This window comes from Triticum aestivum, chromosome 5A (genome assembly GCF_018294505.1).
Source record: "Triticum aestivum cultivar Chinese Spring chromosome 5A, IWGSC CS RefSeq v2.1, whole genome shotgun sequence".
NCBI lineage: Eukaryota > Viridiplantae > Streptophyta > Magnoliopsida > Poales > Poaceae > Triticum > Triticum aestivum.
In genome coordinates, this window is record NC_057806.1 from 544784432 (window position 1) to 544856520 (window position 72089).

At 47.7% G+C, this 72089-nt stretch overlaps 1 protein-coding gene and 1 long non-coding RNA gene across 7 annotated transcripts; both read left to right on the forward strand.

The window, feature by feature from the left end:
- The first annotated feature begins 28915 nt into the window (after positions 1-28915).
- On the forward strand, positions 28916-34247 carry LOC123104633 (uncharacterized). 5 transcript variants are annotated; one of them, XR_006450460.1, is made up of 5 exons: positions 28916-29538; positions 29638-29720; positions 29803-30363; positions 31494-33107; positions 33994-34247. It is a non-coding gene; the product is annotated as an uncharacterized lncRNA (long non-coding RNA). The 5 variants fall into 5 exon arrangements; XR_006450461.1 differs by having other exon boundaries at positions 29803-30197; positions 30290-30363; positions 31494-34247; XR_006450462.1 differs by having other exon boundaries at positions 29803-30197; positions 30290-30363; positions 31523-34247.
- Positions 34248-49039: 14792 nt separating this feature from the next.
- On the forward strand, positions 49040-54804 carry LOC123104634 (probable leucine-rich repeat receptor-like protein kinase At1g35710). 2 transcript variants are annotated; one of them, XM_044526510.1, is made up of 4 exons: positions 49040-50314; positions 50421-51023; positions 53663-54316; positions 54422-54804. In XM_044526510.1, the coding sequence occupies exons 2-4, from the start codon at positions 50447-50449 to the stop codon at positions 54703-54705; spliced, it is 1515 nt and encodes a 504-aa protein (XP_044382445.1). In that variant the 5' UTR covers positions 49040-50314; positions 50421-50446; the 3' UTR covers positions 54706-54804. The 2 variants fall into 2 exon arrangements, with proteins under 2 accessions (XP_044382445.1, XP_044382444.1); XM_044526509.1 differs by having other exon boundaries at positions 49040-51023.
- The last annotated feature ends 17285 nt before the right edge of the window (positions 54805-72089 follow it).

The window sequence follows — 72089 nt, forward strand, 5'->3', positions numbered from 1 at the left end:
CCCGGTGCGATGCTCCGGTGGCATTGCTACCCCCCAGGGCCCCCGTCCCGCCTAACCCTATAGCGTTTGACCACGGGATCTAGCCCTTTGACTTTGCACGGACGGGATTTGACCTGTGGACCTCTCCACCCGGTTGTGTTAGGTCAGCCCATAGGAACACTTTGGAGCAACATCCGGGCCAGACCCACAGCAAGATCCCCTCCGTGTAGACCCGACGCGTCCGTTTCCCCCCTCCAGGTGCCGGCGGTGGCGCCGTCCGTGAGGGGGGCCAAACCCCGGAGACGTGTGCCGCCTCTTCGGACATGCCACCACACCACCCCGCATGTATGAGGGCCCGATGCGACGCTTCGGTGGCATTGCTACCCCCCCAGGGCCCCTGTCTTGCCTAACCCTGGAGCGGTTGACCACGAGATCTTACCCTTTGACTTTGCACGGACAGGCTTTGAACAGGGGACCTCTCCACCCGGTTGTGTCAGGTCAGCTCAGAGGGACACCTGGGAGCAACATCCGGGCCAAACCCACAACAAGTTCCCTCTGTGTAGACCAGACGCGTCTGTTTCCCCCCTCTAGGTGCCGGCGGCGGCGCCGTCCGTGAGGGGGGCCACACCCCGGACATGCGTGTCGGGCGTTTGCAACCACCACAACACTTACAAACTTGTGAGAGGCCGCCTACGCAAGATTTGGCAGCGTGCTAGCCCCCGGAGGCCGCCGGCCACAGCCGTAAATGTGCGAAGGGCAATCCGCGTAGAGGGAATTTTTTGGATACTTCTCCATCACCAAAAATTATGAAAAAAATATTATCGTTCCTATAGCACATGTGCCCACGTCGTGCAAAAAAACTCATGATTTTATCACGCTCCGAGTATTTAATAATATTCACGCCGCATCGTTACCGCAGAATGGCTACTACCATGTCATCGCCGTCCGTTAGGTGGGGGGCATGCCCCGGAGATGCGTGCCGCCTCTTCGGACATGCCACCACACCACCCCGCATGCATGAGGGCCCGGTGCGATGCTCCGGTGGCATTGCTACCCCCAGGCCCCCCGTCCCGCCTAACCCTGTAGCGTTTGACCACGGGATCTAGCCCTTTGACTTTGCACGGACGGGATTTGACCAGTGGACCTCTCCACCCGGTTGTGTTAGGTCAGCCCATATGAACACTTTGGAGCAACATCCGGGCCAGACCCACAGCAAGATCCCCTCCTTGTAGACCCGACGCGTCCGTTTCCCCCCTCCAGGTGCCGGCGGTGGCGCCGTCCGTGAGGGGGGCCAAACCTCGGAGACGCGTGCCGCCTCTTCGGACATGCCACCACAGCACCCCGCATGTATGAGGGTCCGATGCGACGCTCTGGTGGCATTGCTATCCCCCCAGGGCCCCTGTCTTGCCTAACCCTAGAGCGGTTGACCATGAGATCTTGCCCTTTGACTTTCCACGGACAGGCTTTGAATAGGGGACCTCTCCACCCGGTTGTGTGAGGTCAGCTCAGAGGGACACCTGGGAGCTGTTGGGGAACGTAGTAATTTCAAAATTTTCCTATGCATACGCAAGATCATGGTGATGCATAGCAACGAGAGGGGAGAGTGTTGTCTACGTACCCTCGTAGACCGCAACGGAAGCGTTGATGCAACGTAGAGGAAGTAGTCGTACGTCTTCCCGATCCGACCGATCCAAGCACCGTTACTCCGGCACCTCCGTGTTCTTAGCACACGTACAGCTCGATGACGCTCCCCGGGCTCCAATCCAGCAAAGCTTCGGGGATGAGTTCCGTCAGCACAACGGCATGGTGACGATGATGATGTTCTACCGACGCAGGGCTTCGCCTAAGCACTACAACGATATGACCGAGGTGGAATATGGTGGCAGGGGGCACCGCACACGGCTAAGGAACGATCACGTGGATCAACTTGTGTCTAGAGGTGCCCCCTGCCCCCGTATATAAAGGAGCAAGGGGAGGAGGCCGGCCGGCCAGGTGTGGCGCGCCAAGGAGGAGTCCTCCTCCTAGTAGGAGTAGGACTCCTACTAGGAGGGGGAAAGAGGTGGAGAGGGAGAAGGAAAGGGGGGGGCGCCCCCCTCCCCTAGTCCAATTCGGACCAGGGAGGAGGTGGCGCGCGGCCCACCTCTGGCAGCCCCTCTCTCTATCCACTAAGGCCCATATGGCCCATTACTTCTCCCGGGGGGGGTTCCGGTAACCCTCCGACTCTCCGGTTTTCTCCGAAATCACCCAAAACACTTCCGGTGTCCGAATATATCCGTCCAATATATCAATCTTTATGTCTCGACCATTTCGAGACTCCTCGTCATGTCCGTGATCACATCTGGGACTCCGAACTAACTTCGGTACATCAACATGCATAAAACTCATAACAACTGTCATCGTAACTTTAAGCGTGCGGACCCTACGGTTCGAGAACAATGTAGACATGACTGAGACAGATCTCTAGTCAATAACCAATAGCGGGACCTGGATGCCCATATTGGCTCCTACATATTCTACAAAGATCTTTATCGGTCAGACCGCATAACAACATACATTGTTCCCTTTGTCATCGGTATGTTACTTGCCCGAGATTCGATCGTCGGTATCCAATACCTAGTTCAATCTCGTCACCGGCAAGTCTCTTTGCTCGTTCCGTAATACATCATCTCACAACTAACATATTAGTTGCAATGCTTGCAAGGCTTATGCGATGTGCATTACTGAGAGGGCCCAGAGATACCTCTCCAACAATCGGAGTGACAAATCCTAATCTCGAAATACGCCAACCCAACATCTACCTTTGGAGACACCTGTAATGCTCCTTTATAATCACCCAGTTACGTTGTGACGTTTGGTAGCACCCAAAGTGTCCCTCCGGCAAACGGGAGTTGCATAATCTCATAGTCATAGGAACATGTATAAGTCATAAAGAAAGCAATAGTAACATACTAAACGATCGGGTGCTAAGCTAATGGAATGGGTCATGTCAATCAGATCATTCAACTAATGATGTGATCCCGTTAGTCAAATAACAACTCTTTGTTCATGGTTAGGAAACATAACCATCTTTGATTAACGAGCTAGTCAAGTAGAGGCATACTAGTGACACTCTGTTTGTCTATGTATTCACACATGTATTATGTTTCCGGTTAATACAATTCTAGCATGAATAATAAACATTTATCATGATATAAGGAAATAAATAATAACTTTATTATTGCCTCTAGGGCATATTTCCTTCAGTCTCCCACTTGCACTAGAGTCAATAATCTAGATTACACAGTAATGATTCTAACACCCATGGAGTCTTGGTGTTGATCATGTTTTGCTCGTGGAAGAGGCTTAGTCAACGGGTCTGCAACATTCAGATCCGTATGTATCTTGCAAATCTATATGTCTCCCACCTGGAGTAGATCCCGGATGGAATTGAAGTGTCTCTTGATGTGCTTGGTTCTCTTGTGAAATCTGGATTCCTTTGCCAAGGCAATTGCACCAGTATTGTCACAAAAGATTTTCATTGGACCCGATGCACTAGGTATGACACCTAGATCGGATATGAACTCCTTCATCCAGACTCCTTCATTTGCTGCTTCTGAAGCAGCTATGTATTCCGCTTCACATGTAGATCCCGCTACGACGCTTTGTTTAGAACTGCACCAACTGATAGCTCCACCATTTAATGTAAACACGTATCCGGTTTGCAATTTAGAATCGTCCGGATCAGTGTCAAAGCTTGCATCAACGTAACCTTTTACGATGAGCTCTTTGTCACCTCCATATATGAGAAACATATCCTTAGTCCTTTTCAGGTATTTCAGGATGTTCTTGACCGCTGTCCAGTGATCCACTCCTGGATTACTTTGGTACCTCCCTGCTAAACTTATAGCAAGGCACACATCAGGTCTGGTACACAGCATTGCATACATGATAGAGCCTATGGCTGAAGCATAGGGAACATCTTTCATATTCTTTCTATCTTCTGCAGTGGTCGGGCATTGAGTCTTACTCAACTTCACACCTTGTAACACAGGCAAGAATCCTTTCTTTGCTTGATCCATTTTGAACTTCTTCAAAATTTTGTCAAGGTATGTGCTTTGTGAAAGTCCAATTAAGCGTCTTGATCTATCTCTATAGATCTTAATGCCCAATATGTAAGCAGCTTCACCGAGGTCTTTCATTGAAAAACTCTTATTCAAGTATCCCTTTATGCTATCCAGAAATTCTATATTATTTCCAATCAGTAATATGTCATCCACATATAATATCAGAAATGCTACAGAGCTCCCACTCACTTTCTTGTAAATACAGGCTTCTCCAAAAGTCTGTATAAACCCAAATGCTTTGATCACACTATCAAAGCGTTTATTCCAACTCCGAGAGGCTTGCACCAGTCCATAAATGGATCGCTGGAGCTTGCACACTTTGTTAGCTCCCTTTGGATCGACAAAACCTTCTGGTTGCATCATATACAACTCTTCTTCCAGAAATCCATTCAGGAATGCAGTTTTGACATCCATCTGCCAAATTTCATAATCATAAAATGCGGCAATTGCTAACATGATTCGGACAGACTTAAGCATCGCTACGGGTGAGAAGGTCTCATCGTAGTCAATCCCTTGAACTTGTCGAAAACCTTTTGCGACAAGTCGAGCTTTGTAGACAGTAATATTACCGTCAGCGTCAGTCTTCTTCTTGAAGATCCATTTATTCTCAATTGCTTGCCGATCATCGGGCAAGTCAACCAAAGTCCATACTTTGTTCTCATACATGGATCCCATCTCAGATTTCATGGCTTCAAGCCATTTTGCGGAATCTGGGCTCACCATCGCTTCTTCATAGTTTGTAGGTTCATCATGATCTAGTAGCATGACTTCCAGAACAGGATTACCGTACCACTTTGGTGCGGATCTCACTCTGGTTGATCTACGAGGCTCAGTAGTATCTTGATCTAAAGTTTCATGATTATCATCATTAGCTTCCTCACTTATTGGTGTAGGTGTCGCATAAACAGTTTTCTGCGATGTACTACTTTCCGATAAGGGAGTAGGTACAGTTACCTCATCAAGTTCTACTTTCCTCCCACTCACTTCTTTCGAGAGAAACTCCTTCTCCAAAAAGTTTTCGAATTTAGCAACAAAAGTCTTGCCTTCGGATCTGTGATAGAAGGTGTATCCAATAGTTTCCTTTGGATATCCTATGAAGACACATTTCTCCGATTTGGGTTCGAGCTTATCAGGTTGAAGTTTTTTCACATAAGCATCACAGCCCCAAACTTTCAGAAACGACAACTTTGGTTTCTTGCCAAACCACAGTTCATAAGGCGTCGTCTCAACGGATTTTGATGGTGCCCTATTTAACGTGAATGCGGCCGTCTCTAGAGCGTATCCCCAAAATGATAGCGGTAAATCAGTAAGAGACATCATAGATCGCACCATATCAAGTAAAGTACGATTACGACGTTCGGACACACCATTACGCTGTGGTGTTCCGGGTGGCGTGAGTTGCGAAACTATTCCGCATTGTTTCAAATGTACACCAAACTCGTAACTCAAATATTCTCCTCCACGATCAGATCGTAGAAACTTTATTTTCTTGTTACGATGATTTTCAACTTCACTCTGAAATTCTTTGAACTTTTCAAATGTCTCAGACTTATGTTTCATTAAGTAGATATACCCATATCTGCTTAAATCATCTGTGAAGATGAGAAAATAACGATATCCGCCACGAGCCTCAATATTCATCGGACCACATACATCTGTATGTATGATTTCCAACAAATCTGTTGCTCTCTCCATAGTACCGGAGAACGGTGTTTTAGTCATCTTGCCCATGAGGCATGGTTCGCAAGTACCAAGTGATTCATAATCAAGTGGTTCCAAAAGTCCATCAGTATGGAGTTTCTTCATGTGCTTTACACCGATATGACCTAAACGACAGTGCCACAAATAAGTTGCACCTTCGTTATCAATTCTGCATCTTTTGGCTTCAACATTATGAATATGTGTATCACTACTATCGAGATTCAATAAAAATAGACCACTCTTCAAGGGTGCATGACCATAAAAGATATTACTCATATAAATAGAACAACCATTATTCTCTGATTTAAATGAATAACCGTCTCGCATTAAACAAGATCCAGATATAATGTTCATGCTCAACGCTGGCACCAAATAACAATTATTTAGGTCTAATACTAATCCCGAAGGTAGATGTAGAGGTAGCGTGCCGACCGCGATCACATCGACTTTGGAACCGTTTCCCACGCGCATCGTCACCTCGTCCTTAGCTAATCTTCGCTTAATCCGTAGTCCCTGTTTCGAGTTGCAAATATTAGCAACAGAACCAGTATCAAATACCCAGGTGCTACTGCGAGCATTAGTAAGGTACACATCAATAACATGTATATCACATATACCTTTGTTCACCTTGCCATCCTTCTTATCCGCCAAATACTTGGGGCAGTTCCGCTTCCAGTGACCAGTCTTCTTGCAGTAGAAGCACTCAGTTTCAGGCTTAGGTCCAGACTTGGGTTTCTTCTCTTGAGCAGCAACTTGCTTGCCGTTCTTCTTGAAGTTCCCCTTCTTCTTCCCTTTGCCCTTTTTCTTGAAACTAGTGGTCTTGTTGACCATCAACACTTGATGCTCCTTCTTAATTTCTACCTCCGCAGCTTTCAGCATTGCGAAGAGCTCGGGAATAGTCTTGTTCATCCCTTGCATATTATAGTTCATCATGAAGCTCTTGTAGCTTGGTGGCAGTGATTGGAGAATTCTGTCAATGACGCAATCATCTGGAAGATTAACTCCCAATTGAATCAAGTGATTATTATACCCAGACATTTTGAGTATATGCTCACTGACAGAACTGTTCTCCTCCATCTTGCAGCTATAGAACTTATTGGAGACTTCATATCTCTCAATCCAGGCATTTGCTTGAAATATTAACTTTAACTCCTGGAACATCTCATATGCTCCATGACGTTCAAAACATCGTTGAAGTCCCGATTCTAAGCCGTAAAGCATGGCACACTGAACTATCGAGTAGTCATAAGCTTTGCTCTGCCAGACATTCATAACATCTGGTGTTGCTCCAGCAGCAGGCCTGGCACCCAGCGGTGCTTCCAGGACGTAATTCTTCTGTGCAGCAATGAGGATAATCCTCAAGTTACGGACCCAGTCTGTGTAATTGCTACCATCATCTTTCAACTTTGCTTTCTCAAGGAACGCATTAAAATTTAACGGAAGAACAGCATGAGCCATCTATCTACAATCAACATAAACAAGCAAGATACTATCAGGGACTAAGTTCATGATAAATTTAAGTTAAATTAATCATATTACTTAAGAACTCCCACTTAGATAGACATCCCTCTAATCCTCTAAGTGATCACGTGATCCAAATCAACTAAACCATGTCCGATCATCACGTGAGATGGAGTAGTTTCATCGGTGAACATCTTTATGTTGATCATATCTACTATATGATTCACGCTCGACCTTTCGGTCTCCGTGTTCCGAGGCCATATCTGTATATGCTTGGCTCGTCAAGTATAACCTGAGTATTCCGCGTGTGCAACTGTTTTGCACCCGTTGTATTTGAACGTAGAGCCTATCACACCCGATCATCACGTGGTGTCTTAGCACGAAGAACTTTCGCAACGGTGCATACTCAGGGAGAACACTTCTTGATAATTTAGTGAGAGATCATCTTATAATGCTACCGTCAATCAAAGCAAGATAAGATGCATAAAGGATAAACATCACATGCAATCAATATAAGTGATATGATATGGCCATCATCTTGTGCCTGTGATCTCCATCTCCGAAGCACCGTCATGATCACCATCGTCACCGGCGCGACACCTTGATCTCCATCGTAGCATCATTGTCGTCTCGCCAATCTTATGCTTCCACGACTATCGCTACCGCTTAGTGATAAAGTAAAGCATTACATCGCGATTGCATTGCATACAATAAAGCGACAACCATATGGCTCCTGCCAGTTGCCGATAACTCGGTTACAAAACATGATCATCTCATACAATAAAATTCAGCATCATGTCTTGACCATATCACATCACAACATGCCCTGCAAAAACAAGTTAGACGTCCTCTACTTTGTTGTTGCAAGTTTTACGTGGCTGCTACGGGCTTAAGCAAGAACCAATCTCACCTACGCATCAAAACCACAACGATAGTTTGTCAATTTGACTCCGTTTTAACCTTCGCAAGGACCGGGCCTAGCCACACTCGGTTCAACTAAAGTTGGAGAGACTGTCGCCCGCAAGCCACCTATGTGCAAAGCACGTCGGGAGAACCGGTCTCGCGTAAGCGTACGCGTAATGTTGGTCCGGGTCGTCTCGTCCAACAATACCGCCGAACCAAAGTATGACATGCTGGTAGGCAGTATGACTTATATCGCCCACAACTCACTTGTGTTCTACTCGTGCATATAACATCAAACCATAAAATCTAGGCTCGGATGCCACTGTTGGGGAACGTAGTAATTTCAAAATTTTCCTACGCATACGCAAGATCATGGTGATGCATAGCAACGAGAGGAGAGAGTGTTGTCTACGTACCCTCGTAGACCGCAACGAAAGCATTGACGCAACATAGAGAAAGTAGTCGTACGTCTTCCCGATCCGACCGATCCAAGCACCGTTACTCCGGCACCTCCGAGTTCTTAGCACACGTACAGCTCGATGACGCTCCCCGGGCTCCGATCCAGCAAAGCTTCGGGGATGAGTTCCGTCAGCACAACGGCGTGGTGACGATGATGATGTTCTACCGACGCAGGGCTTCGCCTAAGCACTACAATGATATGACCGAGGTGGAATATGGTGGCAGGGGACACCGCACACGGCTAAGGAACGATCACGTGGATCAACTTGTGTCTAGAGGTGCCCCCTGCCCCCGTATATAAAGGAGCAAGGGGAGGAGGCCGGCCGGCCAGGTGTGGCGCGCCAAGGAGGAGTCCTCCTCCTAGTAGGAGTAGGACTCCTACTAGGAGGGGGAAAGAGGTGGAGAGGGCGAAGGAAAGGGGGGGCGCCACCCCCGTCCCCTAGTCCAATTCGGACCAGGGAGGAGGTGGCGCGCGGCCCACCTCTGGCAGCCCCTCTCTCTATCCACTAAGGCCCATATGGCCCATTACTTCTCCCAGGGGGGGGGGTTCCGGTAACCCTCCGGCTCTCCGGTTTTCTCCGAAATCACCCGAAACATTTCCGGTGTCCGAATATATCCGTCCAATATATCAATCTTTATGTCTTGACCATTTCGAGACTCCTCGTCATGTCCGTGATCACATCCGGGACTCCGAACTAACTTCGGTACATCAACATGCATAAAACTCATAACAACTGTCATCGTAACTTTAAGCGTGCGGACCCTACGGTTCGAGAACAATGTAGACATGACTGAGACAGATCTCCGGTCAATAACCAATAGCGGGACCTGGATGCCCATATTGGCTCCTACATATTCTACGAAGATCTTTATCGGTCAGACCGCATAACAACATATGTTGTTCCCTTTGTCATCGGTATGTTACTTGCCCGAGATTCGATCGTCGGTATCTCAATACCTAGTTAAATCTCGTTACCGGCAAGTCTCTTTACTCATTCTGTAATACATCATCCTGCAACTAACTCATTAGTTGTAGTGCTTGCAAGGCTTATGCGATGTGCATTACCGAGAGGGCCCAGAGATACCTCTCCGACAATCGGAGTGACAAATCCTAATCTCGAAATACGCCAACCCAACATCTACCTTTGGAGACACCTGTAATGCTCCTTTATAATCACCCAGTTACGTTGTGACGTTTGGTAGCACCCAAAGTGTTCCTCCGGCAAACGGGAGTTGCATAATCTCATAGTCATAGGAACATGTATAAGTCATGAAGAAAGCAATAGCAACATACTAAACGATCGGGTGCTAAGCTAATGGAATGGGTCATGTCAATCAGATCATTCAACTAATGATGTGATCCCGTTAGTCAAATAACAACTCTTTGTTCATGGTTAGGAAACATAACCATCTTTGATTAACGAGCTAGTCAAGTAGAGGCATACTAGTGACACTCTGTTTGTCTATGTATTCACACATGTATTATGTTTCCGGTTAATACAATTCTAGCATGAATAATAAACATTTATCATGATATAAGGAAATAAATAATAACTTTATTATTGCCTCTAGGGCATATTTCCTTCAGGAGCAACATCCGGGCCAAACCCACAACAAGATCCCCTCCGTGTAGACCCGACACGTCCGTTTCCCCCCTCCAGGTGCCGGCGGCGGCGCTGTCCGTGAGGGGGGGGCACACCCCGAACACGCGTGCCGGGCGTTTGCAACCACCACAACACTTCCAAACTAGTGAGAGGCCGCCTACGCAACATTTGGCGGCGTGCTAGCCCCCGAAGGCCGCCGGCCACAGCCGTAGACGCGCGAAGGGCAATCCACGTAGAGGGAATTTTTGGGATACTTCTCCATCACCAATATGAAAAAAATATTATCGTTCCTATAGCACATGTGCCCACGTCGTGCAAAAAAACTCATGATTTTATCGCGCTCCGAGTATTTAATAATATTCACGCTGCATCATTACCGCAGAATGGCTACTACCGTGTCATCGCCGTCCGTTAGGGGGGGGGCACGCCCCGGAGATGCGTGCCGCCTCTTCGGACATGCCACCACACCACCCCGCATGTATGAGGGCCCGGTGCAATGCTCCGGTGGCATTGCTACCCCCCAGGGCCCCCGTCCCGCCTAACCCTGTAGCGTTTGACCACGGGATCTAGCCCTTTGACTTTGCACGGACGGGATTTGACCAGTGGACCTCTCCACCCGGTTGTGTTAGGTCAGCCCATAGGAACACTTTGGAGCAATATCCGGGCCAGACCCACAGCAAGATCCCCTCCATGTAGACCCGACGCGTCCGTTTCCCCCTCCAGGTGCCGGCGGTGGCGCCGTCCGTGAGGGGGGCCAAACCCCGGAGACGCGTGCCGCCTCTTCGGACATGCCACCACACCACCCCGCATGTATGAGGGCCTGGTGCGACGCTCCGGTGGCATTGCTACCCTCCCAGGGCCCCTGTCCTGCCTAACCCTAAAGCGGTTGACCACGAGATCTTGCCCTTTGACTTTCCATGGTCAGGCTTTGAACAGGGGACCTCTCCACCCGGTTGTGTCAGGTCAGCTCAGAGGGACACCTGGGAGCAACATCCGGGCCAAACCCACAACAAGATCCCCTCCGTGTAGACCCGACACGTCCGTTTCCCCCCTCCAGGTGCCGGCGGCGGCGCCGTCCGTGAGGGAGGGCACACCCCGGACACGCGTGCCGGGCGTTTGCAACCACCACAACACTTCCAAACTTGTGAGAGGCCGCCTACGCAAGATTTGGCGGCATGCTAGCCCCCGGAGGCCGTCGGCCACAACCGTAGACGCGCGAAGGGTAATCCGCGTAGAAGGAATTTTTGGGATACTTCTCCATCACCAAAAATTATGAAAAAAATATTATCGTTCCTATAGCACATGTGCCCACGTCGTGTAAAAAAACTCATGATTTTGTCGCGCTCCGAGTATTTAATAATATTCACGCCGCATCGTTACCGCAGAATGGCTACTACCGTGTTATCGCCGTCCGTTAGGGGGGGCCACGCCCCGGAGACGCGTGCCGCCTCTTCGGACATGCTACCACACCACCCCGCATGTATGAGGGCCCGATGCGATGCTCCGGTGGCATTGCTACCCCCCAGGGCCCCCATCCCGCCTAACCCAGGAGCGGTTGATCACGAGATCTAGCCCTTTGACTTCCCACGGACGGGCTCTGACCAGTGGACCTCTCCACCCGGTTGTGTCAGGTCTACCCATAGGGACACCCGGGAGCAACATCCGGGCCAAACCCACAGCTACATCCACTCCGTGTAGACCTGACGCGTCCGTTTCCCCCCCTCCACATGACGGCAGCGGCGCCGTCCGTGAGGGGGGGCACACCCTGGAGATGCGTGTCGCCTCTTCGGACATGCCACAACACCACCCCGCATGTATGAGGGCCCGGTACGACGCTCCGGTGGCATTGCTACCCCCAGGGCCCCCGTCCCGCCTAACCCTGGAGCGGTTGACCACGGGATCTAGCCCTTTGACTTTGCACGGATGGGCTTTGACCAGTGGACCTCTCCACCCGGTTGTGTCGGGTCGGCCCAGAGGGACACCGGGGAGCAACATCTGGGCCAAACCCACAGCTAAATCCACTCCCTGTAGACCTGATGCGGTAGTTTCCTCCCTCCAGGTGCCGGCGGCGGCGCCGTCCGTGAGGGGGGCCACGCACCGGAGACGCGTGCGGCCTCTTCGGACATGCCACAACACCACCCCACATGTATGAGGCGCGGTACGATGCTTCGGTGGCATTGCTACCCCCAGGGCCCCCGTCCCGCCTAACCCTGGAGCGGTTGACCACGAGATCTAGCCCTTTGACTTTCCACGGACGGGCTTTGACCAGTGGACCTCTCCACTCGGTTGTGTCAGGTCGGCCCAAAGGGACACCGGGGAGCAACATTCCGGCCAGACCCACAGCAAGATCCTCTCCGCGTAGACCCGACGCGTCCGTTTCCCCCTCCAGGTGCCGGCGTCGGCGCCGTCCGTGACGGGGGCCACACCCCGGAGACGCGTGCCGCCTCTTCGGACATGTCACAACACCACCCCGCATGTATGAGGGCCTGGTACGATGCTCCGGTGGCATTGCTACCCCCCAGGGCCCCCGTCCCGGCTAACCCTGTAGCGTTTGACCACGGGATCTAGCCCTTTGACTTTGCACGGACGGGCTTTGACCAGTGGACCTCTCCACCCGGTTGTGTCAGGTCCGCCCATAAGGACACCCGGGAGCAACATCCGGGCCAAACCCACAGATACATCCACTCCATGTAGACCCGACGCGTCCGTTCCCCCCTCCAGGTGCCGGCGGCGGCGCCGTCCGTGACGGGGCCACACCCCGGAGATGCGTGTCGCCTCTTCGGACATGGCATAACACCATCCGATTGTGGTAGGTCATCCGATATATATGAACACTTGGAGCAAAGTCCCCTTCGTATAGACCCGATGCGGCTGTTCCCCATTCCAGTTGCCGGCTGGCGGCGGCACCGTTCGTGAGGGGGGTCACACCACTCTGTACAGAACCGAAAAATAATGTATGTATGCTTATTAACACATACTGTATGTAAGTTAGTTAAATAATAATAATAAAGAAAACAATGAAGAAAAAGAAAAAAAACTATATGTATGCTTATTAACACATACTATATGCTTATTAACATACTATATGCTTATTAACATACTATATGCTTATTAACACATACTATATGTATGCTTATTAACACAATCTATATGTATGCTTATTAACACATACTGTATGCTTAATAATAATAATAATACTATATGGAAAAAAAGAAAAAAAAACTATGCCGACGGCATAGCTGCGGCCAGGGCAGATGGACAGCGCCGCGGATCGATGACGTGTCAGCTATGCCAACGGCTGCCGTCGGCATAGGTCCTGGTCGGTGCGCTCTGGATCGGTGACGTGTCACCCGTATCTATGCCGACGGCCACCCGTCACGGTCGTCGGCATAGATTTGACGTCGTTAGCCGGCCGTGATGAGTGTTGTCGGCGGGCCCACATCCATGCCGATGGCCTATATATGCCGATGGCCTATATATGCCGACGGCAGCTGTAGGCGTAGTCTGGGATAAGCCGACGGCTGTTATGTGCCGACGGCTGCTGTCGGCGTAGACGGGGATAGCCCGACGACCATTGTACGCCGACGGCCAGGACCTAGCTGTCGGCATAGCTCGGATTAGGCCGACGGTGGCCGTCGGCATACATTTGGCTGTCGGCTTAGAGCCCTGTTCCGGTAGTGTAAGGAGGCATATAGAAGGATTAAATGCATGGGTAAATGACACAACCGATATTAACATTTAGATTTTTTTTGTTACCGTGGGGAGTGTCACAATGTCTAATATCCGTGTTTCACAAGTATTGTTTGATCTAGGCAGCACCTCTTTCTAGCTAGGAATCAGGAGTCATGATATATATTTAAGCAATGTTTAGTACTTCCTCTGATCCATATTAATTGTCGATGCTTTAGTACAATAATAAAGTTGTACTAAAGCATCGACAAGTAATATGGATTTGAGGGAGTACAATTTATAATGTGTATTTGCTCATCATTCTTGTATACGACGACATTGTTGGCAGCTGGCAAGGCTTGAGACCATGAATGAAGAAGAACTAAAGGAGTATGGTAAGAAAAACAAAGATATATTTAATTGTGAAATGTAGCGAAAGTTAAGAAGGTAAGTCTTATATAATTAGTTCCTTGAAACTTACGTTATTCCTAGAATATCATAGTTGTATATAATGTGTGAATCCAATAAATTTATTAAGATTAAGAAATTCACTTTTGCAGCTTCAGCGAAATAAACAAGAACAACAACAACCCAAAATGAAAAGGAAGAGGACCGCGCCAAGTCCAGTGTTGGGGTCGGTGCTAAAGTTCCACAAGGATGATGATGATACCAACCCCTCAGGAGGAGCTCCTAGTACATGTTTTGTTTTTGACCCTCCTAGTACATTTTGAAGTAATATCCGTCCCGCTACAAGTCAGTACTAAAAGGTGCTCGACTAAATTATTCGTGTGGCTATTTATCTATAGTTCTAGATTCTTTTCATGTAAAAGTGTGAGTCAATAAAAATAAATTAACCTTTTGGAAATTGATTTTCTTTTTTCTACTGGTCAGGTGCCTATAATTCAATTGTTCTTGTTGTTGATTTTGGGAAAAAGTTGGCCCAGAGCAAAATCTAAGTTCTTGGTTTTGTCAACAAAAAAAAAGAATGGCAGGTTTGTTTTTTCAAAGATATAAGTTGGGTTTGTTACAAGCTTGGCATGAATTCATGTGGCAGGATTTCTAAGATGGTTGGGACTGCACACGAGGTGGGATACAAATAGGATCATGGGGATGGACCAACCAAACACGTCGCCCCTGATCAAGAGAATACGAAAACTTGGCTAAACTATCTGCATCAAAGTTTGCAGCTCTACATTCATAAGTGAACATACAGTTGAACATCAAAGCTCTATCGCTAATCTCTCTAACAATATTACCATAGGCTGCATTGCTCCCATTCTGAATCACGTGGGATCCTATTTGGTGCGTACAATATGTGTTTGGTATTTAGCGCACACCTGTCGATTGTTTCCTTCGTTAAAGACCGACCCATGTATAGTAGCTTAGCGTGAGATCTGGTTGAAAGCTCCTTCTGATTTGGGGAAGCTTCTAGAACCTTTCAATCCTGATTTGGGAAGCTTTAGACCCAGTTTTTTTTTCTTTTCTACTGTTTTAGCTGGTTTTGTTCTGTTTTTTCGTTTTTCTATTTCTTTGTCTGTTTCTTATTTCTTTTTACTTTTCTTTTTTTAAATTCATGAACCTTTTCAAATTCTTATTTTAAGGCAAATTCGTGACCTTTTTTCTAAATTTTATGAACCAGTTTTCTGAATTTATTTTCAAACTAGTGAACTTTTTTCATTTTTGTGAAATTTCTTGAAATTATGAAGTTTTCCAAGTCTTGAATTTCCTATAAATTGACAAACATATTTTCAATTTTTTTGAACGTTTTTTCAAAATTGTGAATTTTCAGCAAATTTTATGACTTTTTCCTAATTCATGGACTTTTTTAAGCTGTGAAACCTTTTAAAAAATTTGAACCTTTTTCGAACTCACATTTTTTTCCAATTTTGAACTTTTTCAAAGAATCAAAAGTCAACCGGTCTTTTTTTGGAAAAAAGGAGAGCAAGCTGGGGTAGTTGGGCCGGCTCATAGTACTCACATTTTTTGCTTCATACTCCCTCCGTCCGAAAATACTTGTCATCAAAATAAATAAAAAGAGATGTATCTCGAACTAAAATACGATTAGATACATCCATTTTTATGCATTTTGATGACAAGTATTTCCGGATGAAGGGAGTATGTATTCTATATTATCTTCTAAAAAAAGTATTCCATATTAGTAGAATGGGAGCTCCTAGTCAGCGCTTTAAGCGCCGGCTAGGAAGCTGGTGCTCGCGTGCGCATTCCAGCGGGCCGCGGCCCAGTACTGTGCCCGCTCGCAGCTTCGCCTGGGAATTAGATCGCTCGTTTTAATTTTTTCCCTGCCTCGTTCGTTCGTTCGGCTGTTGACTCATTGACAATTGACAATTCAAATAAATAAATAAATTCGATAATTAGAAAAAAGTTCAAATTTTTAAAAAAGAAGTTCATTAATTTGGAAAAAGTTCATGAAAAAAAGTTCATCGATTTTGGAAACAAAGTTCACCAATTTTGAAAAAAGTTCATTGTGTTTGAAAAAAATCATCAAAGTTGAAAAACATTCAACGAATTTGAAAAAAGTTCATCATATTTTGAAAAATAAGTTGAACATCTGAAAAAGTTCATCGATTTTGGAAAAAATTCATTGAATTCAAAAATAAATTCACCCAATTCATGGAAAATTCGTTGAATTTGAAAAACATTGAAATTCAAAACAGTTCATCAATTTGAAGATAACAAAAAAACGTTCACGTATTTGAGAACAAAATCGTCGAACCAGAAAGAAGAAAAAAGAAAAAAAACAGAAAACGGAAGAAAGAAAAAAAACAAAAAAAACGAATAAAAGAGTGGAAAACTTGAACTCTAACAAATCCAGTTGGGTGGCGTGGTGGTTGCACCCTCATCTACCGATAAGGAAGATCGCTTGTTGGACTCATAGACGAAGGACATTTTTTGCGTTTTAATAAACAAAAAAGAAAATAGATGCTCGGGTGTTGCGGGCGCCCGTTTGCAAAAACACTACTAACGGCCGCCAAATAGGGATTGCCTAATAGTAGAATCTATAAAGGGAAACACTTCAATACAGAAGTCTGATGAGAATCATTCATCAGACTCGTCGAACAACGTCGATTTGCATTTGATCTCACGGCTGAGAGATGCCTGAAAATCAAGCCTGATATTAACCACCCGATTTTCTGGCCCACGACCTTTATTCTCTCCCTTAATTAACTCCCTTCATCTCTCCTGTCCACCCGTGCACATCGCTTAGCTCGCCATGCCCGTCGCCGCTTCTCCTCTATCACCTAGCACGAGTTTCTGACCCACACATCTGCGACCTCCGTTCCACCTCGTCGCTACGCCATCTTGTCCGGCGGCCGAGCCGGGACTGACCGTCAAGCTCGTAACCCCCCTCGTTGTCGTGCTTAATTCCGCCAGGATTGGAGCCTTTTCCACCTGCAGTTTTGGCCTCTGAGGCTCTGATCCACCTCGCCTGAGCGCCGTCTCGGTTTGGAGACGAGGCCAACTGGGATAGGCTCTCACGCCATGCAGGAGACATGAGGGTGGATTACCAGGCGACATTGCATCTCAGCATTGTACAAGTAGGCGACGAGGATGAAGCACATGTAAGTCCCGACTGATGCACTAGTTTGAAACTGGATTGCACGTAGCATAGTTTGTATTGTTCTTTTTCCATTGGGAATTTCCATTATTTTAAGCATTGTAGAGTTCTTCTCAATCGCTCGGATTTGTTCATCCAATTTTGTTAACTCCGTCGCATGATTATGTCTCGGATTGCAGGAAGCACAGAAGAAGGTAGTAAGATGCAACACGTCTTTCCACAAGGGCACGGTGCCTGTGACAATCTTCGCATTTATGCTTGCGGATCATGTCACTGCCGTAGATGGTGCGGTGCTTTGTGATCACCATGGAAGCAAATTCTCCGTTTAACCGAGACAAATGTTCTAGATTGCGGAAACATATTCCCATGCTTAAATATATGTTTTCCTTTTTGATTGAAACAAATATATGTTGGTATGGAAGAAATATTGTGATATATGAAACTAGTAAGCAAAATATATATTTTCTGAAGCATTGTGTCCGCATTGTGCCCAAGCGATGCAAAACCTGGTCACATGCATGTATTATTTTTGTTGTATATATGGAAGCAAATTCTCATTTTTTTTAGATGCAAATTCAAAATTCTTTGGAAGCAAATTCCCATTTCTTTGGATGCAAATGCCAAATTTTTAGGAAGCAAATTCCCATTTCTTTGGACGCAAATCCAAAAATCTTAGGAAGCAAATTCCCATTCATTTGGACGCAAATACCAAATTCTTTAGAAGCAAAGTCCCAATTTAATTTCTTCTAAACCGCCAATAATAACAATGGTAAAAAAGGTGTTTGATGGAACTATATATTTGTATTGTCGGAAGCATTTATTGTTGCACTGGTGGCAGCTTTATGATCATTCGGAACAAAATTTCCTCTAGTTGATCTAAACAAAATAAATGGTCGTGCTGGACACAAATCTCACCGGACTGAAACAATCTCCTGTTGATATGGAAGCAAATTCGCTAGGAAATAGAAGCAAAATGAAATATTCAAGTGATAGAAACATGTTTCCATATATCATAGTATCTGCTTCCCGGTCACAAAAAACTGGCCAACAGCATGCATTAGATGCACCAGTTTCTTCCAGTTTATTGCAGATTTCAACATGTGTACGGATGAAGCAGCAAGGAGAATTTTACTGCTAAAGTGATGTAGGTCTAGCGTGATTTTTGGGGAGCAGTTGACTGGAAACAAATTGCAATTAGTGCAACATGCAAACTAACTACCTAGGCCCACCTCTTCAATCACACGGTCCAGGCTGCATCAAGCTAACGGTGGACTAGTAGTCTAATAGGATACTAAATATCAGTAGTCTAGCATCTAGTGCGTTCTGTGGCATGGTCCGTCCCACGTTTGGTGACGGTTAGGTTTAGGTCCGGCGATCACGGAGGCGATTGATCTCCCTTCCTGGTCCGTGCTAGCCGGCCGTCTAGCCCGATTCAGATCTCGCCGTCATTCCGCCGGGAGATCGGAGTAGCCGCGCCTGGTCTCCTGGCTGTGCTTGCGAGCCCGTCCCCCACCATAAAGCCTCTCGCGTGCGTCCCAGGGCACGCGACCGTAAAACACAATTCTAGGGTTTCTTTCCGCGGGGCGTCGTGGACATCAGGAGGTATGGAGAAGGTGGCTGGGTTGCTAGAGCAGATGCAGCTGTCGGAGGAGGAGAAGAAGGGAGTGAAGATCCGGTGGAAGACGGGGGCGAAGGGGAGGCAAGGGGAAATCCAGGCGATTGGGAAGGTTATGTCAGATCGGCCGGCGCACCCGGAGGCGATAAGCTTCTCGTTGGGCCACTGCTGGTGCCCGCTGAAGGGGGTGGATTGCAAGGAATTGGGGAGAACATATTTCTCTTCACCTTCAAGCAGGAATCGGGAAAACGGAAGGCATTGGAGGAGGGACCGTGGATGTTCGACAATGACTTGCTTGTTATGGTGGATTTCGTGCCAAGCAAGAGAATAGAGCAATATGTTTTTGATGACATTCCAATATGGATCCGGGTGTTTGGCTTGCCACTGGGGAAGATGGAGGAGGACACAACAGAGGACATTGGCAATTTGGTGGGCAAGTATGTGGAGATGGGCACGGGGGCCGATGGCTCGGTAATGGGGGAGGTACCTACGTATTAAAGTCCGCATGCCAATCACTAGACCAATTATGCGAGGCTTTTACGTGGACGAGGAGGTGGAGAGCGATGAGGAGAGGATGGAGGAAGGACAGAAGAAGAAGGAAGAAGAGAGGCCGTTTTGCAGTTTTGAATACGAGTTCCTTCCAGACTTTTGCTATATGTGTGGGATGCTGGGGCATGTAGATAAGGGTTGCTCGGTGAGACTGAAGAAGGGGGAGAAGGCTCAGTACGGGAAATGGATGCGAGCAAATATGGGGAGACGCAGGGGGGATGAAGGAAGACTGTGGAGGAGCAGCTTGCATGGCAGCGGAAGTGGGAGTGGTTCAGGAGGAGGGAGGAGTTTTGGTAGTGGAAGGACAGGGGGAAGATCAAGGAGTGATAGCCTCACATGGCGTAAACCGGATTCTCGGTCGACCGGAGGGAGGACGGAGGACGGGAGTGTCGGTGTCAAAACCGGCGGATCTCGGATAGGGGGTCCTGAACTATGCATCTAAGGCGGATGGTAACAGGAGGCAGGGGACATGATGTTTTACCCAGGTTCGGGCCCTCTTGATGGAGGTAAAACCCTACGTCCTGCTTGATTTATTCTTGATGATATGAGTATTACAAGAGTTGATCTACCACGAGATCGGAGAGGCTAAACCCTAGAAGCTAGCCTATGGTATGATTGTATGTTGTCCTATGGACTAAAACCCTCCGGTTTATATAGACACCGGAGGGGGCTAGGGTTACACAATGTCGGTTACAAAGGAGGAGATATACATATCCGTATTGCCTAGCTTGCCTTCCACGCCAAGTGAGTTCCATCCGGACACGGGACGAAGTCTTCAATCTTGTATCTTCATAGTCCAACAGTCCGACCAAAGGATATAGTCTGGCTGTCCGGAGACCCCCTAATCCAGGACTCCCTCAGTAGCCCCTGAACCAGGCTTCAATGACGATGTGTCCGGCGCGCAGTGTTGTCTTCGGCATTGCAAGGCGGGTTCCTCCTCAGGATACACCACAGAAGAGTTCGAATAAAAGGATAGTGTCCGACCCTGCAAAATAAGTTCCACATACCACCGTAGAGAGAATAATATTTCCATAAATCTAATCTGCTGACACATTTTGGCAACATGACATCATGCCATGGCTCGGTGATTACTCGAACCGTTTTTCTTTAACTAGCCCCGCACATAACGCGAGGCAGTTTCTTGACACGTCTTGTCAAAATAGAGATCGTGTCCCCCTTATTACGGGATTCTCGTCAATACAGGCATGGGTAACCCAACCGCGCCATCAATTATGGCGCTTGGGGGATAAGCGAGTTTTACCAGGCTAGTGGGGGTGCATAGTTTCGACCGCCCTTATAAAGGGATAAGGTTTAACCTTTTTCTACCCACGCCTTATTCCTCCTTGCTCATCCATTCTTGCGCACTCAAGCTCCAACGCCCAAGTCCACATCCTTCCCCTCAACCTTCTCCAAATATGTTCGGAGCAGGAGGTAAATGGATGGCTTCCTCCGTTACGGAGGGACACATCAAGAAGCTACGCGGAGCTAGATACTTAGCCGCGAATATCGCGCATCGGCTGCCCGCTGCGGGGCAGATTGTTCCTACCCCGGAACCTCACGAGTGGGTAGTTTTCCTCCACCACTTCCTTCGCGGACTGGGGTTTCCCCTCCATCCATTCGTCTGTGGTCTTATGTTCTACTACGGGCTGGACTTTGATGATCTAGCCCCGAACTTCATCCTCAATAGTTCGGCGTTCATCGTCGTGTGTGAGGCTTTCCTCCGCATTCGGCCCCACTTCGGCCTATGGCTGAAGACCTTCAATATCAAGCTGAAGGTGGTGGGAGGCCAACAAGCAGAATGCGGAGGAGCCATGGTGGGCAAGATGCCCAATGTTATATGGCTTGAAGGATCCTTCGTGGAGACCATAAAGGGGTGGCAATCGGCGTGGTTCTACATCACCGAGCCGCGCGACACCAACTGGGTGGCGGCCCCCAAGTTTCGATCCGGAATCCCCACGCGGCTCACCTCCTGGAAAGAGAAGGGCCTATCCTGGGGTTCATCGGTGGAGCTGGACAGACTCCAGAAATGTATCCGGAATATGGCAAGCAAGAAGCTCAAGCTTGTCAACATAGTCCAGGTCATGCTCTTCTGCCGGATCCTCCCGTGTCAACAATGGGATTTCAACTTATGGGAGTGCGACCCGGCCCAGCACCAGACTCTGAGCGAGCTCTTCGACACGACACACAAGGACGTCTGGAGGGTGTTGTTCAAGGGTGCCGAGGTCCCTCCCTCTCTCACCGAGGACCGCGGGCTAAGCGTGAAGCGCCCTGCGAATCCGTTAAGTTTTGTACATCTGGTAGGATTTTTATTTCCCATAGCTTAACCACGCGCGGGGTCTGAGCTCCCATGCCTTTGACAGGACTGGGTGGGGGCATCAGAGAAGATCGACTGTCCGGCCCCTCTGCCTGAAGACACTGCGGACGCTCTCCTGATGGAGATGCTGACTCCGGCTCCTTACAAGGTGTCGGAGAAGACCAAGAAGAAGGCCAAGGGAACCCGAAAGAGTTCTCGGCGCCAGGTGATATCGGGCTCATCGTCCGATGACTCCTCGGCGCACTCCTCCCCGAAGACGAGGAGGAAGATGAAGATGCTCCCCCTTCAGTCGGGGGAGACAAGAAAAGGAAGGCCTCCCCGACCGGGGGGGGGGGGGGTGAAGGGTCCAAGAAGGGGAGGACCCTCCTTCCGGACTACTCCACCGCCGTCATCGAAGGCGAAGACGAGTGGCTGCTGAGGGCCAAACCCCTGGCGAAGTCGTAAGTATTCGGATACCAGAGTAAATCATAGCATTCCTTTGTCGCACTGCTTCTCCTAACGCTGAATATGATTATGCAGACCGCCCCAAGCCCGTATCGACGTATCCTCGTCAGACGGCTCCTTGGATTCGTCGGATATGGATAGTGATCCACTTCCGACTGCCACCTCCCCTTGCCCTGCGGACAATGCCGAGGTATTGTCTCAAGAGGCACCGGGTCGAGGGGAGACAATTCCGAAGGCGCCTCAAGGCGACCTTCCGGACTCCGGGAGCAGAGGGAGTAAGGCTCCCGAGGGCTCTGAGTTCGGCCCTCAGCCGAACACCGCGCCGGAACCTCCAGTGGTTCCGGACTCAGGCAGGCGGCCTCCTTCCAAAAGGGGAAATACGCCTGTGCCGGTGACCTCTATCCATCCAGAGGCACCGGACAATCTGCTGGGAGCACTTCGCAGCGCTTCCATCGACGAAGAGCACCGCACTATTATGAGTGCGGTGATCCAGAAGGTTCAGTCCGCCAAGAGCGGACTGACTGAAGCCTGTGCCAGCCTTCTAACATGCTTTGAGGTAAGTATTTGAAATATAGGAAAAATATTACCGCATAGACAGTAGCCCCTGATGCTCTGTTTGGTGTTCAAAAAGAAAAGCCGAATAGAGGATCAACTAATATCTGCGGGGGTCTAATATAAGTATGTCTATATGCGTATGCAGGCTTCGTTGCTGGCCTCTGCCGCACTGACTGCGGAGGTCGCCGCACTGAAGCAGGACCTCGAGGCGTCCGAAAAAGAGCTCGGCCTTGCCAAGAGGCAGCTCGAGGAGAACAAAGGTAAGTAATACCTTGTCTGTATATATATAAAAAATATGGTTGCGAAATGACAGGATCATCATGAATGTGCCAGGGGCCACGACCGAGGTGGCGACCCTAAAGCAAGCGTTGTCCGAGGCCGAAGACAAAGCGGCCAAGGAGCGCACCGAGCGCGAAAGGCAAGAGGCACGGGTGGGCGAGGTGCAGCAAGAGCTACAGGCTCTCGTGACGAAGCACGAGGCTTTGGAGCTTGACTCGAAGATGCGAGAGTCCGAGCTCGCCGCGGCCCTTGAGAGCGCAAAGAATGCCAAGGCTGAAGCCCAAAAGGCGCTCCAGGAGATTGAGGCGATAAGGAAGATAGCGGCGGGTAAGGCATTCAATATGCAAAGCAAGATGTGAAAGTAAATTACTTATTACTTACCCGAGTCCGGAGCTCTCCAGGAGCATTCGCAGATTTGCCCCGCAGCGTGTCGGATGCCGCACAGTTTTACCTGGCCGAGGAGGGAAGCTCAACGGAGAAGCTGTTCTGGTCTCAGTATACTGGGACCGAATACCCGATGCCTCTGAGCGACCAGCTGAAGCAACTGGTCGAGCTGCACAAGGCGGCCGAACAGGCCATGAAGGGCTTTATAGTCCGGATGTGGCCTGGCGACGCCCTTCCCAACAGCTACTTCAGCCTGGTGAGGCGGCTTGTGGATGCCTGCCCATGGCTGGAAGTCATCAAGCGGTCCGTCTGCATCGAAGGTGCACGCCGAGCTTTTGCTCGTGCGAAGGTGCACTGGGCCAAACTGGACGCCGTGAAGCTGGTGAAGGAAGGGCCGCCGCAGGGCAAGGAGCATCGCCACCCCGAGATGTACTATGAGGGTGTCCTGAAGGGTGCCCGTCTTGTAACGAACGAGTGTGCGAAAGATGTAATATTTGAATAAACTTGCTCGTGTAATCCTGTATTATGAAAAACTTGTTCATATGCGCTATGCAACGCTTATTTGAATTTAAAATATTGCCTTCTGTTCGGCTATTTATCAAATCTGGGAGATGGCTAGTCGTCGGTTTCTGCCCCCACGCCACGAGTGCTGGGGTGTTTGGGATAAACCTGAGCACTTTTGTTCCCATTTTTGGGTCATTCGAGGGAGGTGCTCAGCACAACGAACAAGGCAATCGGACTATAATGCGTTATCACTCTCACTTAGCCATAGAATTCTATAATTTTAAATTTCGGCGAAGCCCTAGTATTCAGAAGGCCGAATTCGGGGCCCTATACACGCCTTAAGCCGGACAGGGCCGACTCCTCGCTCTAAGCGGCATAAGTCTTTAGGGACTTGAAACCTCTCGAACAACGACTAGTCTCTCGCCTTATCATGACAGTCAGTTTTAGCTTTCTCTACTGAGGTGCTTAGCCTAGCAGAACCGGGGCACAATCGCAGTAGTTCTCCCAGTGCTACCTTAGCCGATATAGCAGAACGTAAGGTACCAAAACATGGGAGGCGGGCAAACCCAACTATTGACCCAAGACATGATCCGTAGTTTATACATATAATGCTATAAGTTCGGGGTGCCGCACTGTCTAAAGTGTTCGAACTTCTCACGCCGTATTATGGGGTATACTTAAGCCCCTAGCGTACTGGCCGTACCAGAGTGTACGGGTGCTAGATGTCATGAATATATGAGTACGGCGTTTTGGGTCACGAGCAACATGGCGCTCGGTATCCCAATCGTTCGGTGGAGCATGGGGTCTGGGCCAAATTTATTTAGCCAGACAATACGGACTTGAATACATCGAGTTTCAACAGTGTTGTTGTATGCGGCTGGCCCAGGCTCATCACGTGAACAGATGTGCGAATATTTGCTTTGGTTTTGAAGTGGCCCAGGTGGATGGTTGGCAGTCAACTGTTGCGCACCTATTTCTTAGTATGGGCTCATGTAATACATGCAGAACAGTTAACAACGGCTCTAAATAAATTCTTTGTCTCAAAAAAAAGGCTCTAAATAAATTCTCAAGAAAAGAAAACTACAGCTCTAAAAAGAGATAATTAACTATTTTTGCGCATTAAGAGATAATTAAGTATGTTCCTGAAATTCACTAAGAAAGACACAGCCCCATAAAGAAAAAAAATTACTACACCGACATGCAAATGTTTATTGATGATGGTTTACGGGGCGGTCTCTCCGGTAATCCTATCTCCTCCCCTGATTTTTCTTGATGTGTCCTTTGTGATTTTCAACCGGCCAACCCCATCATTTCACATCAGGCCATAATTCCAATCTATAAATATTTGCGTATAACTGTAGCATTATTGCTTAAAAGAATGATGATTAAGTACGATGGTGGAAACACTGAACTTTTTTTTCTGGTGGCTCAAAACACTAGGAAGGCTTCTTTTCTCTTTGTTAATTTTTTCGAAAATGCCTTTTGGAGCTCGGCCTCCATGGAGGCCGGTTTTTGAAAAACACAAAAATCATGAAAATTCATATTTTTATAATTCAAAAAAATTTGAAAAAAATTACAGATATACATGGAGGCATAACACACATGTGTGTAAATTTTTAGGATGAAATACGTTGAAATGAAGGTTGTGCAAAAAAGACAAATCTGAGGCCTTTTAACACATGTTACTATTCATCCTCAAAGTCCAGAAATTTGTCTTTTTTCTATAGGTCGCATTTCGAAGTATTTCATCTTGAATTTTTACACACACATGCATTTCATCCGTGTATAGTTACATATTTATTTTCAGAATTTTTTGAAGTCAAAAAGTTTGAATTTTGAATTTTTCAAAAATAAAGGGCTCCATGGAGCTCGGTCACCAAAACGCCCTACTCTAATTTTTTTCATTATTTTTCATCATTCCTTGTTTTCCCATTTTCTTTACATATGTTTTCTTTTGAAATTCATTTTCTTTTCTTTTCTTTTTCTGTGCAGTGATTGAACATTGTTTTTTTTTCTAAGTTTGCTTATACGGATCTTTGGTTGTCCTTCATTTTATGCATGGCCAGATAATTTGTTTGGGGCAATATGCCATGATGTGGTACTTAATCGTGAAAAAAAAGCTCCATATTAATTTTGAAATTTCATAATGTGCCCATTTTGATTTATTGGGGTCAATTTGTGGTGTTATCATTTGAATCATGGAGGACATTGAAGTGAAGTGTACTTTTTGATTGCCAAACTGACCGATAAGAATGTCTTCATCTGGAGAATATATAACAGCCCTAGTTGCTTTAGTAAAAAAAAATCCTATCAATTACTAAAAATCATGGGCAGAACATTAGTAAATTGTGTCAGGAAGATCTATGCCCTTGATTACATTAATATTCATAACATTGAAGGTTTATGCAGTTGACATCATGCTAAGTACAGGATATTGCCTTTGGAGGTGGAGCTCGATTTTGAAAAAATTAAATTTCATCAATTTTCATATTTTCTATGTTTTAAAAAATTCTGAAAAAATACAGATATACATGGAGGCAGAACACACATGTGTGTAAATTTTCAGGTCAAAATACATTGAAATGAGGGCTATGCAAAAAAAGACAAATCTGGGGATTTTTAACACATGATACTATTCATCCTCGCAAGCATGAATTTATCTTTTTTGTACAGGTCGCATTTCAACGTATTTCATTTTGAAATTTTACATACATACACATAACATCCTTGTCTACTTGCACAAATTTTTCAGACTTTTTTGAAACCAAAAAGTTTGAAATTTGATTTTTTTTTAAAGGCCTCTATGAAGGCCAAGAGCCAAACGTCCGTTCTCGCTAAGTACGCACTAATAAATTAGATAGACATAAATTAGTTAAGACTGAACAAACCCCTGTCCAGCTCTTTTCTAGCCCATCAGTTGGACACCTCAACCCGTGCCATTTATGTCTTTTACCGACCTGCTATGGTGGGAATACGGTCCATATACTTCGATGAGACGCGCACATGGCAGAAATCACGAGCCAATGTGATGGCCGTGATTCCGAGATACATGGTGCTCGGGCACCAAAGAGGATTTCCGTATATATATATATATATATATATATATATATATATATATATATATATATATATATATATATATATTGTTACTATTCATCACCCAGGGTGCAGAACAAATTATTCTTCATCCGAGGTAATCTTACGATCATTTCATAATTAAATTACATTTCAAATTCAAATAGTTACATTCCTATTGATTCACTACGTAAAATTTGACATAAGAAAATAAAAATATAGGTCATAAGACAAGAAAATTTGCAGTTTATGTGTATTTTAAACTATGTTTTTATGTTTGTAATTTTATATAACATAAAATATTTTTTACAGCGATTATATATTTTCTTACGGTCCCTTTTTGCCTTGAAAATAAGACAAAACTTATGAAACGTAAAATTACGGTGCATTAATGGTAAAATAGAGGGGGGTGGAGAATAACTATTCCTCAACAAGGGTGACAAATAGCGCGACCCTATATATATATATATATATATATATATATATATATATATATATATATATGAAAATGGGTTAGTACTCCTAGAAGTACATATCTCATCTTTAAACCGCACACACACACGTCCTAGCGGGTAACAGACGCCTCCTGCCCGTTTAGTCTTTGTTTAATTATATTTAATCCAATTAAACAATTCGATACAGACTCAATTATCTCCCTGACTCAAACAACTCCCGTGACAATAGGTATCTTCGTTACCCATTAATACCTAGCTAGCCAGGCCGACTCGGCCTACGTCGGCGCTCACCGGCAGAATCAATCATTGGTGATCTCCGGTGGATTTAATCCACAAGATACATCAGCGTGGAACTCATCTTATGGCCATCGAAGCACATCCTACTGAGAGGTGAGCTGATCGTTAATTAATTGATCTATCGGGCGGCAATGAGCTGATCATTTCCTTCACATGCATCTCGCACCTCAACCGGCTGATGGATCAGAGAGCACGACACAACCGGACTTGAGGTTGATTGGAATCTGGGGTCAACGATCTGTTCTTGAACTTTTTGTGCATGCCGATTCCACGGCTAGATCTGCAACATATTTCTATCCATTGATCATAATCCTCTTGCTTTGCTTCGAGATCTGAAATAAGAATATACGGTCCCTTTGAGGAGATGGGTCTCATCGTTTGCTGACGTTAATTCTGTGAACGGAAGAATATTTGTGTGGTCTATGGTTGTCATTGGAGGCATGCGGCTTAGGGCGTCTAGAACGGAAGAATCAATTCAGTGGCTTCTGGTGGTTAGTTGAGGGTGGCAACATCATGCGTGGTGTGCTTGTCGATCTCCAACGTATTCTCACAATCATATGGCCAGCGGCACCCAGCTAGCCGTAAACTGATTACTGGCATACTTCTTAATTACTTCTGCTAGTGGATAAATGATTAAATGTACCCAGCTGTTGTTTCGTCTTGGGAAATTGGTATACCCAGCAAAAGGAACAGTAGCTCCGGTTGCTAATTTACTGTGTAGAAACTACTAATTTTGTTAAAGCTGAATCTTCTTTTTGAATGGAGTATACCTTTTTTTTGTTATCTTCATTCTGAATACTCCTTAGTTTGTAGTTATTTATATTTCTAAGTGAAGTATCTTTACCTTATTTTTTACTAATAAACCGCCGATCGCTTCTGGTCGTACGTCGTCGCTAATTTTGCAAAAAAGTCCCTATGGTTTTCGATATTCAACCCGCGGTCCTTTTTAAAGTGAGAAAAAAACGTTTCGAGCCCAGATCTGGCCCGCCCAGGCCCGAGTGCCGCCGTCACCACCAGCGCCCGACTCCGAGCTCCTCCTCCCGTGCGCCTCCTCCCTGGCCTCCCTCGCGCGTCGTCCGGCGACCGGCGCCGCCGCCGCCGACCACCCAGGTCACGCCGCCGCTTCCATGCCTTTTCTCTCTCTAATCTTCTTGTCTCTCCTCTCCAGGAGCTCAGCGCCAGCGCCATGGATGTCCAGTCCTCGAGCTCTCCTCGGAGGTTCGAACGCCGCCACGGGACCTCCACCAGCCAGATCCGGCGCCTACCTCCCGGATCCGCGCTCCCTCCACCTCCTCTACCCGATCCGGCGCCGCCGAACCCGCCATGACCTCCACCATGGAGTTCCTATAGCTCGTCCCCTGCCTCCTCGTCCTGTGCTAGAGGGAGACGCCCCTCCAGCGCATCCAGGACAAGGCCCACCACCAGCCGGTCGTTGTTGCACTCGCCGGCGACCTCACCCTCCCCTCTGCACTGCCCTCCACCTCAACTAATGCTTCTCATCATCAGGGATAGATTTAGCTGGTCATAGCTTGTGGATGTTCTCTGTTAATTTTTGCACACAAGGTGTTTGTGTGTTTGTCCAAGCCAATGTTCATGAGCTTTATCTTTTCTGTGAGTACTGCATCTTTCTGTCCATCTGATTGTTCCATGTTATACTATCTGTTGAAGAAAATAAATCTGTATTATTTACCTTGATTTTTCTGATTGTAGATAAATGACATGGCTGAGAAAGTCCCTTCAATGAAAGGAGGAGGAGTATAGTCTTGGCCATGGCTGGGAAGGAAGGATAACATGTAAATTGAGGATTTTTCAGAGAGATTAGGACTGCTTGATTTATCAGAGAGAAAACCTTGATCAGGAGCTTCGTCGATGCAGGCCTTCATGCTGGACAGAGGAGGAGAAGAAGGGGGGCACGTCGAAGGTGCCGGTGGAGCGCGCCGTCGAGATCGTTGATGATAGCGACACGGGCGAGGCCGGGGAGGAGGTCATGGTTGATGCTTTACTGCCTGAATATGTTGACCGGGAACAAGAGGGTAAGGTGGATGTGAGGGCGGAGGCGCATGCCATGGTGCAGGATGTTGTGGAAGCCTAATTATTTGAGGAAGTGACAGCCACTGGGAGCATGGATCGACAGACTAGACAGCAGACCAAGTCCATTGATCGGCTGATTCAACAACGAAGGAAGAGGCAGAAGGTTATAAAAACGAGCTTGGGGATTTACTGACCTGAATCTTAAACAGGGCCGCCCTGCTGGTGGACTCAAGCTCCAGGTTTGCTCCTAGCACGTCTTAATTAATTACATTGGCTCTTGACAAAATGTCTAGCATCATGGATAATGAATTCATTCTGTGATGCCACATAGATATGCAAAGTCATAGTCCTGCATGTATGGACATCTACTGATACATACAAGCCGATCGACGGGCACACACATTAGTAAGTTCTGCTACTAGCCTAATCAAGAGCCTTTTATACAACCCCGCAAAAAAGAAGCCTTTTATACAGCCTTGCAGATTAAAAATGAATTGAATTATGAGCATCTGACAACTACGATCAATTTCCTGGTTATACTTCCTGAAATAAAGGTGGCCGACCAAATGAAAGGATGGATGCTTTCCTTTATGTGAGATTATATACATTATCTTACTTGATCTGCAATGTTTCTTTGGAAATTTTTTTGAAAGACACATGACACATAGTTTGCTGGATAGGTCTAAGATAAATATTTCAGTTATAGGAGGATATTTTTAAATGGGTAATACTATGACCGCCATCTGCTTGGCCTGTTGTGCTTTCGGTAGAGCTTTCATATTTCAACACAAAAAAATAACAATGCAAGTTGGGACCAGAATAGCACACACATCCTCAAAGGAAACATCAGTTGGGAGTGCTCAAGTATTCAGTTTCTTGGATGATGTATTATGTTCTCGCTTATCATGTACTCCCTTTGTAAACAAATATAAGACCTTTTATATAGATAACTAAAGTAGTGATCTAACAGGTCCTATATTTGTTAGAGGGAGTATGTTTCTAGATATCCGTCAACTCCAATGTTTCATTTATCTACTCTCTGAATATGAAGAAGATAGGCTTGCAAAGTAGCTTTTTATGTGAATAATGTGACAAACATTTATGTCTTATAACTGCAAACATTTTTTTGTTTAGTCCGTCACCGAGCAAATGTTTGGGAGTTGGAAATTATTTGGATACACATGATCTTAGCAAAGAAAGATTCAAACATACTACAACCAAAGGACCTCCTTCACTCTCTGTGCAACTACAGAAATTATCCTTATGAGCAGCACCCTAGGTTTAGTTGTGGGTTCTAACATATTAGAGATGTGGTTAGAATACCTACTGCTCTGAACAATTAAGTGGTTTGTATAAACCACCGATCCCCTCGTGCAGTGTACAATGTGATATGGATCATCATAGGATCAAACTTAATACAGGAAGTACACACTTAATTGTTTCTGAACTATACTACTTTTTATGTTCATTCTCCTGTCCTTTTAAATCTCTAATTTAGTTGCAAGTATTTTATTTGTTATGTTTGGCTTCTTAAGAACAAATCTAGCAAGTTTGGCTTCTTAAGAACAAATCTAGCAAGCAACGACTCGACTGATGAAAGAGATGTTGACCATCTTTGCTGCAGTGAGGTACCTTCTTGATCATGTTACTAATCTGTATCTACATTATTCAGATGTGAAACTCATGCTTCTTGAAACATCTGCAACACATATGTGCACTCTGAAATGGTAAAATATTTGCATTCTATAGTACTTCAAGTTTGTGTAGCATCCCCATATTTCCTGCGACCCAGTTCCTTGAACTGGCTAACCCTTATTGATGTCATATGTCCTGAACTGACTCTCATGACCAAGTTCCTCAACACGTCCGCCCCTCACAGGCATGTTGTGCAGTGGCTCAATTCATCGCATTATGATTGAACACATTTGGACACATTAGGATTAGGTGAACACTGAACACTGCCAACATCGGTGAGGGTGGTCAGGAAGAAAAGCCAAAACCACCAGACGAAGGGGCGCTGGTCTCTGGTTCTTTGCGAAGGCCACCGCAGCTCATCTCCAAGACCTCTGCTGTCGTGTGTCCCCCAAGTTCTTCACCGAATCTCCTCGCCCGCTGGCTGCTGCTCTTCTTCTCCCTCGAACACATCTCTGCTTCTGATCCTCTGCTGCCGCCCCTAACCTGCTGCTTCTGCTCTCTGATGCTGCCCTCGACTGCTGTACCGCTCCTTCTCCAACGAACTGTTGTTCCTAATCTTCTCTGAACCCAAACTGTTGCTGCTCCGCTTCCTCTCTGAACCTCAGTCTGCTGCTGCTTCTCTGATTCAGAGTAAACCAATAAGCAGGAATTCTAGGTCGTTTTTCCTTTGGTAACAGTTATTGTTAGTTCTAAACAATTTTTCAGGGCCACGATTAGGCTTCCAAGGGTTCAGAAAATGATGAAGAAGCCTTTTATATCACACACTATATAACATCATGGAATCACAACCTTATAACAACTAATTTAAGAGGCTATGTTCTGGTTTGCTGTATCTCCACCAGTTTGGGTTGGTCTGATAGCTAACCTAAACTGAATAGGGAATCAGGAGTACTTTAGTTGGTATTGAAAGTGGTATGTTTACTTTCAAGCTGAAAATCTTTGCAAGTTTGGTCCTGGGATATTTAATGCTCCCTTTTCTTATTATCTTCCAATCATACTATACATATTTAGTTTTTTTTACTTTCTCTTGACAAGTGAACTGAATTATTCATGGAGAATCTGGTTATGGTAAATTTTATTATGGAGATTCATCCGATGTAATAGAATAGCTTTATTTGCTAAAATCAATACATAACTATAGTGTTGTATGGTTACAACATGTAGAGTTTTGCAAGTGAGAGTTACAGGAAGTCACTATTGCAAGATGGCATTCAATTAACACACGTACAATCGACTGATCACTGTATCTTTTTTTGCTAATTTAATTTGAAAAAGCTATTGCAAACAATTTTTTCTTCTGAAATCATATACTCTGTTTATTTCTAATGTGATTTTGTTACTGTTTGTATGGTATTTCTCTGTCTAAATTTTTTGTTACATAAATCAATCTGCATATATGTGTGCAGGCTGTGAATCGACAAACAGCCCAGAAAATATGGCATGCTACATACCCTGTGAGTCTGTGACAGTACATTATCAGAAATACTTATATTTTTGATAAACGCATCTCTCATCCATCATGACATAGATGTGATGCGTTGCAAGTGTTTTTTTTCGTTCTCTCGCGATGCGTCGAGTACATGATGGATGGTCTAATCGTTCAGTGTGTCATGTGTACTCAGTCACTTGTGTCATCTTCAGATTTTAGAAGTCAAAATTCTAGCTTTAGCTCTATATTTAAGAATTTTTCTACGGCAAATGCAAGAAAAATAAAGCGTCCTTCTGCTCTCATTATGAGGAAGTTCTGAAAAATTGAGGCATTTGTATGAATTTCTATTCTTCATTATAAATTATCCTTTCAAGTTTAGAAAATAAAACATGATATACTCTGTATGTCTCTGTTCTACACTACCACTACCATTTTATTGCTGCAAAACGCCAATGAAAAAGTCATTACTATTTTCCACGTTTTTATACAATCAAGCTGAAAGAGCAATAAAATGATCTGTTTTTGACATCGCCTCAGATCTTACCGAAAGGCAATGTGCTTATAATGTACATCTAGATAACAATAATGTGTTTGGGAATGATTCATTTGTCGACGGCCAGCCATGTGGGGTGTGAGGGACGATACTTATATCACTTAGTGGCCAAGGGAATGACATCACAAAAGTTTATCTAACATCCTAGGAGAAGATGGACACATGTTCCTATATTGCTTCTCTACAATTGCTTTCACCATTTGATCATCCATGTAATTTATAGCATCCATGCATAGCTTATCCATATGCTGTTTGTATTCACTTATTCCTTTTGTTGACATGGCTAGGAGGCTACTATGAATGTCACATAGATTGTAATTTAACCTCCTTACAAATAATTAACGTTCAAACATTCCAGTGGAGGAATCTCAAGACTTAGGAATGGTGCCCCGACAATTGTGAGCGGCACAAAGGAAGGGCCGCCATCACCAAGGAAGTACGCTGACAATTGTGGACTCCAAAGAGGAACAAGCTCTATATTTAGTGCATTAAGTTGCTATTTTAAATTCTGAGAGGTGTTGAATTTTGTCGATTTCTAAGACATTAACTCGGAAGAATTATTATTTTGCTTGATGTAAACTCAGATTAATTTGTCATGTCATTTGAACCGAACAACCTTTTTGTGACATCACTTCATGATTTTTGTGGGATATTTTTTTACAGGTAGATTTTTGTGTGATATTCTGTCACTTCCATGTACCAAGTGGACATATGTTGCCAGCATATTTTTTTATCTATCAATTCGTTATATGTTATCAAATTCCACCGAAGTGCATATGCCAGGATACACAACATATATTTAGATCCTCCACCATATGACTTAGAGGAGATCTAGGAAAAGATGGAACTCAAAATCATCTCTGGTTATAGTTAGAAAATGTTCATCGGCATCTACACATTTTTCAGTGTATAAAAGTACAATTTAAGTCAATGTACCCAGAATGAAGCATGACCAGCTGCTACGGTAATTAGTATCAGTATGTTCGTTCAGCCATGGCTATTACGGGCATAGCAACGAGCTCACACAACCATCAATCACTAGAGGAAGTTGGGTTTTACCAGCTGGAGCAACGAGGGTGCCATCGGCAGCTCCGAGTTGCAGCGGGAGCCACCGGTCCGCCGCGCCGTCAGCAGCAAGAGCCGCCCAGCCGAGCCGCCAACCTGTTGTGGGAGCCGCCGCGCTGGGCCGCCGAGCTGTGGAGGGTACCGCCACGCCACCACCAGCAGCGGGAGCCGTCACTGATGGGGGCCTAGGTCCGGTCGTCGTCCTTCCTCGGCTCCTCCAGGAGCTTCTCTCTTCTGAACAAACGTGTTGTTTCAGCACACATTGTATATACTGCTTTCCTGTTTTATTTTTAATTATTTTTTTGCGGGATACTGCTTTTTTATTTTGCTACTACCTAATAGAAGAAGTCATGTAGATCATCTTCATCTATTTTCTTCACTTGTGATTTATTTTTACTTTTTATAATTGTTTATGAATGGTGGACAAAAACCCGCAGCCTTCTTCCGCTGCCCGAGCTCCCGGAGGAGCCGGCTCAGGCTCTTCGCCGGCTCGGAGGGGGAGGCCTGTGGGGGCGGAGGGGTCTGGACCACGGCCACAGCCACGACAAGCACGTGGACCCGGCGCCGCGTGACGGCAAGATGGAAGGGGAAGAGCGAGAAGGTGAGCGCTGGAACGCCAGCGCGAGCGGTGCATGGGGAATGCAATCGCTTGCCGCCGCCGCCTTCAACAGTGCAACTAGGTTGGAGAATGGGGATTATTTGGAATCTGAGTAGGGAAAGGTACGAGACACGTTTTTTTTTCTCTTTCTGATTGTTGGCTACATACATAGATATTTGAGACAAGACCAAATGAGCGGTGACTAGCATAGTAGGACGCAGCAAGAAGCAGTGACAACTCTGAGCTAGCTGCTAGCAATAAACACCCTCCAGTCTTAATGGACCAAACCCAAAAAAACAGTGCAAAATAAAAAAGACATGAACTATAATATTCCAAAAAATGACCGTCACCATAAAAATAATTCCATCTTAAAAAATATTCCTGAAAATCTGAAAAAACACCTTCTCAAAGTACAAAAACGATCATGTTTATTGAAAGAATATTCCATACACAACTACTGTTTCATAGGATGAAATAAAAATGAGGAGCTGAAATAGGTCATGATAAACATTATTAAGGTACATAAAAATTCCATGGTCCGAAAAGAAATACGCAGTGTAACCTTATTTCTAAGGTTTTATCAGATTTAAAAAGTGTAGCATAATGGCACATGGAGCATGTTATATTTAATTTTTCGCCCGGTGCAACACACGGGCATTTGTACTAGTATTAATAACAATAGTATATGTTCCTTTACCCAAAAAGAGTCACAATATGTGGTATATACCCCATTAAAAAAGTATATACTAATTAAAAAAGTATATGCTTCCAGACCAAAATAGTAGTAGTATATACTACAATTTAAAAATGTACATACTCAGCTACAAAAAAAATTATATAGTCCATACCAAAAAAAGTAGTATATATTTGTCGTGCACAAATAGTACATACTTGTATGTAGAAAAAGCTCTATAAACTACAATGCAGATAGCAGTATATACACTGATGTGATAAAAAAAGAGCTCTTCCATAAGAAGTGGTATATACTCACATAAAAAAGTATATGCTTCCAGACCAAAAAAAGGAGTATATAGTACAATATAAAAAACAAGTATATACTTATACTCACATAAAAAAAGTAGTAATGCTCCTTACCAAAAAATTAGTATATATTGGCCATGCACAAATAGTACATATACTTTCCACACAACAAAAAAAACATACTACGCATACTTTGCATGTAGAAAAACCTCTGTATACTACAATTCAAATAGCAGTATATATACCCTACAAAAACAGAGTACGATCTTTCATAAGACGTGGTATATACTCACGTGCAAAAAATAGTATATATTGGCCATGCATATATTTTTTATATAAAAGTGCTGAACTACTAGGCTCGTGGTAGACTTGAACGAGCGCAACCTTATCCATTTAGAAGGATCCCTCGAATATCTCTGTTTGTTCACGCATGCATGCAATTGAAAATCATTTATTCAGCCGGTGCAATAATCAGTAAATAGATCTAACAGCCGATCTAACAACTGCAAGCCTGTTTAGTCTATAGGAGTACATATATATGAAGGAAGATTGCAATAATAGTCTTAATGCTATGCATTCTTTTTCAAAAAGGTGCGTTAGAACAGAATGATACAAGTAGTGCGATAAGCAAAAAATAGGACTATTTGACATGGCCTTTCCAAGGGCAAGCCGAGGAATGGTATTAAAGCAAGTATTTCACTCGTTATCGTAATCCACCTGGGAGTTCCATGGTGTGACGTAGCTTTCCGCCTCCTTGGTTGCTGCATCATGTGTTCGGCAATCATGCTGCCGGACAGGGTTTTCAGAGATTAACGTCCTGAAAGGGAAAAATAACAAAGCGGGAAGCCCCTAGTGCGGTTTAAGCCGCATCTTGGAGCGTGCCGTAGTCGTGCCCCCTTTCCCACCTGTGCCCATGGTATTTTTAATGCGTAATTATGTACGCGTGGCACAGATTTTGCTGTTTGGCTGGGACCGAGGTGGGGGCCGCATTGCTATGCGAGCTCGGAACGTGCCAGGCAGTCCTGTTGCCGATTACTCCGGGCGCGCTTGAAGGTGTCCGTGTCCTGAAACCCCGAACTAGTGGATTGCCTTAAGAGGCTGCTTTGCGCTTCTGCTGTGAGGGCCGCAGTGTGCTCCTCCATGCGGAGAGAGCGCTTTGTGTTTTCATTGACTGTGATGACCCCCCGAGGTCCTGGCATCTTGAGCTTGAGATATGCATAATGCGGTACCGCATTGAATCTCGCAAATACAGTTCGCCCGAGCAGTGCATGGTAGCCACTGCGGAACAGGACTTTGTCGAAGATTAACTCTTCGCTTCGGAAGTTATCCGGAGATCTGAAGACCACTTCCAGTGTGACTGAGCCTGTGCAATGGGCCTCTACACCTGGTATGACGCCTTTAAATGTCGTTTTTGTGGGTTTGATCCTTGAGGGGTCTATACCCATTTTGCGCACTGTGTCCTGATAAAGCAGGTTCAGGCTGCTGCCGCCATCCATAAGGACTCGAGTGAGGTGAGATCCGTCAATGATTGGGTCTAGGACCAATGCGGCGAATCCGCCATGACGGATACTAGTGGGGTGGTCCCTACGGTCGAAGGTGATCGGACAGGAGGACCATGGGTTGAACTTTGGGGCGACTAGCTCCAACGCATATACGTCCCTGAGCGCACGCTTCCGCTCCCTCATGGGGATGTGGGTTGCGTATATCATGTTCATCGTCCATACTTGTGGGGGGAACCTCTTCTGTCCTTCGGTGTTCGGCTGCCGGGGCTCCTCCTCGTCATCGCTATGTGACCCCTTGTCTTTGTTTTCGGCATTTAACTTGCCGGCCTGCTTGAACACCCAACATTCCCTGTTGGTGTGGTTGGCTGGCTTGTCGGGAGTGCCGTGTATTTGGCACGAGCGATCGAGTATACGGTCCAAACTAGACGGGCCCAGAGTGCTTCTTTTGAATGACTTTTTCCGCTGACCGGGTTTAGAGCCTTTGAATCCGGCATTGACTGTCGTATCCTCGGTATTGTCGTTGTTAATGCGGCGCTTTTGTTTGTTGCGACGTGACCTGCCGTTGCCGTCCTTGGTATTCGAAGTACCATGGTTCTTTGATATGTTATTGCTGCGAGCCAACCAGCTGTCCTCTCCCGCACAAAAGCGGGTCATGAGTGTCATGAGGGCTGCCATAGATTTCGGCTTTTCCTGGCCAAGGTGTCGGGCGAGCCATCGTCCCGGATGTTGTGCTTGAAAGCTGCTAGGGCCTCTGCATCCGGACAATCGACGATTTGATTTTTCTTTGTTAGGAACCGTGTCCAGAATTGCCTGGCCGATTCCTCTGGCTGCTGAATTATGTGGCTCAAGTCATCGGCATCTGGTGGTCGCACATAAGTGCCCTGAAAGTTGTCGAGGCTTCCAGATCTTCCCAACAGCCAATGGACTCTGCTGGCAAGCTGTTGAGCCAATGCCGAGCTGGTCCTTTTAGTTTGAGTGGGAGGTATTTGATGGCGTGTAGGTCATCACCGCGGGCCATGTGGATGTGCAGGAGGAAATCCTCGATCCATACCGCAAGATCTGTTGTGACGTTGTATGATTCTATATTTACGGATTTGAAACACTCTGGGATTTGATGATCCATTACTTCGTCTGTGAAGCATAAGGGGTGTGTGGTGCCTCTGTACTGGGCTATATCGCGACGCAGCTCAAATGAGTCTTGCCCGCTGTGTTCGGCCCGCCCGAACTTACTTTTACTGTATCCGGCGTGACGATTATCATCTCGCATAGTGGCGCGCCCTCGTGATCCGTAGATCGATCTTGCATGTTTTGTTTTGTCCTCCAATACATCGCGCAGGTCTGGAGTATTTCCCCATGACTTTTTATTTGAATGGTGTCGGGATGCGGGCTAAGCTTTTGGCTGGAATGCCTCTTTGTCGCGGCCACGAGGTGCCCGATCAGCCGCGTTGTACGCCAGGGATGTAGGTTTCGGTGCTTCCTCCTCCAGTCGGGGTAGCAACCTGCACTTTGGGTAACTCTTGGGGGGCGCTCGAGTTTATATTCCTCGGCCGCCAGGACTTCAGTCCATCTGCCAGCTAGCAAATCTTGATCAGCTTGAAGCTGCTGCTGCTTTTTCTTAAGGCTATTTGTCGTGGCTATAAGCCGGCACTTGAAGCGCTCTTGTTCGATGGGTTCCTCTGGCACGATGAATTCGTCATCATCGAGGCTTGCCTCGTCTTCGGAGGGAGGCATGTAATTATCATCCTCCGCCTCTCCATCCGCCGCTCTCTCAGGAGGGCTGGCTTCTCCATTCTCCTGCTCTAAATCTTGCTGGAGGGGATTGTTGTTGTCTTCGGCATTGTCCGGAGTGCTATTATCTCCGGTGACGGTATCACCGCTTTTTACTTGGCGGGACTTAGAGCGGCGCTGCTGATGCCGGCGCTTGGGTTGCTTCTTGGAGGGGTCATCCTCCATTGTCCCGTCACTATTTCCTTCTTTGGGTGTGTCCACCATGTATATGTCATATGATGAGGTGTCTATCCAGTGCCCTATGGGCAGTGGTTCTTCTTCGCCTCCTGCATCGTCATCCATACCATCGATGTCTTTGGAGTCGAAGTCGAGCATGTCGGTTAAGTCATCGATAGTGGCTACTAAGTGGGTGGTGGGTGGGCGGCGAATTTCTTTGTCATCCGCATCCCAATCCTGCCGAACATAGTTCGGCCAGGACCCTCCTGACAAGGAGAGAGACCTTAGTGAGTTCAGTATGTCGCCGAAGGGCGAGTGCTGATATCCGCGGAGGTAAACTCCATGATCAGCGCCCAATCGGATTCGACAGGAACGGGCGCATGCGGTCCGGAGTCCGTGGCCGGAGAAGGATCCGACAGTTTGGCAAGACGGTTCTCGTGAAGGGTAAGGTCGATATTCGACTCGATCGCCGCTGAGGATACGACCTCCGTGGTGGGGTCTATCCCCCCGTCCATGGATGGCGCAACTGGATCCGAATTAAGGGTCGGAGCGGCTGCCGGTGCGATTTCTTGAACATTGTCCGATGGTAGAGCTAAATCGTACTCATCGTGACCGCGTGGCGCACAAGGCAGGGGCTCAAATCCGTCGAAGATCAAGTCTCCACGGATATCAGCCATGTAGTTTAAGCTTCCAAACCTGACCTGGTGGCCAGGGGCATAACTTTCTATCTGCTCCAGATGGCCAAGCGAGTTAGCCCGCAATGCGAAGCCGCCGAACACAAAGATCTGTCCGGGGAGAAAAGTCTCACCCTGGACTGCATCGCCATCGATGATCGTAGGAGCCATCACGCCTAATGGCGACGACACAGAGGAACTCTCAATGAAAGCACCAATGTCAGTGTCAAAACCGACGGATCTCGGGTAGGGGGTCCCGAACTATGCGTCTAAGGCGGATGGTAACTGGAGGCAGGGGACACGATGTTTTACCCAGGTTCGGGCCCTCTTGATGGAGGTAAAACCCTATGTCCTTCTTGATTTATTCTTGATGATATGAGTATTACAAGAGTTGATCTACCATGAGATCGGAGAGGTTAAACCCTAGAAGCTAGCCTATGGTATGATTGTATGTTGTCCTACGGACTAAAACCCTCCGGTTTATATAGACACCGGACGGGGCTAGGGTTACACAAGGTCGGTTACAAAGAAGGAGATATACATATCCATATTTCCTAGCTTGCCTTCCACGCCAAGTAGAGTCCCATCCGGACACGAGACGAAGTCTTCAATCTTGTATCTTCATAGTCCAACAGTCCGGCCAAAGGATATAGTCCGACTGTCCGGAGACCCCCTAATCCCGGACTCCCTCAGCGAGGAAGTGACCAGTCCAGGCAAAAAGGCTATTGGTTTAGGAGGATCGGGGCAGCAAAAGAAGTTGGAATTCGAGGCTTTGGGTAGCGGAGTGGAAGGCAGTGGTGCCTGGGGGGAGGAAGAGATTGTAACGAAAAAAGATATTGCAGGAGATAAAGACATTGGTGAGCCGGATGCAGATACAATTACTGCAGACCCTGTGGATAGCCTGGGGAAGGAGAAAGCGAGCCTGGACAAGGGGAAGAAGACTGAGGTGGATCATGCAAAGCAGGAAGAAAATGAGAAGAAGAACATATATGTTCCTAAAACCTATAAGAAAGTTCGGCGGGAGGAAAAGGGAGGTGGGGAAAACAAGGGGCCTATTCCAAAGATCAGTGGCCAGAAGAGAAGTGATGAGAGGGTAGAGAATGAGGAGGAAATGAAGAGGGGGAGGATGGAAGTGGAGGGTGGATGCCAGGGGGTGGTTGATGGTATAAAAGTAATATCGGCCGGGCTACAAGAGCAGCCCCGCCGGGAGCAATGAGAATAGTAAGCTGGAACTGTCGGGGACTCGGGAATGGCCCGATAGTTCGTGGCCTCTTGGATCTCAAGAGGGCGGAGGATCCCGATGTGATGTTCTTGTGTGAAACGAAGCTCTTGGAGAAGGAAATGGAGAAGTATCGTTGGAAGCTGGGGTTGGTGAATATGTGTGTGAGGAGTCCGGAAGGAAGGAGTAGAGGACTAGCTATTCTGTGGAAGCGGGGCATAAATCTCTCGCTGCGGTCTATAGGAAGGAGGCACATTGATGTCGATATCACGGAGGAGAATGGGGTGGTATGGAGATTTACCAGGGTCTATGGGGAGTCGCAAGCTAGCAGGAAGAAGGAAACGTGGAGAACATTGCACCTCCTTCAACAACAACACCAAGATGGACGACCCTGGCTGTGCATGGGAGACTTCAACGACATTTTGAGCAATGAGGAGAAGAGGGGTGGAGTAGATCTGGCGGGGGGATGCATGCACTCTTTTCGGGAGGCGCTAGAAGGGTGTAAGATGAGTGACTTGGGTTATGAGGGTGATACCTTTACTTGGTGGAACAACTGCACTAACGCAGAGGGATACATTTGCGGGCGGCTCGACCGGGTGGCTGCCAATGTGGAGTGGTGCACGACATTCCCGGAGTTCCGTGTGCGAAATGAGCTGCCCAGGCATTCTGATCACAGGCCCATAGTGGTGGACACAATTGATATGGGGCCTACCAGGAAGGAAGGGAGCGGGGAGTTCCGTTTTGAAGCTCGATGGCTGCAGGAGGAGGGGTGTGACTTGGTGGTTGAGGAAGCTTGGAGACGGGTGTGTGAGGGGGGCGAGGTGGATATAGATGTAGTTTTGAAGGGGGTGGCAGCTGACCTGTCGAGATGGAGCAGGGAGGTAGTAGGAGACACGGAGAAGAAGTTGAAGGAAGCAAAACAAGCACTGGAGGAGTGTAGGAAGCGGGATATCACGTCGGAGAAGGTTGTGGAAGAAGTGCGGCTGCGCTGCCTGGTGGATCATTTGGAGGAGGTCATAGAAATCAAATGGAGGCAACATGCTCATGTATGGTGGTTGAAGGAGGGGGATAGAAATACAAAGTTCTTCTTCCGATATGCCTCGGCGAGGAGGAAAGCCAACCGGATCAGGCGGCTCACGAAGGAAGATGGAGTTGTGGTGGAGGAAGGGAGAGATCTAACTAATTATGCCCAGTCTTATTTTCAGGACCTGTTTACTTCTAATGGCAACCACAACTATGACGAGCTCCTTCGGGCGGTGCCAACCAAGGTCACACGGGCCATGAACGAGTGCCTTATGGCGGAGTTCACTGACATGGAGATCAAGGCTGCGTTGGACCACATCGGGGACCTCAAGGCCCCCGGCCCGGATGGCATGCCTGCCGTGGTGTTCAAGAAGTATTGGCAGTTAATGGGAAAGAATATTGCTGAGGAGGTGATGAAGGTGCTAAGGGGAGGTGAGATTCTGTTGGGCTGGAATGATACCACGGTCGTGTTGATACCGAAAGTCAAAAATCCCTCGAGAATTAAGGATCTTAGACCAATAAGTCTCTGCAATGTGTTGTACAAGATCATTTCTAAGGTCCTCGCAGATCGACTAAAACTCATTCTGCCATAGATAATATCCGGCAATCAGAGTGCCTTTGTGCCGGGGTGGCTGATTACAGATAACATATTGATGGCGTATGAGATTTCACACTTTCTAATGAATAAGAGAGCGGGCAAGGAGGAGCTGGCTGCGGTTAAGGTGGATATGAGCAAAGCCTACGACCGGGTTGAGTGGTCCTTCCTTGAAGCCATGATGATCAAGCTAGGTTTTGCTAGAAGCTGGGTGAATCTCGTCATGAAGTGTGTTAGAACTGTCAGGTACCCGATTAGGGTCAACGATGATCTCCCTGAACTTTTTGCACCGTCCAGGGGGCTCGGGCAAGGGGACCACATATCGATGTATCTATTTGTGATCTATGCTGAAGGGCTGCCAGCTTTGCTGAATGATGCACAAAGAAGAGGGGTTTTTAGCGGCATCCAAATCTGTCCAGGGGCTCCGGCGATTTCGCACCTTTTCTTTGCTGATGATTTGTTGTTACTCATGAAAGCCCAGGCAGGAGAAGCGGAGGAGCTTCAGCGGATACTGGAAGTATATGAGCAGTGCTCAGGACAGTGTGTAAACCATGAGAAGTCAGCAATCATGTTCAGTAAGAATTGCCGAATGCAGTCTAGGGACACAGTGAAAGCCACCCTTCATATCGAGAGTGAGGCATATAATGAGAAATACTTGGGGCTACCAGTGTATATTGGAAGATCTAAAAAGAAGGCCTTTGCCTATATCAAGGACGCCATATGGACTCGCATGCAGGGCTGCAATGAGAGAACTTTCTCCAGGCAAGGGAAGGAGATCCTAGTGAAGGGCGTGGCGCATGCCATTCCAACATTCGCTATGTCCGTTTTCTACTTGACCAAAACCTTGTGTGAGGAGATCAACGCTATGATTGCTCGCTACTGGTGGAGCCAGCAAGACAATGAGAATAAAATCCATTGGGTGGGCTGGCAGAAACTCACACGGTCGAAAGGGAGAGGCGGGCTCGGCTTTCGGGATATTCATGACTTCAACTCGCCATGCTTGCCCGCCAGGTGTGGAGATTGGTACAAGAACCTGAAAGTCTATGTGCTCAGCTTATGAAGGCCAAATACTACCCCAACAGCTCTGTTCTTGAGGTGGAGGAGACGGCTAATATGTCATATGCATGGAGAAGCATCTGCCATGGCATTGAGCTAGTAAAGCAAGGTGTTATATGGAGGGTTGGCAAGGGTGAAAGTATACGGATATGGGAAGATCCTTGGATCCCGAGAGCTTGGCCGCGTAAAGTGATCACACCGAGAGGAGGTAGCTTGCTGACCAGAGTATCAAAGCTAATCGATCCCGCCACCGGTACATGGGATACGAAACTTTTACATGACATGTTTTGGGAGGAGGACGCAAATCTAATCCTCCAAATGCCTCTGCGAGACGGAGCTGTCGACTTCATGGCTTGGCACTTCGACCCCAAGGGCCTGTTCTCGGTTCGACAAGCGTACAAGTTAAAAAGGGCTATTTCTGCAACTGGTGGTGAAAATGGAGGGCACCCTCAACAGGAAGCTGGCAACCTGAATGACGGTGGGCTGGACAAATGGAAGCGGATTTGGCGCATGCCTTGTCCGGGAAAAATTAAGCACTTTATTTGGAGGACATAACACCTTAGCCACCAAGGACATCCTTGGCAGGAGAGGCATGACCATACATGACCACAAATGCTTTCTATGCAACCTGCGCAATGAGTCCACTAAGCACCTTTTTGTGGAGTGTCAGGAGGTGAAGCAAGTGTGGAGAGCGCTCGGGCTCGAACACGTCCGGCAACGACTTGAAGTGTGTGATTCAGTGGAGGAAACGATTGACTCCTTGTGGCAGATTCCGGAGAAAGAACGGATGCTGATTGTTGTGGCATGGTGGCAATGGTGGTCACAGAGAAACAAAGTGAGGGAAGGAGAGAAGCCAATGGAGCATGAGCAGTTTGCTTCCAAAGCTGCATGCACCACCGAAGAATACGAGGGCTATTTCAGCAAAAATGCCAAACCCCATGCAGCACCACAGCGCTGGCTTCCCCCGCCGGTGCATGTGCTAAAGTTTAATGTGGATGGAGCCCATGCTCCGGGCGCGCAGACAGGTGCCTGGGGGGTGGTAGTCCGCGACAGCGATGGAGAGGTGGTGGCGGCTCGTGCTGGGCGGACTGACCGGGTGCCGGACGCGTTTGACGCCGAACTGCTGGCGGTGGAAAAGGCACTGGATGTGGCTGCTGAGGTTGGCGCTGTGCACCTCATTGTCGAGACCGACGTCCTCCTGATGGAACAAGCGCTAAATAAACGTGGACCGGATTTCTCCAGGCAGGCTCAAATGATTGACGACCTGAAGCTCCAAATGAACATCGGGTTTGCATCTTGTGATGTAATTCATTGCCGCAGGGAAGCCAACATGCCCGCTCATCATCTTGCTAAGTTAGGTTTATCTCTCCACAACGGAGGAATTCTTGTTTCAGATGTGGATGTTCCAGCTCTTGTAGCTGATGCTGTAATGGCCGATTTAGGCCTAACTGTTGCGTAATAAAGCTATATGCTTGCTCTCAAAAAAATATCAGTAGTCTGATTCCTAGCACTGCTCATCTATAAAAGGCGAAGTATCCAGTGAAAACGTCCATTCAATGAAAACTTGAAAATTTTCCTCCTAGGCCTTCGGATCACGAACGTATGGTATAAATCAGAGGTGGGAATGCCACCAGCCACTTAACCATAGTTTTCCCGAAAACCCCCTACTAACAATACAATAATTAGCTCAATAGAATTTTTTGAGGGTTATATCCCCCTAATTTTTCTCCAGCCGCGAGGACGACCTGGAGGCCTCGGCGATTCAACAACGATTGACTGCGGCGCCGCTCCCCTAGCGACAACTCGGAGGCCGCGACCGCGCTCCGACGCAACTGCGATCCGACACGGACCACACCCTCTGGAGGTGCGGCGTTGGCTCAAGCAACGATGACCCGATAGCCATGATGATGCGCCCGCGCAGTGGTGACCTCTGCGACCCGGCACTGCACCCACACGCGAGGGAGACCAAGTGGCCACAATGATGCATCCATGCGACGGCGACCCGGCGCGGCCCCCACACGAGGAACGGAGGGAGCGAGCAGCCGTGGCGCTGCATCCATGCAACGGCGACCCAGCGGCTTGCTTGCCCTTCAAAACTGCTAATGTTCTGCTGATGTTTGACCGAGAATTTGCTGATGTTTTGCTGTAACTGAATGAATGTGGATGTACAGATAAATCCTAGTTCTTTTGCTGCACGTGAATCAGTGTGGATCTACAAAAAATACTTGAATGAATGTGGATGTACAAGAAATCTTTTCTGTCATTTCAGTCACATGGATAACACAAAAGGATTTTGCTTCTTTTACATCCACGTTCATTCTTCACTGATTGAGCATAGTACTACTGTACTGAAATTCATGTGCTGATGCAATCTCTTTATATATTTGTACATCCACTAATGCCAAGCATGTACTGGTGGTATTTAGAGAGAACTGAAATTCATGAGATAACATTTAGACGGCTAGAATTCAGTGACATGCCATTTATGTACTGGTGGTTAACATCTTCAGTCTTGATAAATTTTGAGTTTACTAAGCCATCTGCTACAATCAATAGGAATCGGCATTAACCAATTAACCTCTTGTGGCTTACTACCTTGTCTAATTCTAGCTACTAAAAAGAAACAGTTTGCCATGAGAAGCAATATTCTTGCACATCTATTCAGAGATACAAGGCCATCTAAAATGCATCCAACAAGTGAGATTCAGTACAAATATTCAGAGATAAAATGATAATCCCCTGGCAAAATGTCGAAACAATTACAAGTGCCCATGAGCTTCAGTACAAATATTCAGAGATAAAAGGCCATCTAAAATCCATCCAACACATGAGTTTCAGTACAAATATTTAGAGATAAAATGATAGTGTCGGCACAAGTACCAATGAGCTTCAATACAAATATTCACAGATACAAGGCCATCTACGTTGTCATTCAAGACTGCATCATAATCCTAGCAAATGATAATCTTCTAGTAAAATACATGTGTCAGCCTATTATCATCACCAATAACATACTCAAGAAGAACCCCGAGTTGATTTTCTTCCCCTTCCAATGGTTGTCAGTTAACATTTGAGCATCAGAATCATGGTTGGGGCTGGCGAGGGCGGGGGATCACGGCCGGCGGAGGGCGAGCGCTCCTGGACGGAACCGTCGGAGGGCGAGGAAGAGTGCTCAAGGACGGGGCCGTTGGAGAGCTAGGGCACATGTCCGCCGGAGGGCCAGCACACATGGCGATCCAAGCGGGACGAGGCTCCATGGCGGCACAGATCGAACATGATCTGGTTTCCTTTTTTTTCAGCCCTTGCCAAGCTACACGTACGAGCAGGGGTTTTTTCGGAAAATTGTGGTTAATTGGCTGGTGGGATTCCACCTCTGATCTATACCATATATTCACCATCCGATGGCTCATGAGGAAAGTTTTCAAGTTTTCACCAAATTGGCATTTTCACTCGATACTTCGCCTCTATAAAAGGTTTTATATTTAGGAACAAAGCAAGTACAAATAAAGCCGGGCAAATAAAAATCTTTATGTTTATTTTATCTAATCTAATAATAAAGTAAATTGGGTTTCTTTCGTCCGTCATGACATTTTTCAGAAAAGTCCCTTTATTTCAGAGAATTCAACCCGCAGTCCTGTTTTAAGTTAAAACAAATCGTTATTTTTGTATTTTACACAAAAGTCCCTGTCTTTTTTTGAAATCAACCCTCCGTCCGGATTTAAGTCACACCCGGACCGTTATTTTAAATTTTTTGAAAACCCCCCTGATGTTTTAGGTAATTCATCCACAGATCATATTTAACTCAAACAAATGCTTTTTAAAATCATCCATATCTTTTAAAACGTAACTCCGATTTGACCATGTTATATATGAAATTTGATTAGAAAAATATGTAGAATATGAATATGAGATTATTTTTACCTGTTAAGTATTTTTAGATATTATTTTGGAATATATTTTAGTCAAACCAAATGATTTTTTAAATTATCTGTATCTTTTAAACCGTAACTTCGATTTTAACATATTATATATGAAATTTTATTAGCAAAATGTGTGGAATCTAAATATGATGTTAATTTTACCTATTGATTTTTTTAAAATATTGTTATGGAAGCAAACTTATAATTTATAGCATAAGATTCTTTTTTTTCACACCGACAACGATCCGGATTGCAAATAAACACCCCACTATAACCATATACGAAAAAAACATCGATAACTACACATGCATACCTCTAAAAAATGTAGCAGGGGAAAACAACATATTTCTCATCGGGAGAGTGAGACAAAGCGGGCGAGAGAGAGAGAGAGAGAGGAAGAGAGAGAGGGAGAGGGAGAAGAGATGGAGAGAGAGATGCCTTAGGATTAACCATATTCAACACACGTTTTTTGTTGTTTTATGTGAACACCAAGGCCATCGACGGCGAGGGTGAGAAGGAGGATAAGCGGCAACACAAATATGATGCCTTGCAAAAATAAAGGAGATGGACCTATTATGATCTTGAGTGATGGTTGTTGAGTTAAGAGCGTGTATTATGTTTTCTCTTATGTTACAATGCACAGGGTCTTTTGCTAGTAAATCTAAATCGTCAACAGGGCCCATTGTGGGCCAAACGCAGTTAATCGGGTCACCTTCCCCTGACCCTTTGTTCGCCATCCTGTCGCCTGTTCTGGCCTGTCGCCGTCCGTCTTCCCCGCTGCAAGGACGTCCTCACCCCACTCCACCAGCCTCCAAGATCCACACGTTTGGAGATGTCTCGCCGCAAGGAGAGACAGAGACTAGGCGTCGCGATGGTACAGAAGGGGCGCGGCCTTAGTGGGAGGAGCGGGCGCTCCTCTGCCGCTGCTCATCGACGGCACTGGTGGCTGCACTTCCGCCGCTAGGTGGTCTTCTCCTCACACGGATTGGTTTCGGCAGCAGGTTCGAGTGATTCCAGCGGCCTAGTTCATCTATGGCCATTTGGGTTAGTCTCTTCAGCTTTGCTTAATGAAAGTTCAGTGGTCAGCGGCCTAGCACTACTACTTTGGCAAAGCCTAGATTAGAACTATTCAGGAGAGTTCCTAAATTTTTTAGGTGGATGTCTTGAATTCTGTTCTTCTGGATTCTTGTTGACGGGATGGGAATGCATTGAATTCTAACAAAACAATATAGGCCACAAAGTTAAAAAAGTACTCCTACATTGTAGGTTCCCACAAATCAATCATATATGCAGCAACAAAATAATGTTGGTTTACAAGATAGATAGATCAACAGTTGGAGAAGTTGTTACTTCGAATGGGGTTGCTTACTCTCTCCCCTTAGTGACGGTCATAGAAATCGATTGGTGGACATGCCCTAAGCTATAGGCTGAAAAGGAGGAGCCGCAATCACTACCTCTGAAAGTCATTTCAGACCATCCTCTACCATATTCCAAACGGACGAGGATCCTCTGATGTACGGCAGCCTGCCGTTCTGTCACTGACATGTGGGCCTTTTGGGAACCTGGCCCACATGTCAGTGGCCCAACGGCACGTAGCGCACGGCAGAGGAGCGTCCTCCATTCCAAACGAATGTAACTTCTGGATATACATTTCCTCTGTTTGAACTGCATTAATTGCATTCACCGTCAGCGTAGCTAGCCGTTGAAGATATGTCATTTGCACACATAAACGTCAAGCTGTCCATGTCGAATACAGTCAACAATGCAATTATGTTCACTTCCTGTTGACGCATGGAAAACCAAGCAATAATCAACGTCCACGTGACAAGCATTGATATTCTATTCTTCTTTTGAGTGGAATCATCACAGAGAACCAGTCACAATGATCTGAAACCGAAAATCTTAGACCGCATCAATCGCAGAACATTATGCCAGCCAGATTGGACTCAGCCAAGGTCTTCGATGCAGGTGAGAGGCAAGTGCATAGGTGTGTTAGGCTGCTTCAAATGTGTTTATAAACCCCTGGAGAACCGAGCCAGATGAGTACCCAACTCACACACCACCATCACCGGGTTTTGGCGTTCTGCTCTCACACACCGGAGGTGCGCTATTCTCTCTATCTCCTTGACCATATTTTTTCGCCTGTGTGTGTCTTTCTGCCAGACTTGTGGGACTACTTCAGTTTACATGATCACTTGGCCTATGCAGTCATCTTCATAGTACATCGTGAGATCATGGCGAATTCCATGGTGCCAACGCTGCTACATCGCCTGGTTCTCGTGTTGCTCCTCCTGCTGCTGCCTGTCCTTAATTCCGGGCAAGCCGAGGGCTGCGCCACGCCTGCAGCAGCAGCACGCCGCGGCACTTCGCTGAGATCCCAAGCTGGGGCACTTCTCCACTGGAAATCATCCGTCAAGTACTCGTCCAAGCACCAGCTGGGAACCTGGGGAGACGATGGCATGTACCCGTGCAACTGGACCGGCATCACCTGCGGGGACACTCTGTCACGCAGAGGAACCATGGGGAAGGTCATCACAGGAATTTCCCTTGATGGCGCCGGCATTGCAGGGCGACTGGACAAACTGAGATTCCAGTCGCTCCCTTACCTTGTCAACCTCGATCTCAGTGACAACTACCATCTCTCCGGTGCCATCCCTCCAGGCATCGGCTCTCTTTCCATGCTTTCCACCCTCAACTTCTCTGGTGATCAGCTCAGCGGGCACATACCTGCATCATTCTGCAACCTTGGACAGCTCACAGGGATGGACCTCTCCAGCAACAATCTCACCGGACAAATCCCTCCTGCTTTAGGTAATCTCTCAAGACTTGGTTTTCTTTATCTACGTGGGAATAGGCTCTCAGGTAACATCCCCTGGCACCTCGGACAGCTTCAGAACATGAGAGAGATGGATTTGAGCCTTAATGACATTTCTGGCCATGTACCTTCCGCCCTTGCAAACCTGACCAACCTCAACTATCTGGACCTTTCTGATAATCGTCTGTCAGGACCCATACCTAAAGAGCTAGGACACATCCAAACCCTGCAAGTACTACACTTGGAGAAAAACAATCTGAGCGGCACAATTCCGCCCTCCCTTGGTAACCTGACAGTGCTCACATACCTGACGGCATATAGGAACCAATACACTGGTACAATACCGGCAGAGTTTGGGATGCTCTCGAGCTTGATTAGCTTGGACTTGTCAGATAACCATTTGACCGGCCCTGTTCCTTATAGTGTTGCTGGAAATCTTACTTCAGTGACCTATTTTTCTCTTTTTGGTAACCACATAACCGGATCCATCCCTCATGAGTTTGGGAATCTCGTGAATCTGGAAACCCTTGCCCTCTCGGACAATTTGATAGTTGGATCAGTGCCATCAAGTATTGGGAACATGTCTTCACTCAAACAATTAATAATACATAACAATAGTATCTCCGGGGAATTGCCGACCGAGTTAGGAAATTTGGTAAATTTGGAGTATCTTATGTCCTATGAAAACCAATTGTCTGGCTCAATCCCTCCAAGTTATGGAAAATTGGTCAAGATGACACAAATGCGACTGTTCAACAACCAGCTCTCCGGCCCTGTGCCTCCGGCATTGTCCAACCTTACCAATTTAGTCGTCATTGCTCAACCCGGCAGTTTGACCCATGGGTTTGGTCGCCCATGGGTACCCGACCCGAATGGGTAGGGTATGGGTCACGGTATTCGCCCATGGGTCTTACCCACGGGTAACCCGATTAATCGTGGGTAGGGTATGGGCATAGGTTCGTGCCCGTGGGTTACCCGATGGGTCGCCCGATTAGTATATTAATAATTAAATACATGTCTGTGTGCTACTTTCTATTTATCTAACAAATAGGTTGTCTATCTCTATTTGTCTAACAAATATGTAGAATACTGTGATATCACCATGCCTTCTAAGCATCCTAGGTCCACCATCCCTACGACCCTACCACGTTGAAGCCCACGTCATGTGGCCATGACAGATTGGCAGCAGCCCATAATGCCCATTTACAACTTTCCCAACTACCGAATTTGTGATTACAAAATTGTGAAAGACCGTGAGACATATGTAGCAGGCCCATGGGCTAGCCAGCCCATGTTAATTCCTGCTACCTACAGTCGCAGCAAATAGCACAAACAAGGTAGTTTTAGTACCACCTCGCCAACTCGGTGAGATTCAAGTAGGAGCACCGCTATAAATTAAAGGAGGCTTCGGGGAGGCTGAAGTTCCAACCTGTGATCAACCCCGCACTGCACGTTGGTGCAGTTCAGACCCGATGGGTGCCCGATTGGGTCGGGTCACCCGATGGGTTTGGGCATGGGTCTGGAATCAAACCCATGGGTAGTGTCATGGGTGGATGATCGACCCGATTAGTATTTGGGCATGGGTTTGGTAGATGTCGACCCGACCGAACCCGACCCGATTGCCAGGTTGAGTCATTGCACTGGATGACAACCAGCTGATTGGACACTTGCCAGATTTGTGCCAAAGTAAAAAGCTACAGGTTTTACAAGTTCATAACAACAATCTAGATGGTCCTGTCCCAAAAGGCTTGAGGGATTGCAGTTCACTAACATCGCTCATGATTGCCAATAATCATATTGAGGGAGACATAACTGAAGCATTTGGTGTGTATCCACACCTCGATACGATCAATTTATCTTCAAATAGGTTTGTTGGGCAGCTCTCGCCGAATTGGGGCTCATCTCAAAACTTGACAAGTATTAATTTTGCACACAACATGATACAAGGCAGTATACCTTCTGTGGTTGGGGTGCTAAAAAATCTTGGAAAGCTTAAACTGAGTTTCAATAGGTTGACCAGTGAGATACCACCGGAAATTGGCAAGTTAAGCAACCTCTATTGGATGGATTTAAGAAACAATCAACTATCTGGCCAGATCCCTAAGCAAATCGGCCAACTTAGCAATCTTGAGATTCTTGATTTCTCAAGCAACCTGTTGAGCGGTAAAGTGCCAGAAGAGATGGGAAATTGTTTGAAACTGCAGTCATTACACATGAATAACAACAGCCTTAGTGGAATTCTTCCTGGTAGTTTGGGCCATTTAGCTTCCCTGCAAAGAATGCTTGATCTTAGCATGAATAGTATCAGTGGACCAATACCGTCAGAACTCAGCAACCTAGAGATGCTGATGTATGTAAACTTCTCACACAATCAATTCAGTGGTGCTCCCTGCCTCCATTGCAAGCATGCAAAGCCTATCAATATTTGATGTTGCATATAACCTCCTAGAAGGCACTGTCCCAAATGGGATCCAGAATGCATCAGCTGAATGGTTTCTCCACAACAAAGGTCTTTGCGGAGACCTTGTTGGACTGTCTCCTTGTGATTTGCCCCCTGCAGATCATAGGCGAAAGCACCAAAAGATTATACTACCAGTCAGTCTTACTATGTTTGTCGCTACTATTTCAATAACAGCAGGTGTGATTGCCTTTATGATTTGCCGCAAGAAAGTACCTCAAAATACTGATGTCGTGCGCAAAAGGGATGTGTTCTCTGTATGGAGCTTTGATGGCAGAATAGCATTTGAAGATATTATCAATGCAACTGACAATTTCGATAAGAAACATTGCATTGGAGAGGGATCATACGGCAGTGTTTATAAAGCAGAACTTCAAGATGAACAAGTGGTCGCAGTAAAGAAACTCCATGCAGGCGATGAAGAGGCACATGATGAAGAAAGATTCCGGCATGAGATTCAAATGTTAACAACAATTCGCCAACGCAGCATCGTCAAGCTATATGGATATTGTTCTCATCCGCGGTTCCGGTTCCTTGTGTGCCAGTATATAGAGAGAGGAAATCTAGCTTCAACCTTAAGAAATGAAGAACTAGCAATCCAGTTCCACTGGCAAAGGAGGACAGCTTTAATAAGAGATCTGGCTCAAGCCATCGCTTACCTCCATCATGATGTTCACCCACCCATAATTCATCGAGACATCACAAGCAGAAACATCTTACTAGATACTGATTTCAAAGCATTTGTCTTGGACTTCGGTATTGCAAGAATGTTAAAACCTGATTCGTCAAACTGGAGTGCACTAGCAGGGACCCACGGCTACATAGCACCTGGTATGTTTATTCCATGCAATACTATATTCTCTAGTATACTGTGTTAGATGGAATGCTCTGCACTGATGCATACTCTTGATTCTTATGTTCCTGTGTTGGATGCAGAATGTTCCTACACTTCCCTAATTACAGAGAAATGTGATGTATATAGCTTTGGCGTTGTGGTGCTTGAGGTGTTGATGGGCAAACACCCTGGAGATTTGCAGGCTTTTCATTCTTCACTCGAGGACCAGTTTCTACTGGAAGAAATTTTGGACAAACGACTTCCACAACCCGAAGCTGGAGAGGAAGAAGTGAGACGGTGCATCTCTGTGGCATTTGAGTGCCTAACTCCTTCACCCAAAGAAAGGCCAACTATGCTGAAAGTTTATCGAGATCTTTCCATCTGAAGTCACATGTTAAATTCTTCCAGATGTAGCATCTTAGCCTTGTTTAGTACTGAATAAAACTTAGGCTAACTGTTAGAATAAATCCGAGGCATACCATTGATCATCCGAGGACCAAGCAATCACACGAGCACGACACCGAGATTTGTTAACGAGGTTCACCGATATGGCTATATCCTCGAAGCTTGCCTACGGGCGCTCCTCCCCGTGACACCGTCACAATACCGCACCCGGTCGCCCTGGACATCGGCACATGCCGCCGGCTTTCCCTGCGTTCCGGTGCTATTATGTTGGCATAGGTTACATCGTGTGTCTACCCCGCTATATATGAGAGGCCTAGGATACAAGTGTCTTACTTGGACACTACTCCATATCCTGTCTACACACCGTACGACTCCAAATCCAACTGTAACCTAACTTGTACAATAATATTCGACACAACTTTAACAAACTCCACCTTGACGAATATTCTCCACCACCTTGAATTCGTCCGTGCGTCAAACCTTCGTGTACATTGGACTTGAGCTTATCCCATGAGTACCGCTGCTACTCCATATGACTCCACCTGCAACTTGTAGTCCCTTCTTTTCTTGACCAGAGTCAACACTCGAACGAAATTAATTTTCACATTACTCTAGTTTGCGCTTCCAACTTTCAGAGTATCAGTCCAACGCCATCACACACTGATCACTAACCTGCGTGAAATTGAACAACTCACATATTGGGTGTCACACATAAGAGTTACCTGAACTCAACATCACCGCTCTTTTCTTGACCGCATGTCTGAAACTTGAAGGAATTTCACCGTTGCTTGTAGTCATCCCGAGTCAAATTCGCAGTTGTCTCACCACATGTATGACCACCAGAGCCCTGGTCCGTCTTCATGTCTCGTGCGCACCGCACGCCTCACCGCTATTACCACGTCGAGCCTCCGCTATCCCGGTCAAGTCTCAAGGGTCGTGAAACCACACCACTCAACCTCCACTGCAGAGTACCACCGATCATCACCGACCGATGACGAGTTTCACACTTTCATCAGACCACTAAGCTCCAGTCCGAACTGCATGTCACTCGCTTTTCCCCCTTACTGAATAGGCTTCGATTCCTTGGATCCTTACATCGTAGCCCCTCAATCCAGCTCCACCTTCAACATGATTTCATGGTAGATGATCAGTCCACCCCCACGCCCCGTCGACTTCAAACTCACATGTGCACCGTCTTGGATTAACCCCGCGCCATAGTCTTGTCGAAGCCACACAAGCCCTCGGGCCTGTGCCACGTGTTTTCACGCCCCAGAAGTCGGTCACCATCAACATCACGCTCCTATATCGTTGTCGCCGATCCCGCACCGTCTTCTGTACCAACCGACTTGCATCGATCCCGTCAGACTGTCCAGTCCGACCCAGGTTCCCAAATCATTCTGCGAATTCCCATCCATCACATGATAACTCCATCTCAGCTGACATGACTTCCCGCAATGCTTTCAAGCATCCATGTTGTGCCAATAAATATTTCACCATTGTTTGCCATAACCCAAGGCTTTCGGTTTCATCAAACTTCTCCACCTCAAACCTGATACCCGTTGATGCCATGGTTCTTTGTACAGCTGACTTTGCGCAAAATTATTTGAGCTTTCCACGAGATGCCCCAAGCACACGAACAGAACCTCCGCGTACTACTAGTAGTAAAACCAAAAGAAATAAAATCTTTGCCCTTCACGTGGTGGCTCCCTTGCACAAAACATGCAATGCTAGCTTTGCCTTGCCATGACCTTCTTGCTTTCCAATGGATGTGTCACCATGATGCATTTTCTCACGCACGAATCTAATCGGCTGCCTTGCCTCGTCTTCCCTACAGCCGCTGCTGCTTTCAACGTGCGCGTGCACGGCTGCAGCCGCCCGGCTCGGAGGCTAGGAGATCACGTCTCCTCTTGGGACTCGGTCCCTCTTTTTTTTTTCTCAAACAAAATCTTTCGTGTCTTTGCCCAGCCTGCTCCAGATCGATTAGTTCGCAGCTTCCGCTTCGCACGCGTCTAGCCTGGGGACTCCAGCAGCGTGGTTTGCACTTGCCGCATCCGAGCTGTGCCCCGCCGGCCTACTCGGACCCGCACCCAGACGAGGCCATCGCCTCGCGTTGATTGGGTCATGTGGGCCTGCTCCAGGCAGTGCTCTAGCCCTGCCGCCGCCACGCACCTGCTGCCCCAATCGCTGTCAAGCCGCGTGTGCACGCCGCGCAGCTTCCATCGATCTGCTGCGCCGCTTCGATCGCTTTTTTTCAATCTTGTCAAGAACTACACCGCAGCCGGCTGCATCTCAACTCGATACTTCCTCTAGATCAACAACAACCGCGACCTCCTTTGAACCTTGCTCATGATACCACTTGTTAGAATAAATCCGAGGCATACCGTTGATCATCCGAGGACCAAGCAATCACACGAGCACGACACCGAGATTTGTTAACGAGGTTCACCGATATAGCTACATCCCCGGAGCTTGCCTACGGGCGCTCCTCCCCGTGACACCGTCACAATACCGCACCCGGTCGCCCTGAACACCGGCACATGCCGCCGGCTTCCCCTGCATTCCGGTGCTATTATGTTGGCATAGGTTATATCGTGTGTCTACCCCGCTATATATGAGAGGCCTAGGATACAAGTGTCCTACTTGAACACGACTCCATATCCTGTCTACACACCGTACGACTCCAAGTCCAACTGTAACCTAACTTGTACAATAATATTCGACACAACTTTAACACTAACTTAGCTGTCCAAGCATTTTCAAACCGAATAAATTATACAGCGTAACTTCATCTCGAACTTAGCCATGGATATACAGTGTAACATCGTGACCCATATATGTCTGTTGGGTCACGATGTTACACTGTATAATTGTTCTTTCGATGATCATACAGATCATGGATCAAGGTTATGATAATATTTTCAGAGTAGGTTCGAAGTGATGATAATAGTCTCATATGTGTTCGACACTCTGAACTTCTGTTATCTCTGCTATTTCTTCGTACAATGCCCTGTCCGCGGGCATGAAGGCGTTCCCTGTGGAGGAGGAGCTCTGGAGCTCGCGAGCTCCACTATCTTGTCGCTCCTTCGCGTGGCTGTCGATTAGGAATATGTGCTGATAGTCCGACAGATAAGCATGACGGGGTTTGCCACGTCGGGCGCCATGCCGACCAGTGCGAGGAGTCAATTGACCATATCCTCCTCGGCTGTGACGCTGTGTCTATGCGTGTGCCCTGTGCGCTCTTTGAGGCAGTCCAGGTTCAACAACTTGGATTTGAAATTTAAGACATTTCAGACCATCTTGTACCATATTCCAGCGGACGTCAGTTGATAATAGATATGTATTTCCCTCTACTTGAACTGTACTCATCGTGTTCAACATCAGTGCCGTGGAAGACATGGCAATTGCACATACTTGAACTGTACCCATATCGGCACGATATTGTTTTGAACCGACTGAGAGCATGATGGGAAAACGTCCAGGAGATATGCATGCTTTTAATTCTTCACGCAAGGACCAATTTCCTCCAAAAGATAATCCAATATTGATGAGGCAACAGACGTGAAACAATGGAATAAATTACACAAAACCATCACTTTAAAGGCTAAGTTTGCGAAAAACACTATAATACTTTTTTTCTTTTGCAGAAACCACCACGTCTACGGTAATTTTTTTGCAAAAAACACTGATCGGCATATTAGTCTCGTTTGAGCATGTTTATGACAAATGAGACCTGCTCTTCGCTGATGTGGCATAATGTTTTGCTGTTAGTTGGTGTTTAAAGCAAAAACACCCCCAACGTTCTTCCCCCATGCTGCCAGGCCCTCTCACCGCGCCACCACAGGCTCACCGGCTCCACCGCCGCGCCCCATGCCGGACCCCGACGACATCCGCTTCCACCTCCGCACCCCACGCCGGATCCAGCGACATCCGGCTTGACCTGCAGCCGGAGCGCAAGGCGCAGCCCTGCAACCGGTGCCCATGGCCCTTCGGCGGCGGCGGCACCATCCGTGCCTGGTTCCCTGGCCGCCGGCGTGGCCCATGGCGGGCGCCCCGGCCTGCAGCGGGCCCAAGGGCAGATCAACTTTGGCAGCGGCAGCAAGAAGTGCTTGGTTCCCCGGCCGTCGGCGCGGCCCTTCGACGGGCGCCCCGACTACAACGACAGCGGGACGACATGCGCATGCTGGAGCTCATCCTGGTCGCTGCCAAGATCCAAATCGGGCTCGCCCCAATCCATCCAAATTGAGCTCGCACCAGCACCAATTAGAGAGAAGAGGAGGTGCTAGACCTCGACGCCGGCGAGGTCCCTCAGCCGCCCCAAGCCTCTATGGGCGCCGCCCCAGCCAGCAACGAGAGCCCATGGCCCCGGTGCTATTGGTTTTATGCATGTGGGGGGCTAATTGTGATTTTGCATTTTGATTCAGGGGTGTATAATTCTAGGGACTAGTTTGTAAATTTAGATCAAAATCCATTGGCACGAAACGTTATGCCACATCAGCGAAGAGCGGGTCCCATTTGTCATAAACGTGCTCAAACGAGACTAATACGCCGATCAGTGTTTTTTGCAAAAAGATTACTGTAGGCGTGGTGTTTTCTACAAAAAAATATATTGTAGTGTTTTTCGTAAACCTAGCCTTCAAAGTGATGGTTTTGTGCAATTTACTCTGAAAGAATGCATCTTTGCCGCATTTTGCATTTTACTGCCTACTTTCTTTGCCTCAAGAACGACCAACTATGCTGAAAGTTTATTGACATCTTTCCATGTGAAGTTACATGCTAAATTCTAGCATATGTATCACCTTAGCTGTTACTGCCTTAATTATAAGTTGTTTTGGATATTTCAATATAGAGTACATACAGACTGAAATGAGCAAACAAACACACTAAGACGTATCTATATACATCCAATTCATAAAAAAGTTAGAACATCTTATAATAGTTAACAGAGGGAGTACCAAATAAGTGATGTTATTTTTGGTGGGCATCATAGAATACATGGGTCACAATTTTACACTGTATAATTGTATTCTGGCGATCATACAGATGATGGATCAAGCTCATGATGATATATTCTAAAGAGGTTTGGAAATGATGATAAATGTCTCATATGTCTTCTGCTATCTGCACTTCTTTTATCTGCTGACCTTCCTTCCAGTTTACCACTGACAAGTGATGATAAACGTATAAATTTGACATAGGCATAGTATAAGTTTTTTTCTTTTTGATGAGTCGTTGTTCGTTGATATCCGTGATTGTAATAAAAGATGGATTGATGCGTATGTCCGGTTACCTGCTGATGGAGAATTACCTTTGTGTATGGGGAACCGAGAGTGAAAAATCGATACTTAATGTGGAATGGGCTAAAAAGATTGAAAGCTCAAGATGATATACCTCGGCTCCTAGCAGGAGATTTCAATGAGGTTATGTGAGTCTATGAACATTTGTCGGATACAACGAGGTCACCTAAACAGATGATTGCTTTCCGGGATGTGCTTGAGGCATGCAACCTCGCGGATCTCGATTTCTCTGGTTACCTGTTCACTTTATGATAATAAGCGCAGCGGGCGTGCTAATGTGCAGGTCGGGTTGGATAGGGTAGTTGCTGATAACATGCGGAGAAATAAATTTCCAGAAGCAGCGGTGAAGCGTTTGGTATATTCCTGTCCAGACCATCTTCCTCTCCTTGTGAGGTGTATCCCTGAATCCGGAGGTAGGGTAAGATGTGTACGGCGTTATGAGGTAATATAGGAACGTGAGGCGGCTCTTGAGGAAGTTGTAGCAGAGGCATGGCGAGCTGGGGGTGTAAAACACGGCCTGCATGATGTACAAGTCTTTCTATTGGAAACGAATATTTTGGCAATGCAACTCGATGTATTGATCAGTGCATAGCGCACGTATATATGGAGTACAAGGTGGGCCACAACCTCAACTATACAATGACTACGAGGTGGGCCGGACTATACAATATACATGCACAAACCATATATTCAACACACCCCCGCAGTCGAAGCGTCGCCGGAGACGCAAAGACTGGACCTGAACTCCTCGAAAACAGAAGTAGGCAGTCCTTTTGCCATAACATCGGCAAACTGTTGCGACGTCGGGACGTGGAGGACCCGGATGCTCCCAAGGGCCACTTGCTCACGAACAAAGTGTATGTCGAGCTCAATGTGCTTCGTTCGTCGATGATGGACCAGGTTGGCGAAGAGATACACGGCGGAGACGTTGTCGCAGTAGACGAGTGTGGCCTTGTGAACATCACAAAGCAACTCCTGGAGCAGCTGACGAAGCCAAGAGCATTCGGCAACGGCGTTAGCCACTGCCCGATACTCTGTCTCGGCACTCGAGCGAGAGACTGTGGGCTGTTGCTTGGAAGACCAAGAGATCAGAGACGGCCCAAGGTAGACACAGTACCCCGAACTGGAGCGCCGTGTGTCCGGGCAGCCAGCCCAGTCTGCATCAGAGTACGCGACGAGGTCGGTAGAGGCAGAGGCCGTCAGTGTAAGTCCCATGGACGTAGTGCCGCGTATGTAACGGAGTATACGCTTCACCAAGGTCCAGTGAGAGTCACGCGGAGCATGCATGTGAAGACAGACCTGCTGAACGACATACTACAAGTCGGGGCGCGTCAGAGTGAGGTACTGCAGGGCACCCACAATGGAGCGTTAGAAGGCCGCGTCGGATGCGAGAGAGCCCTCCAGAGCTGAAACCTTAGCCTTGGTGTCAACAGGCGTGGGAGCAGGCTTGCAGTTAAGCATGCCGGCACGATCGAGAAGCTCATGGGCGTAACGCTGCTGGTGCAGAAAGAACCCATTTGGCCGTCGAACCACCTCAATGTCGAGGAAGTAGTGGAGGGGCCCCAAGTCCTTCAGGGCAAACCCATCGCGAAGACGAGCAGTAAGCCGCTGGAGAAGCGCACCAGTGGAAGCCGTCAGGATGATGTCGTCGACGTAGAGCAACAAGTAGGCCGTGTCAACCCCGTGATGGTACACGAAGAGGGACGCGTCAGAGCGGGTCGATGTAAATCCGATCGTCTGCAGGAAGGCAGCAATGCGCTGGTACCAGGCCTGAGGCGCCTGCTTCAACCCGTAAAGAGAACGGGAGAGCAAGCACACATGGTCCGGATGTGTGGCGTCGACGAAGCCGGTGGGCTGCTCACAGAACACCTGCTCGGCGAGGTGGCCGTGCAAGAAGGCGTTGGAAACGTCCAACTGATGCACGGGCCAAGCTCGGGAGACGGCCAGCTGAAGCACGGTGCGGATCGTGCCCGGTTTAACAATCGGAGCAAAAGTGTCGGTGAAGTCCACGCCCGCACGTTGCCGAAAGCCTCGAACCACCCAGCGAGCTTTGTAGCGCTTGAGAGTCCCGTCGGGATGAGTCTTATGCCGAAAGACCCACTTGCCCGTGATGATGTTGGCACGAGGTGGCCGAGGGACAAGCTACCAGGTGCGGTTCCGTTGGAGCGCATCGAACTCTTTCTGCATCGCAGCGAGCCAATGAGGGTCCCGAAGGGCGGCTCGAGCTGACGATGGGAGAGGGGACGGCTCGGAGATGGAAGCGGCGAGAAGATACTCATCGCTAGTGTACCACGTACTCGGGCAGAAGGTACCGGCCCGAGAGCGAGTCATCGGGCGGGGCAGCGAGTCCGGGGCGACGGGCGAGGACGAAGAAGAGCCCGCCGCCACTGATGCCGCGGGTGAGTCCGCCGCGGGCGAGGCCGCCGGCGAGGGCGCGGGGAAGGTCGCCGCGGGCGAGGCCGCCGGCTAGGGCGCGGGGGGCACCGAGGAGGCCCGCGCCGATGGTGGCGCAGGGGGCGTCGCAGGCGCCGGGAGAGGTGCGGCCCCTAAGGAAACCGGCCGGGGAGGAACTCGACCCGGGGCACGGGAGGCACCCTCAAAGCCAGGAGGCGGCCCGAGAGAAGCGCCCGAGCGGCCGTCACCAGGAGCGGGCAAGGCCGCAACATCCGAAGGTACCTGCTGAAACGAAAAAACCATCTCATCAATGTAAACGTGTCGGTAAGTGATGACCCGATGTGAGATAGGATCATAGCAGCGGTAGCCTTTGGTGTTGGGGGGATATCCAAGAAAAATACAGGCCACAGGGCGTGGTGCGAGCTTATGAGAAGTAGTGGAAGCGATGCTAGGGTAGCACAAGCAACTGAAAATGCGAAGCTCGGTGTTGGAAGGTGGCGTGCCGAACAAAAGATGATGAGGAGCAAAATTCCCGCGAGTGCGACAGGGACGGATGTTGAGGAGCAGTGATGCGGTGGCGAGCGCGTCAGGCCAGAAACATGGTGGCACGTTGGCGTGAAAGAGGAGGGTGCGAACGCAGTCATTAAGAGTGCGAAGCACGTGCTCAGGGCGGCCATTTTGTTGCGAAGTGTACGGGCAAGTGAGACGAAAAATCGTGCCGTGTGTGGCGAGAAGGTTGCGGATTGCAAGATTATCGAACTCCTTCCCGTTGTCTGTTTGCAACGCATGAATGGGGTGACCAAACTGCGTGGAGACATAGGAGTAGAATGCGGTGAGAGTGGCAACAGAATCCGACTTTCGCCGCAACGGGAAGGTCCACACACAGTGCGAAAAATCATCAAGGATAACAAGATAATAGAGATAGCCCGTGTTACTTGCAACAGGAGAGGTCCAAACATCACTATGAATTAACTCAAATGGGTATGAAGCAACATGCGAGGAAGTGCTAAAGGGTAAACGAGTATGTTTGCCGAGACGACAAGCATGACAAGTGTGATCGCCGATCTTATTACACGTGAATGAAAAACTGCGAAGAATATGACGAAGGGTGGCAGGGTTGGGATGACTGATACGAGCATGCCAAAGGTCCACTCCAGCGGAAAGCGCAATGGGTGCAGCGACGGGAGATGTGGAGGAGTGGACTGGGTAGAGATCGTCGGGGCTGTCACATCGGTGGAGCACCATCCGGGTACGGGCATCCTTAACAGAAAAGCCAAACATGTCAAATTCAATGGTGACAGGATTTTCACGTGTAAGAGAACGAACAGAAACAAAATTTTTAATGACGTCAGGTGAAACGAGGACGTTAGAAAGATGTAATGGAACGGAGTTAGAAGGAAAAGCAGCATGGCCGACATGAGTGATGGGCAAGGAAGAACCGTCGCTCACGGTAATGCGAGCAACAGTGTGAACAGGGTGAGCGGTAAGAGGGTTACCGGGGTTGGCGGCCATGTGAGCCATGGCTCCGGTGTCCATGTACCAGTCACACCGCCGGTGTACTGCTGTGGCGTGGGGGCGGTGTGGAGGTCCGCTAGCAGCGCGGGGTCCCATGGTGCCAGCAGGAGGACCGGGGCCGACAGCAGAGGCTATGGCGGCGGCGCCACGAGCCCACCGGTCGGAGGCAGCCCATAGGCCGCCGAGGGGCCATAGAGCGGCGCCAACGGATACGCCTGAGGGACCGCGTACAGGGCCTGGTGAGGGGCTGGGCGGGCGCCAATTACACCGGGGATGGGGGCGCGCGGTATGGGCATGGAGTATGCGTGAGCAACCCCCGTCCAGGGGTTCTGGCCGGCCTGCCAGGGCGCCGGCGGGAGCGGGTGCTGCGGCTGGCGCGGCGCCCCGCCATGGGCAGCTGGTGGCTGCTGCTGCTGCTTGCGGCCACCTCGGCCGCGACGCCCGCCCCGGCGCTGCTGCTGCTCGGCGGGGGGCGGCGGAGGGGCCTGCGGCAGCGCGGGATATGGGAACCCGGGCGGCGGCTGCACGTGGAGGGCCCCCTGGGCGGGCCGCGGCGGGGGAGCCGGAGCGGTGGGCGGCGCACCGCCACAGGTTCCGGCGGTGAGAGCCGTATGGGTGGCCCGGACGTGCGACATCCGCATCCTCTTCTCCTCTAGTTTCAGGTACGCGACGATCTTGGGGAAGGTCGGGTTGGTGATGTAACACCCCGGATATGATTCACCCAATATGTAATCCAACTCTTCCTGTTTCCGGCGTTAAGTTATTTTATTTTCTCGGGTTCGGGTTTTTGTCTCCGTGTGTTGTGGTCGTTGTCATGCATCTCATATCATGTCATCATGTGCATTGCATTTGCATACGTGTTCATCTCATGCATTCGAGCATTTTCCCCATTGTCCATTTTGCATTCCGGCGCTTCGTTCTCCTCCGGTGGTCAATTCTACCTTTCTTTCGTGTGTGGGGATTAAACATTTCCGGATTGGACCTAGACTTGCGAAGCGGCCTTGGTTTACTACCGGTAGACCGCCTGTCAAGTTTCGTACCATTTGGACTTTGTTTGATGCTCCAACGGTTAACCGAGAGACCGAAAAGGCCTCGTGTGTGTTGCAGCCCAACAACCCTCCAAATTGGCCCAAAACCCACCAAAACCCTCTCCATCATCTAGAGCGTTCGATCACGATCGCGTGGCCGAAAATCGCACCTCATTTGGACTCTCCTAGCTCCCTCTATCTATAAATAGGTGCACTCCCCCGAAAATTCCGGATCCCTAACCCTAGCCCCGCTCCTTTCCGCGCGCCGGACGTGTCCGCCGGCGCCGGACAACGTCCGTCGCCACCGCCGCCCAATCGCACCTTGCCACCTGTCCCGGGGTGGGACTGCTTTGCCGCTGCCGCCCGAGGCCCGCCAGGCCCGGAGCCGGCCCCCGCGGCCCAAACCGGCGCGCCGCCCCACGCCTTCGTCTCCACCGCGCCCGGTCCGCCGCTCCGCCGCGCCGGCGGCCGCCTCCTCGCCGAGCCGCCGCACCTCCCGCAGCCGGCCACGCCCGCGCCACCCTGGCCCGGCCTCGCCCGCGCCGTCCGACGCCACCACCGGCCGCGCCGCCCCGCCGCGCCCGGAGCCCGCGCCGGCTACCTCTCCGGCGAGCTCCACGCTGCCTCCCCAAGCAACTCCGGCGGTCCACCTCCTCTCCGGCGAGCTTCAAGTCCATCTCCGGCGAACCTTGTAAACCGTGCGTCCAGATCTGGATCCGGATCCCGTCTCGGTTGACTTTTACCCCGAAACCCTAATATTTTGCCCATGTTCATCATGTTGTATCTCCTCATCCGTAGATCCGTTTTGGGCATATAGCATATCAAAATGTTCGTCTCAGAGAGCACATCATTTCATCTCATTGCATCATTTTCATTTGAGTTCATCTTGATGCCCGAAATGCTGTTAGAAGAATGCTATTTGAGATAATTGTCAGATCTGCTGCTCCAATTAGATATTTGTCATTTTTGCCATGATTATTGTGTGCATGATATGCCCCTGAGTTCTTCACGAGTTTTGTTATATGTTTTGCCATCTATCCAGAGGTGCAACCCATGTATTTTTGTGATGTGGGTGGTGACTAGCACAAGCTTGCAAAGTGGAACATTCGTTAATGCTGATTTCAGGGACTTAACATTTCCACTAAGTCCTTGATCTGTTTATCTCATTATGCCATATGTTCATGTTGTTTCCTAGTGATCCGTGCCTCTTTTGAGGATGATCAGTAAGGATGTTTTTTTAATCTTGCAGTGCTCTATCCATTCATGTCTTTGTTTGCAATTATGGAGCACCCTAGCTTGAGTCAGTCGATCTCTACTTTTGTCATTTCGTGAATCTGGGCAGATTGTCTACTTGTTAGCAATTTTGCCGAGGATGTTGTAGTTGATTCGTGCATGCTATGTTATTGTTCTTGCCATGTCTAGCTTGTATTTTGTGTATTCTTGATGGGTGTATGCTTAGATTGTCATGACTTTCTCTGTAGTGAGTGCATCGAGCTCGTAAACATGCCTACTTGATATCTGTTTCAGCATGCTCCAGTTTTCACTAAGCCTGTGATCTGATTATGTTTTTGCCATGTTCACATGCTTGCAAATGTATTTTCTGATCCCTTTTGGCTCAAGGTCACTAAGAGACTTTTGTTAAGATCTTTGAGTAGCTCCATGCCATGCTTTACTTTGCCATGTTCAGGTCCTCTAGCATATTGTTTTCTTGCTCCAAAGAGTGCTACCTGATCTGAAGTTCTAGACAAGTGTAAATTTCACTAAGTCTGAGATCTGTTTGCCAAATGCATTTTTGCCATGCTTGTTTGAACCTGTTAATGGATGAATTGGCCGTGGCTCAGTGCTAGTCTTTTGTTAAGCATCATGAATGGATCCCTGCCATGTATTTTGATGCCATGTTTGGGTGCTGTAGCATGTTCATCTTGTTGCATCTAGATGGCTACTTACTGTAAATCGCAGAACGTGGCCATATTTGAATTGCTTGCTATTTCCAAACCGTAACTCCGATTCCGGTGTTCCTTATATTGTTTTCAAGCGATTTCATCTCATCCTTCCAGTGGCACACTTGGATTTCCATGTTAGGGCCAGGTTCATGCATTCCTTGTCAAATTTTGCATATGCATCCCATATTGCATCCCGCATAGCATACCATCTTTGCATCATATTGTTTGAGCCTTGCACGTGGTTGATTGCGTTCTGTTTGCTTGTTTGTCTTGTTTGGGTAGAGCCGGGAGACGAGTTCGCTAACGAGGAGCCCGTTGAGTTTGCTTTCGAGGATCCAGTCAACTCTGACAACTTTGCAGGCAAGATGATCATACCCTCGAAATCACTACTATCTTTGCTTTGCTAGATGCTCGCTCTTTTGCTATGCCTATGCTACGATGCCTACCACTTGCTTATCATGCCTCCCAAATTGCCATGTTCAACCTCTAACCCACCATGTCCTAGCAAACCGTTGATTGGCTATGTTACTGCTTTGCTCAGCCCCTCTTATAGCGTTGCTAGTTGCAGGTGAAGATTGGAGACCGTTCCTTGTTGGAAAATTATTTACTTGTTGGGATATCATTATATTGCCTTGTTATCTTAATGCATCTATATACTTGGTAAAGGGTGGAAGGCTCGGCCTCTCGCCTAGTGTTTTGTTCCACTCTTGCCGCCCTAGTTTCCGTCATATCGGTGTTATGTTCCCGGATTTTTGCGTTCCTTACGCAGTTGGGTGATAATGGGAACCCCTTGATAGTTTGCCTTGATTAAAGCTTTTCCAGCAATGCCCAACCTTGGTTTTACCATTTGCCACCTAGCCTCTTTTTCCCTTGGGTTTCCGGAGCCCGAGGGTCATCTTATTTAAACCCCCCGGGCCAGTGCTCCTCTGAGTGTTGGTCCAACCTAGAGCCCCTTGCAGCGCCACCTCGGGGAAACTCGAGGGCTAGTTTTAGTTGTACGGATGGCTTATCCGATTGTGCCCTGAGAACGAGATATGTGCAGCTCCTATCGGGATTTGTCGGCACATTCGGGCGGTGTTGCTGGATTTGTTTTAACTTGTCGAAGTGTCTTGTAGAACCGGGATACCGAGTCTGATCGGAACGTCTCGGGAGGTGGTCTATTCCTTCGTTGACCGTGAGAGCTTGTCATGGGCTAAGTTGGGACTCCTCTGCAGGGATTTGAACTTTCAAAAGTCATGCCCGCGATTATGGGCAGATGGGAATTTGTTAATGTCCGGTTGTAGATAACTTGAACCTTAACTTAATTAAAATGAATCAACAGTGTGAGTTACCGTGACGGTCTCTTCTCGGCGGAGTCCGGGAAGCGAACACGGTGTTGGAGTAATGCTTGCCGCAGGTTGCTCTCTAGTTACTCGTTCGCGCTTTGCCTCCTCTTCTCGCTCTCTTTGTGAACAGGTTAGCCACCATATATGCTAGTCGCTTGCTGCAGCTCCACATTTTACCTTGCCTTACCTATTAAGCTTAAATAGTCTTGATCGCAAGGGTCCGAGATTGCTGAGTCCCTGTGGCTCACAGATTACTTCCAAACCAGATGCAGGGCCTGATGATTCCGTTCCAGATGACGTGCTTGAGCTCAAGTGGGAGTTCGACAAGGACTCACGCCGATACTACGTGTCTTTCCCTGATGATCAGTAGTGGTACCCAGTTGGGGTGATCGGGACCGTGTCGCATGTTGGGTTATCTTTTATTTTGGCGTCGTAGTCGGGCCATGAGTGTTTGATTGTTGTAATGCTATTTATGTACTTTGATTGACGTGGCGAGTGTAAGCCAACTATGTATCTCCCCTTTTATTATCTATATTACATGGGATGTTGTGAAGATTGCCTAACTTGCGACATTGCTTTCAATGCAGTTATGTCTCTAAGTCGTGCCTCGACACGTGGGAGCTATAGCCGCATCGAGGGTGTTATAGGTGATGAGAGGGATGTTGGAGGCGGTGTTCCCGAAGTCTTCGTTCAGGCCGGTGATGAGAGTGCTGAGGAGGAGCTCGTCGGAGACCTTCTCGCCAAGGTCGCGAAGCTCATCGACAAGCTTCTTGAGGCGCATGCAATAATCGTCGACCGACGATTCAAGCTCCTGGCACCCAAAAAACTCGCCGTGTAAGAAAACCTTGCGTTGGAGCGCGTTGTCGGTGAAGAGGCCGTTGAGCTTAGTGCAAACGGCGTGAGCGTCATCATCGGCGGAGACCACCGTGTGGAAGAGGTCCTTCGAGATGGTGGTGTAGAACCAGCGGATAAGAGTGGCGTCGATGGACGTCCACTCCTCATCGTCCTCCATGAAGCGGGAGTCCACGGAGCCATCGATGTGGTCCCGGAGATTGTACTCTCGGAACACAAGGGAGAAGTACGTCTTCCAGGCATAGTAGGTGGAGGTGAGTTGATCGAGGACGACAGGAACCCGAGTGAGGATATTGAGATCACGGATGACGACGGGATCGGGGCCGTCGAAGGGGTTGGTGCGGCAGCTGCGGGTGGTACCGGTGGAACCGGGGGAGGCCATGGCCGAGAGGGGAGGGCGGCGGCGCGTGGTGAAGCGGCGCGGCGGGAGGAATGGCGGCGCGACACGGGTGGTGGCGCTGCGGGTTGCGAGCGGAAGCGCGAGGCGGAGGCGGCACACAGGGGGCGGCGGCGCGACGGCGAGGAGACGCGGCGGCGGCGGCGATGGGATCGCGGCGGCGGCGGCAGGAGTTAGGGTTAGGATCATAGGTCTGATACCATGTTGGAAACGAATATTTTGGCAATGCAACTCGATGTATTGATCGGTGCATAGCGCACATATATATGGAGTACAAGGTGGGCCACAACCTTAACTATACAATGACTAGGAGGTAGGCCGGACTATACAATATACATGCACAAACCATATATTCAACACTCTCTAGACAAGTTGATGAAAAAGCTACACACTTGGAGCAGGAAGAAGTTTGGGAACGTGATCAAGGAAATTGAGAAGTCTAGATCCAGACTAGAGAAACTTATGAACATGAACACAGATCGTAAAGAAATTTGAAAGGAATTGGATCATTTGAATGAATTATTGTATAGAGAGGAGATGCTATGATACCAACAGTCTCGAATTGATCGGCTAAAGGAGGGTGACCGCAACGCGCAATTTTTTCACCGGCAAGCTGTTTGAAGAGCTAGAAAGAACAAAATTAAAGGTCTGGTTGATAGTGCTAGAGTGAAGCATACGCACCAGCAAGTAATGGAAGGTATGGCCTTGGCGTTTTTTAAAAATCTGTTTATAGCTGATGTCTCTCTAAATGCAGACCAAGTGGCGCCCCTATTTGAACGGGTGATTATGATGGAAATGAATGACCATCTATGCTATCCGTTCTCTAACAAGAAGATTAGCGATGCAATGTTTTAGATTGGACCCCTAAAGGTGCCGGGGCCGGACGGTTTTCCGGTGAGATTTTTTCAGAAGCATTGGGCTATTGTGAAGGAAGATATTGTATCAGCAGCGCGATTGTTTTTTGTCTCAGGTCATATGCCAGAGGGTGTCAATTTGACAACCATCGTTCTGATTCCCAAGAATGATGACCCGGTAAAGTTGTCAGATTTCCGTCCATTTAGCCTATGCAATGTTATATGCTAATTACTTCATGGTGCACGCGCGCTATCTCGTCGAACCGAGCGGCCGTGGCTCGACCGCTCGACGCGAGCAAATCATGCGGCCACGAGTTCAGGTGATATCTGGGCGGAGGGAAGAACTGAAGACGTGAAGCGCACATCTCGATCCCCTTCTCTCGTCTTCGCTGGCTCTGATCCTCTCCATTCCTCCTCCCTCTTTCCATGAGCCGCTGGCTGCGGCCCCGTGCAGGTTCAAGACGCAGCCATGGCGTCCGAATGCCCACGACCCATCCTCCTGCCGACCGCCGCATCTGCCTTCGCCACGCCGCCGCGCGTGAACCCGGACGGATCCGGGGAGCTTCGCGTCGGATCTGCCCATCCATGGAGTCCCCGTGGCCTCCCTCTTCCTCCTGTCCCTTTCTATGGAACAGAATTTGAGTATTTGCGGGAAGAGATAATAGCTCACAAGAGAATCCTTTTGCACATTTTTAGATAATTGTGAGCAACCAGCACCGAAGTTTTAATGTTTTGTGTATCCATTCTTAAGCAAAGGGTGTCCATTTCCCATCGCCTATATACGATGATTTGCTCACTAGAGAATTGCACATGATTAATATTTTTTTTGTAATTGCTTACTTTTTTCACCCATTTGTATTTGTTTTATTCTTTAAGAAAAGAGAACAATATATTTTGGCTACTATGTTAAACACATCTGTTTGAGGACAAAGTATTTGCCATTTTATAAAAAACCGGCCGCAGAGTTGCACACTCTCGTCGGCATAGTCGCACATACATGGCCACGAAGTCGCACAATCTCATCTGCATAGTCGCACATAAATTGATGTGGGAAGTGCTCATGCTCGACCGCAGAGTTACACACTCTCGTCGGCATAGTCGCACATACATGGCCATAGAGTCGCACAATCTCGTCCGCATAATTCCACATGAATTGATGTGGGAGGTGCTTACGCCTGGCTGCGGAGTTGCACACTCTCGTCGGTATAGTCGCACATCCATGGCCACAAAGTCGCACAATCTCATCTGCATAGTTACACATGAATTGATATGGGAGGTGCTCACGTCCGGCCACGGAGTTGCACACTCTCGTTGGCATAATCGCACATGCATGGCCACAGAGTCGCACAATCTCGTTCGCATAGTTGCACATGAATTAATGTGGAAGGTGCCCACGCCTGGCCATAGAGTTGCACACTCTCGTCGGCATAGTCGCACATCCATGGCCACAGATACGCGCAATATCGTCCGCATAGTCACACATGAATTGATATGGGATATGCTCACGTCCGCCCGCGGAGTTGCACACTCTCGTCGATATAGTCGCACATGCATGGCCATAGAGTCACACAATCTCGTCCGCACAGTCGCACATGAATTAATGTAGGAGGTGCACATGTCCGGCCGCAGAGTTGCACACTCTCGTCGGCATAGTCGCACATTCATGACCACAAAGTCGCACAATCTCGTCCACACAGTACACATGAATTGATGTGGGAGGTGCTCACGCCCGATCACGAAGTTGCACACTCTCGTCGGCATA

Bases quoted from the DNA above. Each gene is read 5' to 3' on its own strand.
- LOC123104634 (XM_044526509.1), top strand. From the start codon at position 50,252: ATGAGTACCCAACTCACACACCACCATCACCGGGTTTTGGCGTTCTGC. The intron at 51,024-53,662 runs GTAATCTCTCAA...TTTCAATAACAG, and splicing joins ACAAATCCCTCCTGCTTTAG to CAGGTGTGATTGCCTTTATG. The intron at 54,317-54,421 runs GTATGTTTATTC...TGTTGGATGCAG, and splicing joins CCACGGCTACATAGCACCTG to AATGTTCCTACACTTCCCTA.